Source organism: Galleria mellonella, unplaced genomic scaffold, assembly GCF_026898425.1.
Source record: "Galleria mellonella isolate WM207_F2 unplaced genomic scaffold, CSIRO_AGI_GalMel_v1 utg11135, whole genome shotgun sequence".
NCBI classification, from domain to species: domain Eukaryota; kingdom Metazoa; phylum Arthropoda; class Insecta; order Lepidoptera; family Pyralidae; genus Galleria; species Galleria mellonella.
The window spans coordinates 1-72089 of NW_026441974.1; the positions used below are offsets into that span (position 1 = coordinate 1).

A 72089-nucleotide genomic window follows, 5' to 3' on the forward strand; every position below is an offset into this window, starting at 1 on the left:
CATCCCTTATTTATAATTGGTTTGGTGGCGGAATGTCATCACTCCTTTGAGTTCGAATCCTCTAGGAGAGTAAAACTTAATATTCCATTGCAAGTGAAGGAAAACTTTGTGTTAACACTAGATAACGGGCAACCGTCGTAACAGTAAGACCTGTGCATAGTGCTTATTTTATCTTGGTGAGAGAGTATCCTTGAGGCGTTATTATATTGCGGCAGCGTAAATTTTCGCCAAAGAAAAAATATAAATAATTGCTACCCCTAAAGCAGCTTAGTAACATTAAATGATAACAAATAGGTAGGTCTGTGCAATTTTTTTATCATAAATTAGTTGCAGTATTGGTAATGGAGAAAAAAACTGCCGAGTATCCAGGGCCGAAAGAATATTAATAAAAAAGTAAAAATAACCAAACTGACAGTAAAATAACATCTTGACAATAATGATATAATTCCAGACAAATTATCATATTGAAGACTAGGCAGCATGATCTCTGACGCCTTAGCCTGTTCCACAACGGAACAAATGTACTAAAAAAAATAATAATGATATATGATTGACAGCAGAATGACACTTTGAAGTTCAGGCACTCTGACACTGACATTATTAGTAACCTCAAACTCTGTTTTCGACATATAATATTTTCATAAATAAACAAGACGATTATAATTAACAAATTTATATTTAAATAAGTCTTTATCGATTTATTACCAAGTGGAAATATATAAATCAAGTGCCAAACACAATGGCGGTGTACGCAGCGCATTTAACGCGCACTTTGCAAGGTACTCCTTCAATATTTCAAGTAACTGCCCAAGAGGCCCTGGGAACTACAGTTAAACCAGCTTTAAGGAAGCTAATAGAGGTAATATAGTAAAGACAAGAATGATATCTGAATATTAAATTCTATTTTATAGTTTTTTCATAATCTGATTAGCGATAGTTCGTAGTTCATGTTTATGATTAGCAAGAGTTCAAAGACCGGTTGTAATTTTGATTGTTTGAAGATAACATCCTAAATAACCATTCTTTGTTATTGTTATGCATCTGTTATATTTATATTGTGGCTTAACATGATTACCATATACCATATATATAGGGTTACCATTCCATCATCACCCATTAATAAATAGTCTAACTTAGGGATGATAAATCATATTACGCCATGATATAAATATAACAGATTGTAACATATATATAATGTTACAATTAAATTTAACACTCATTTTAACCCATTAAAAATATGATGTACAAGAGTTAAAGTTAATTAACTATATTGTGGACACAGGTGGCTCAAGACATTTCTTTTTTTTTTTTTTTTTTTTTTTTTTTTTTTCTTCTACTAGCAACACCAACGACAGTTGTCATTTTCAGCTGGCCGCTAATAAATAAATAATTTTTAATAGTCTATCACACGAATATTATATTTTCGACATCGTTATTAGTGATATAATAGTGCAATAAGTGTCGATTGTTGTTTGTGTCAATTTGGTAGTGTATTATTTGCAAAAATCGACATTAAAATAGTGCAACCGCCATCTGTCAAACTTCTTTCGTTGGTAAACAACTAATTTTAAAACTATTTTATAACTATTTGTTGGACTTATTCAAAGAATTTCATAATATATACAAGTTTTATAGAAAATATTCACATCAAGTTAAATTGATATTAATAATTGTGAAGTTCAGTTGTTGCGTACGTCGAAGGAAAAATATACCCACAAAAAATATATTGTAAGTAATTTTATGTTTTATATTAATGTAATTTGAAGGAAAGGAGCACAATCTAATTCCATTTACTTAATCTTGTAAAATATAGGTCGTATAAATATACCTAACAAAATTATTCAAAATTTTAACACATAAAATAAGTAAGGTTCAGTTGCTGTTCTCGTTGTGATACTTTTTTTAGAAATAACTCACTTCACTCTCCCTAGTAACTATTCATATATTCAATAATGTCACTATCTACCCGTTCCACAACTGCACGGCAGACAGAGATGAAGCTTAAAGTGGCCCTACAAGAACTTCAGGCATCCAAAGATCTCAGTGACAAGTTGATCAGGGAGAGAGAAGAGAGTGAAGATGAAATTTTAAAAATTATAAATAAAAATACCCAATTAAAATCAGAATTGTCAGAACTTCATAATAGCCATCAGGAAGTTATTGAGCAGCGGGATCAGCTTCAAGAACTAATAAGTAGCTTTCATCAATGTAGTGACACTCATGAGCAAGCCTTGAGGCGTATCACTGAATTGGAACTTGAGTTAAAGCAGGCATATTCTAAAATCAATGATCTAGACACAAGATTGGAATCTCGACAAAGTAATGAGATTAGTAATTTATATGAGGAACTTATTAGTGTTGACTGTGTGCCTCCTTCTACTACAGTTCCATGCACCCATCCTGTTGTAATTGACCTTACTAGTGATACATCACCTAAATTAGGCAACTATAACAGTAATATTTGTATGTTGAGTAATAATAAATTTAAAAAATATTTAAAACTAAAAAAGTTTATAATTAAGAATCGGAATATATTAAATAAGCGTTGCAAAAAGGGACAATTATTGAAAAAAACCACTTTGAATAATTTAAAATTGCATGATTACATTAATAAGTGTAATAATAAGTTAGTGGAAAGCCAAAAGTTATATGACATTGATACAGACTACCTAACTTCAAAATCAATAGTTTAGAATCTTCGCTTCATGATTTAAATACAAAGTATATTATCTCTCAGAAACAAATCCAGGAGCATATTTTAGCAATGGATGATCTGATTGATGTCAGTAAATACAATGCTGACCGTTTTGAGTCGTTGACTAAGCATTGTACATGTAATCACACAAATATATCAAATAATAATTCAGTTGTAACTGTGCTGGAAAATGAAGTTCAGGGTGTTTGTGCCAGTGACTGTAACCCTAAGAGTAGCACAATGGTGTTCTCTGACAGAATAGGCTGTAACTTTGGGTCTATATTGAAGTATCATCTTAAGGGTGATTTATTAAACTACTGCATGCCAGAAGCATCATTTACACAAATAATAAATAAAATTAAGTCTACGAAAATGAACAATATGACCACAATTGTGTTATTTTTTGGTAATAGTATTCAATTAAATAGGCAGGATGTAATTAAAGGAATTGAATATTTATTACAATTAAATGTGTATAAGATTGTATTGTGCGCTTTTCCTTACACAAATAGACATCTTCATAAAAAAATTAACAGTAAGGTACATTACCTGAATAACTTATTACATACATTGACATGTCGTCATAGTGACATTTTGACATTTTTTGATACTAATAGTTTTATTAGTGATTTTTATTTGACAAAAGATACAATGTATCTTTCTAAATCATCTAAAAATAAAATAGCCACTTTAGTGGCTTATAATATTGACTACATGAACAGTTTACATGGTAAACTTAAACATAAAAATGCTGACATAACAGATAATTCTATTAATATTTGTGACATAAGTACTATGACTGCAGATTTAAACTGCTCACAAAGACAAAGGGAAAGCAATCAGAATTAATAATTGTTCATCAGAACATACAAAGTTTTCCCGGCAGCGAGTTAATCATACAATTATTTTTAGAAAAGTATAATATTGATATTGTCTGTTTCACAGAACACTGGCTTAAAGAAAGCAATATGATGTTCAATTTAAATAATTATAACGTTGTCAGCTGCTTCAATAGAAAGTCAGTTAACAGAGGCGGGTCTATGATAATTGCAAGAAATAATATTAAAGTAAAGGAACGTGCTGACATTGTTAGACTTTCTATTGAGTGTTGTATAGAATTATCTTGTATAGAACTAGAAAATTATATCCTTATATGTGTGTACAGGCCTCCTAATAGTGATTACAATGTTTTTGAAGGGGTGATGGAGGATATTTTAAAAAAAGTATTTAATAGTATTAAAAAAATTATTGTATGTGGAGATTTTAACGTTGATATTCTTTGTAACACACCCACATGTACAAAAATTATTAGTTTATTTCAGTCATTTGATTTATGTCATGTCTTTCATGAACCCACTCGTGTAACTGCCACGTCTGCTACTTGTCTTGACAATGTTTTTGTAACTGCGAGTATACAGAAAAATTCATAATAAATAAACTTCCTTCAGATCACTGTGGTCAAGTTGTTAAGTTTAGCAGTCAAATCAATAAAGTCAACAATAATAAAAAATCAAAAAGACAAATAAACGTTTACAATATTAATAAATACAACAGCGCGATTAAAAATAAATTGGATTTGCTGTTACAATCTAGTAATAATCCTGATTATCTTTACACCAAGCTAATTAATATTTTATCCGGAGAATATGAACAATTTTTCAAGAAAAAAGAAGTTCATGTTAAATCTAAATTCACGGAATGGGCAACAGTAGGAATACTTAAAAGTAGAAATATTTTGTTTGATTAATACGATCAAAAAAATATCGATTTGATGACAAATTCACCACTTATGTAAAAAATTATTCTAAAATTTTTAAAAAAGTTTGTATTATGGCTAAGTCTAATTATTTTAATAAACAAATTAAGCAGTCTTCTGACAAAATTAAAACCATCTGGAGCATTATAAATAAAGAAACTGGAAGATCTAAAATAGCCTGTAATCAATTTACATTAAATTATGATAATAAATTAATAACAACAACAAAAGATGTAGTTAATATTTTTGAAGATTTTTTTGCTAATATTCCGATTGATATTACATCTTCTCTGGACTCATCTCAATCTCGAGCAAAAAAATTACTAGAGACTAATATCGGTTGTTGTTCTTTAAGATTTAAATTTTCACATGTTAGCCCCTTTCATATCATAAAAATATTCAAACAGCTAAATTTAAAAATACGGAAGACCTTTGGGGCATGTCTGTAAAAGTAGTTAGTTCTTTCATAGATATTGTTGCTCCATATCTAGCCACTATTTTTAATAAATGTATTGATAATGGCGTTTTTCCACATTTAATGAAATTTAGCAAATTAATCCCACTATTTAAATCAGGAGATAAATTTGAGCCAGGGAACTATAGACCTATATCTATTTTGCCAGTTCTAAGTAAGGTGTTTGAAAAGATAATGTTAAATCAAATGTTACATCACTTCAGGGTTAACGGACTGCTTCACAGTCAGCAATATGGTTTCACCGCCGGCAAGTCTACCACTGACGCAGGTGTTGCGCTAATGACACATATTTTCGAATCTTGGGAGAGGTCACAGGATGCACTCGGAGTTTTTTGTGACCTATCAAAGGCATTTGATTGTGTGGATCATAAAACGCTTTTGTACAAGCTCGAACATTATGGTATAAGAGATAATGATCTAAAATTAATGAGAACTTATTTAGAGGATAGGGTTCAAACTGTAGATATTGACGGTGTAAAATCTAAGGGAGCTAATATTAAGATGGGCGTTCCACAAGGGTCAATCTTAGGCCCCTTTCTTTTTAATCTACATAAATGACCTTCCCTTTATGGTAGAGAAAATTGCAGATATAGTGCTGTTTGCGGATGATACTTCGTTAGTGTTTAAAATTGGACGTCAAAGTAATCAATTAGACGATGTAAATTGTGCTATGTCTGCAATATTAAATTGGTTTACATGTAATAACCTATTATTAAATTCCAGCAAAACAAAGTGTATAAAATTTACACTTCCTAATGTAAGACTAATAAATACACAGTTATTGCTTAATGACGAAATAGTAAATTTTGTTAATGATACAGTTTTTTTAGGTATAACAGTGGACTCGAAATTACAATGGGGGCCCCATATTTCAAAATTGGCCAGTAGACTCAGTTCTGCTGCATATGCAATTAGAAGAATTAGGCAATTAACAGACGTGGCGACGGCTAAACTTGTATATTTTAGTTATTTCCATAGCATAATGTCTTATGGCATACTGCTGTGGGGTAAAGCAGCCGATATAAATACTATATTTGTTTTACAAAAGAGAGCCATACGTTCTATTTATGGTATGGGTTCAAGAGAGTCATTACGTCAGTGCTTTAAAGACTCAAATATCCTCACAGTTACTTCACAATACATTTATGAAAATATTATGTATACACGGAAGAACTTAGCGAGTTTTAAAAAACTCAAAGACTGTACAAGTAGAAACTTACGCAATATAAATAAGCTTATTTTACCTAAATGCCGTCTGCACAAAATCAGTAATTCATTCTATGGTAATTGCATAAGATTTTATAATAAACTGCCGGAATCTGCATTAAATCTGACAGAGAGGCAATTCAAATCTTATATTAAACAATTTTTATGTAAGAAAGCCTATTACAGGATAGACGAATTCATAGATGACAACATATCAAGTAAATAATTAGTTTATTAGCATACAACGTTATAATTTTATTTTCTCATTGCTTTCTTGATTTAATTGATTAATTTTAGAAATATGAAAGCGTAGCGGTTTTTTGTATTAATTGCCGCATGCATTCTTATGTAAAATGTGAATACTATAACTATCAGATGGCAATTGTGAGTAGCTTTGACGTGGTCTAGTGTTTTGAGTAGTCATGCTCACTAAAATGTCCAGACTTGTGGCGGCGTGGTGGGCCGGGTCATTGGGCTCCCTAAAATATGGTCGAGCGCAGTGATGGCTGGCTCATCCGTCATACTCGTGAACGGGTGCTGCTTGTAGGGACTGGTCTGCTCTAATCACTATGACTGATTTCCTCTTATTAATTGTTTAACCAGTTGGTTATGTATTCAATTTTTTTTTTTTCTTTTGAGTATTTAATTGAATTAGTGCTAATTGGTGGTTTGTATTCACACAATTAAACTTAAAAATGTAAAATAATAATAAAATTATTTAAAAGAGCATCACGCAAGTTTCTTGCTCGTTCTTCTTGTGATGAGACAGCTTTCCGAACGAGCGGTAAATTAAAAAAAATGTAATGACTTTTCAAAAGTGCTTCAATGTAAGTTTATTTGAATAAATGATTTCTATTCTATTCTTATTCTATTCTTTATGGCCGTCTAAGAATGAGGCCTGTGTTCAGCATTGGACAGATAATGGCTGAGATGATGAACTATGTTAGAACTTTCAAATATCACTGTTCTCATTATGTGCATATATATAAAAATATTTTTAAAATATTACTGTTGAGTTGTTTGTAATTTTTCTATAATAAATAATTTTTTTTTTTAAACCTTTATTTGTTGGGAGGATTTAAAGTAAAAACATGGTAGCAATGGCAAGTTAACAGAGTTTTAATAGCCTTACCTACTGATAAGCTGTGAATAAATATAAAGAACTTGAAAACTAAAAGGTAACTCTATGTATTGCAGTATTTAGCTGAAGTATACCCGGACAAGTGTGGGTGGTGTGTGCCGTGGTATGATGAGTTGTACCTGCTGTTTGATTGCTGTTTGCAGTACCACTACCTCAAACACTATGGTCAGTTACCTAAATAACATAATGTTTTTTTCATTGGCAAACCAACTATTTCAATTATGATAAAATTATAAAACCAATATGGGAGGAATAATGGAGTAAACCCTTGTGCCTACATGTAATATTGCACAATGATTATAACAAGTATGGTAATAAAAGGCTTTTATCCTTTTATGGTTTTGTTATACATAGTTACAAAATATTCAGAACTATTGAATTGTAATTAGAAAGTAGTATTTATAAATAAAGTTTTGTTAACCTTAAACATAATGTAATGAAGAAATTATAAAACTTTCCAGCTGCATCATTCTCTGAGAGTTTCTACGGCCTTCTCAGAGTGCCAACAACAGTCAGCAGTGAATTCAACCCTGGTAACCTGAGGTTACCAGAAATGCTGGAGTATGGCTCTGTGGCCTTGTTGGTACTAGTGCCATATATTAAAGATAAAATGGAGAAGATTGTAGACAGATGGAGAGAGGATGATGAAGATGGGAGATTGGGGAAGGTGAGTTATCTAAAACTAAAGGTGGACTAAAGAAATAGTGACATTACAAGAGCTTATATAGAATCAGATAGGTTTAGATGAAATTATTATATTTATTACTAGATATTTCATGAAATTTGAAAATTTTACATTATGAAGTGACAAGGTTTTTTTATGGCAGCAGTCAATTATTGTTATGTGCCAAACACAAATGGAAGAAATATAGGTTCTCTCAGAAAATCCAACTTCTGTATTTATAAAAAGTTAGCTATAACTTTTTTTCAATTTAAGAATTTAACATAAAAGATACAGACCTAACAATGATTAGATGTTTGTCATTTTTATGCAATACAATCTAAATTTTCTAATCAGACCATTTTCAAATTATTTCCTAAATGACATTAGATCGTCTTGTTTGCAAAGTTTATAAAATTTTTGCATCATTGTTTTCCTATCTTTAATTTTTCCTAAATATATATAAAGTCCTAGCATGCAAACGCAGGTGTTTAATAGTGGAAATAAAAGAGGTACATGTTAAGTTCTGAAGTGAATAAAAACTTATTTGTAGAGTAAACCAGACCGCGCCCGCAAGGCAGCTATCAAAATATACGCGATAGTCCACTTGGTCGCGAAGTCGGCGCGGCTGGTGCAGGCCGCCAGGTACATGACGGGCGCCACCCGGAGCCACTGCCCCGAGCTGGCGCTGCTCGGCGTGTCGCTGCGGGACGCGCCGCTCTTACACAGGGACACCTACACCTGGACGGGGTTCTTCAAGAACCTGCTCACGGGACAATTTAGGTAAGACGATGGTTTATTCGAAAAGGGAACAGTGAAAAATTTTGCAGGTAAATAATACTTACATACCTGCTTCTTCCGACGTTTCGACCTGAAGATACTGCGCGAGCTGCCAGACGAAGATGTCGGTCACTTCAGTTCTATCGTGACCACGACATAAAGCAATCCACGTCGAAATGCCGGCAATATACGGGCAAAATTTTCTTCGCACTAAATTCCGATAGTGTATTTATATATGTTTTTGAAAGTTTAAAATTAACCAAGTGAACAATGTTTTATTATATTATTACCAACTTTTACAAGTATCGTATACTTTTAAATATTGCTAGTCTAAGTTTAGGTTTTTTAATAGTTTTACATTAAAAAAAAAGTAATTTAATATGAGATGTTTATGTGAGATTTTTAGTTTTTAAGCAATTTAGAATGACAAACAAGCTGACGGTCCACCTGATAGAAAGTGGTAACCGGATGGGCTTTCCATCCAGCTTGTCATTTTATTTTGCCATTTTAAGTTGCATAAAAAAAATGACATATCACTCATAATTCACTTGCCACTCGTACATGACACATCACTCATAATTCAGTTGCCACTCCTACATGACACATCACTCATAATTCACTTGCCACTCATACATGACACATCACTCATAATTCACTTGCCACTCGTACATGACACATCACTCATAATTCACTTGACACTCGTACATGACACATCACTCATTATTCACTTGCCACTCCTACATGACACATCACTCGAAATTCTCTTGTCATTACTACATGACACATCACTCATTATTCACTTGTTACTCCTACATGACACATCACTCATAATTCACTTGCCACTCCTACATGACACATCACTCATAATTCACTTGCTACTCCTACATGACACATCACTCATTATTCACTTGACACTCGTACATGACACATAATTTTTATGTTGGAACTCTTTTTTTTTCTTGGTGAAATGTAATGGGATCTTTAGTTTCTTTTACATTATATTAGAAATTATCAGAATTACTTGATATTTTTTTTATTTATGGACCTAGAAATTGTATACAAGCATACTCGAGGGAAATATTTGCGTATATTGCAGTGCATGGGGGGTATTATGAGCGAAACAGTATACTCTGTTATGTCCATGGTACTGCTCATGTCTATAGGCGACGGTTACCGCTTTCCATCAGGTGGGCCGTCAGCTTGTTTGCCATTTTAAGTTGCATAAAAAAAATTTCATTAAATGACGTATATTTAACATTAACACTAATGTTTAGTATGCATCATGTTCCTTTTTTGGTAAAGTAAGGTATGTAATATTTTGATGGTTGTGACGTGGCGTGGCGGCGTGGTGCAGGGGCGCGGCGGTGTCGTTCCCGATGGTAGGCGGCGCAGTGCTGCGCGGCGTGCAGTACGGCGCCTTCGTGGTGCAGCTGCTGCGCTGGTGGGACGCGCGCGCCGCCTCGCACGCCGCGCTGCAGCCGCCGCCCGCGCCGCAGGTATCACACCCTCGCGTAGCTCGGGGAACTGGCAACCGATGGAGAAGAAAGGTTCTTGAGTGACGACTCCGTACGGGTAAATGCAGTAGATAGAGTGACGACCTTAAATGCATTGCAAGGAGTCCGTGAATGCAGGTGGCTCAGGATCGTTCCTTATGGTAGTCTATTAAGGAGGCCTATATTCAGCACTGGACGGATAACCTGAACCCGGTGGAGGTAAGGGATTGTTAGTAATGGGGAGGTTAGACCTCATTGCTATCAATACATTCTATCAACTCTACCTCCACGCGGTTTCCCCTGGAAACCACCGTGACTAATTTATCGTTGAGTTCGTCACGATGGGCTGACTTGTTTTTTCATCCTCACCTATCAACCCTCACTGGTACCTCGCTAGTGTATACCGATAGCGCAGGCGGGGTTACCAATCATCCATTAAAAAACCCGACCCGGTCTGGATTCGGTGAGTAACTGTAGAAGACAAAATGATGTTTGCCGGGTCGGTTAACATATCTACTATTGAACAAACGTCTATTATGGACTCCGTCAACAATTGAGCGGCTTAAATCGAATGAGACAAAGAAAGCCCTATGATCAGCAATAGGTGTGCACTTTCCTTTAGTCCTTTGAGCGTCTACGGACTTCATTTACGTCTACGGTCCAGAAGGAGACTGTATAAAAGTCGATTGCTTGGGTACCTCTGTTCTATTCGTGTTTCAACCGTGAAGCAGTTGTGTTTGCATGGCTGTGTTTCGGTTTGAAGGGTGTGATATGGCGTGAATTTACTGGGTACAGAGGAATAACACCTGAGTCCTCAGGAATGGCAACGCATGGAGGGTATCATGGGCGTAACAGTATATTCTGTTATGTCCATGGTACTGCTCATGTCTATAGGCAACGGTTACCACTTTCCATCAGGTGGACCGTCAGCTTGTTTGTCATTCTTAGTTGTATAAAAAAAAAATTAAAAAAGAGATATAATTTAATATTGTTGTTGTGTACATTGCAGCCCGATGAACGCGCCGTAAGATGGAAGAACAAGTGTCCAATATGCCTTCAGACCTGGAAGATTCCCACCGTGCTGCCAGTCTCGGGGTGAGTGAAAAATCACAAATTGTAGACAGCAGTTGAAAATTTCTTTTTTTACTATTTTAATCTGTTTTTGATGCCACTTTTTTCTATTCTGATTAGGGTATCGTCCTTTATTATCAAATTTGTAACTCTTTTTCATTACGAATTATTTTTTTCGTGTTTATTTTTTATACTATTGTGGTGACAAACAAGCCTACGGCCCACCTGATGGTAAGCAGTTACCGTAGCCTATGAACGCCTGCAATACCAAGAGCATTACGCACGTGATGCCATTCTGAAGAATGGCAACACATGCGTAGTTTATATATAGATACCCTTTATTGTTTCTTTTAAAAGATTACAATACCTTTACCTCTTTTTTTAAGAACCCTATGCATGTAGTCTCTTGGAAAAACCTCGACAGGGAGCTCAGTCCATAACTTTAACCTTCGTGGATGTAGGCATAGGGACCCATTTTTTTTATTTAAATATGAATTTAACATTTCATTGTATAGAAGAAGTATAGAATAGTACCCGCCAGCATATACCAACTACATAGGCGGGGTTACTTTTCCGTTATCATTAATTTCCCGGAAGAGCATCTGGCCGGATGTCCCGGGTGTCGTCGGCCCGTGGTATAGTGGTAGTGGTCCCGCAGCTACATCTTCTGCTACGTGTGCATCTCGCGGCACGTGCGCGCGCGGGCCACCTGCCCCGTGACGCGCTGCCCGGCCGCCGAGTCCTCGCTTGTGCGCCTCTACGTCGACTGATCCCGTGCGGACTCGCTGCTCACTCCATCCATGGATGACACAGTATAGGGGGAAAAGCTGCTGTGGAAATGGAACATACACAATTCGTTAACTGGATATTCGCGACGTCTTACATAACTCATACTCTGCTTACCAGTTTTACATGACACATCACTCATAATTCACTTGCCATCCATACATGGTCCCACTCGGAATTCACTTGCCACTCGTACATGACACATCACTCATAATTCACTTGCCACGCGTACATGACACATCACTCATAATTCACTTGCCACTCCTACATGACACATCACTCATAATTCACTTGCCACTCCTACATGACACTTCACTCATAATTCACTTGCCACTCCTACATGATACATCATTCATAATTCACTTGCCATCCATACATGGTACTACTCGGAATTCACTTGCCACTCGTACATGACACATCACTCATAATTCACTTGCCACGCGTACATGACACATCACTCATAAATCAATTGCTACTCCTACATGACACATCACTCATAATTCACTTGCCTCGCGTACATGACACATCACTCATAATTTACTTGCCACGCGTACATGACACATCATTCATAATTCACTTGCCATTCGTACATAACACATCACTCATAATTCACTTGCTACTCCTACATGACACATCACTCATAATTCACTTGCCATCCATACATGGTACCACTCGGAATTCACTTGCCACTCGTACATGACACATCACTCATAATTCACTTGCCACTCGTACATGACACATCACTCATAATTCACTTGCTACTCCTACATGACACATCACTCATAATTCACTTGCTACTCCTACATGACACATCACTCATAATTCACTTGCCACGCGTACATGACACATCACTCAGAATTCACTTGCCACGCGTACATGACACATCATTCATAATTCACTTGCCACTCGTACATGACACATCACTCAGAATTCACTTGCCACGCGTACATGACACATCATTCATAATTCACTTGCCACTCGTACATGACACATCACTCATAATTCACTTGCCACTCCTACATAACACATCACTCATAATTCACTTGCCACTCCTACATGATACATCATTCATAATTCACTTGCCATCCATACATGGTACCACTCGGAATTCACTTGCCACTCGTACATGACACATCACTCATAATTCACTTGCCACTCGTACATGACACATCACTCATAATTCACTTGCTACTCCTACATGACACATCACTCATAATTCACTTGCCACTCGTACATGACACATCACTCATAATTCACTTGCCACTCCTACATGACACATCACTCATAATTCACTTGCCACTCCTACATGACACATCACTCATAATTCACTTGCCACTCCTACATGACACATCACTCATAATTCACTTAACTATATAAAACATAACACACAGAATCCGTTACCTTATGATGGCTCAGATCGTATTCCACCAACAAATGTACGAAGTTGTCTTATTATGTAAAATCTTTATTGTACATAATTTACATTTAATTCATTCTTAAGTCAAACAAAGCCGGTATTCAGCTTAAGTTAGATCTGAAAAGGCAAGTTATTTCAACACCTCTGTAGCTGATCTTTTTTTTTTTTAATTCACATAAAGTTTCGTAATATCTTTTATGATATTTCGTCAAATTCAAAATTATGACTATTTACTTTTTGGTGTATAGGTTAGCGCTTTGTATAAGGTACGTATTAAAATATTGTGAAAAAGATGTATTGTGTGTTAATAAGAAAGAATGCAATAATACATGTATGTATTTGAAGGTGCTTCACTTTATATTCATTTATGAGAGGGTAGATGGCGCCTGCGTTTTGTTTAATAATGCTTTTAAGAGAGATTAAAAAGTATTGTAGCGACTCATTCCGCTACCTCCTTTTAACCGCGCCAACAATTTTTACGTTAATATAATATTAAGACCCTTTTTCGTTCCAGTGTAGTGACTAAGGACATTTATTGCATTCAACCACTAACCTTGCTTGCAGAAAGATTCTAATCTTGCAGTTGAAAGACAGAACGAGACCAGTAAACATCAAACGACAATAACATTTAAACAGTATTTAATATTTTACATTAAGTAGGATTCGTAAAGACAGGAACATAGATGACAGGAACATAAGATAAACTGAAATTCAAACGTCACAATGTTTCTAAATTATACAAACGAAAAAGGGTCTTAATATTATTATATTGAAATAAAAATTGTTGGCGCGGTTAAAAGGAGGTAACGGAATGAGTCGCTACAAGTGTCAGTAATGTAGCGTTATGGAAATGTACTCGATCTAAGAAATCTAAGTTTTGGATTTAAAAGTGGTATTTTTAAATTGACGAATAATAATTGAAATGGTGATGGTAATTCTTAATGTAATTTGCAATATCATTTGAATATTATTGAAATATGTGAAAAGAATATAAAAAAAAATTATTTGGTTTTAATATGTAACTACCCTCTTATTCATAAAAATGTCAAATTTTATTTTAGCTATTGAATTGTTGTCCTTTCTTTTGTGCTAAAATCTCAATTTGAAAGAATCAAAACAGTGTAATATTAATTTATTTTATTTATATATTTATTATATCAAAATCCACAGCTCCTAAAATATATAATATTTTATTGTTAATTTTTGTACTTGCAGTCAATTACGGATTTATACTTTATAAAATATTCTTTATTAAGAAGTAAGCGTTCACAAAACTTGTATTATATTGAAATAGATTTGTAGAATGTTTTAGTTACGAATAAGAGGGTAAAACTAGTACATTATACATATTTGCTATCGATATGTGATAAATAAATTATTTAAAGGTAACTAATAAGCCAAAATATTACATTTTTCAATGTAATATTAAAATTGTCATTCCTGGCATACCTGCGCCTACATATGATTGTGATAAAACTAGATTATAGTGTTATTTTATATATAAAGGTTGTATACTTAGATTATATACATAGAAATATATAGATTTGTATGGAGACATCCATAGAAATGTTTCGAGAAAAGTGGGTCAACTTTTTCATACAATTTTGCGTGATAAATAGTTATGTGTGATTCCTTTATAACTTCTATATTTATTTTGTCTTATAATTTCTGCAACTTTTTAATGCGTAAACACTCATTTTGTTTATTACATTTAATACGTAAGTATATATAGAACACTGATAGAAAAACGAGTCAACTAATTTGACAATTAGCTGACAGAAAGTTGCCCCGTTTTTGAGACTCGATGCTCTATCTATATAATCTAAGGTGGTATTATATTTTGAATATTAATATTGTTAATTAATTTTAACGAATTATTATAAGTACTCTATGACCATCGCACGAGGAACAGTAAAATTGAGAATAATCTATTTTTGAAGTCGGCTAAAAATAAATGTGTCAACGCCGACAAAAAAGGCCATTTCACAAGACTTTAAAGGGTTTGTCACTATTGTATATATTTATCCTTACACTGTGGTATCGAACAGGTATCTTTGTACTCTCAATAATTCTCTAACAGACTGTACTTATTATCAAAAAATTATCTATAGGTAAAAGTGGCATATTTTTTCCCATTTATCCTTACTGGACACACAATGGTAGTGACAAGGGAAAAAAATTCCGCTCTTACAGTTGGTCGGGACAAGTGGAATTGGCCAAGTGCACTGGGCCCATAACAGTGTAATACTTAATAGTTCCAGTGCCTTTGTTATTTTTACATTGTTACATATTTATACATTGTTACATTGTTTATACAAATAAAACAATACGAATGTTATAATGTTGTTTAATTACGAAAATAACACGCATTATTAGTAATAATTAACACAGTAACAGAATATTACTAACACAGTACATACTAAGACAAATAAAAAAATATTTATATAAAAAAGGTATGGAGCCGTCCTGAAATAAAACTCGTCGCTTTACTGGATCTAAACATACGTGGGTGGTTTTATAGGTTACGAATTCAAATTCGTAAATCAAATTTAATGCTGTAACACCAAATGAAGGTAATGAGGCATCTCACGCAACAATACCTACATAATAAAATTATTTTTCTGTTTTAATAAATTAATTAATATTTTTAAAATAAATGTGTGGCTGAATATTCCTAGCCATATATTTTATTACTAAATTAGTAATAAAAATACTATATGCGTAAAAAAATTATATAACCGCCCGTAGATTTAGAAAATTTTCTTCAAATTATCTTTAATTACAAAATAATCGATAAAAACTACAAATCTCGATTGTAACGCCATCTAGTGTCGTGTCTATTTTTATTTAGGGACCAACCACCTTAACAATTTTTTACAGTTTCACTAACTAAATTTGAATCTCTAAGAATAACTAAATAATTATTAACGTACATAGATATTGTAGTAAAATATGTAAGTGATATTTCGATTTATACATACATATATATATAACTTTACTTATAAAATATTATCGTGTACAAAATTGTTTATATCAAGTTTCATACATTCGCAAATACATACACATTTTGCAAATATAAATTTCGGTAGAAAACGGGAGTTTAAGAATTCAGAAATTTATTCTAGTAGGTTTAAAATTATATATATACATATATATATATATATATATATATATTAATATTAAGTGGAATAAGTACCTAAATAACTTATAAACGAATTCACAAACTCTGTTTAAAATAACGATCAATTTGGGCAATAAAGAACTACAAATAATCCACTTCGGTGACCAACCCCGGGGGCAGGTAGTGGTGAGCTATCTGCCTTCCGTTCTTCGCCACGAGCGCCAGCCTCGGCGTCTTGCCTTGCACCAGGATGGCGGTGGGCGGCTCGGACGGCCCCACGGAGGCTGGCGGAGTCTTCGATATGTACTCGGTCAGTTCCTCGCGGGAGTTGAAGGTCTCCGCGCCGTAAGCTATCTGGCCGTCAGACAGTTGGACGGTCCTCCAGGGCTCCGGGGTTTCGAAGTAGCCGCCCTCACCCTGTGAGACGGTTGATGGAGTATTAAAAAATGGCAATTAATAATGATATAAACGCTTAATTAACATTATCCATTGAAAAAAAAAAAACAAGGACAATTGGCAAATTTAATGCTTTATATTTAGTTACATAGTTACATCAGGCAGATCAAGGAAGGAATTGGTGTCGTGTCGTATCAAGAGGTGAAGACACTCGCTATATATATAAAAAAATATAATATATATATATATATATATATATATATATATATATATATATATCCGTCCGATTGGTAGACATGAGTCTCTCCCTATAAGAATATATAGAAACTTAGTATTACCACAGTATTGTGATATTACTGCGATAGCCACGGTGCATTAATAAATTTTTAAATTTTCCTTCTCTTGAACTGCGCGTCGATCCAGAAAGTCGCCGATCACCTCACTTGTAAGAAAAAGGCGTTTTTCCATAGGTAAAAAGTTCTGACACACTGTATTTTTAGGTACTTCGATAACTACACGAAGCTGGGGAGAGAAGGGATTGTTAATAATGGGGATCAGTAGCCCCATTGTTAGCAATACACCCTGTCAGGTCGACCTCCTCGCGGTACCCCTTGGAAACTATCGTGTTCTATTGCAAGTGAATTCTTTTCATCCTGTCTTTTCATCCTCACCTATCATCCCTCAATGGTGCCCCGCCAGCGTATACCGTTAGCGCAGGCGGGGATACCATTTCATGGATGATAAATCATTTAATAAAAAACCTCACGAAGCTGTTCCTTGTGTGTTAAAGATTAAATGTACTTACTGTAACACCAACATGCCAGAAAGTAAATTCTTAATATGCGAAGCTGAGGGAAATAGGCAAAGATTGTATGAAAATAGAAGCAAACCTCGAATGTGGAGACGGCGTAGTGGTTGCCCTTCCTGGCGGTGACGACGGAGAGCAGCGCGCCGTCCTGGTTGACGACGGGCGCGCCGGCCACGTACTGGTTGGCCGACTCGAAGCTGGGCGCGCAACGCCACTGCGCCAGCTGCCCGTCGCTCGACGTGATCAGCAGCCGCTTCGTTCGGTTGATGAACACCTGGCCGACAGTATTGGAGGGAATATTAGAGAACACCTGGTGTTAAGTCCGCCATATGTACATAGTTTTATTGCTTTTTTTTATACAACTTAGAATGGCAAACAGGCTGACGGTCCACCTGATGGAAAGTGGTAACCGTCGCCTATAGACATGAGGAGTGCCATGGACATAACAAAGTATACTGTTTCGCCCATGATACCCACCATACGTTGCCATTCCTGAGGACTCGGGTGTTATTCCTCTGTACCTAGTAAACTCACGTTACCTTCTCGGCGGTGTTCTCGTCGAGACGAACGTAGGCCAGTTCCTCGAGCGGCGCCATCAGTTCCTGTGTGAACACGTCGCAGTAATGATGCGTCACTTTCGCCAGCTTCGACACCTGTAATACCATATTTAATATATTATTAGCAAACTTTTTAATTTTGAATAAAACGGAAACATAGCCAGGTAAGGTGCTAGAATCTATAGAGAGACGCTATACGATTAATAAAGGATCGAATCAAATCAAATTTTGAGAGAGAGTATAGCGCGGATTCCGGATCACATATTTTTTTGTCCTTTACTATAAGAGTTTTTGGATGAATGAATGGATGATATAAAACGGTAACCCCGTCTGCGCTAACGGTATACGCTGGCGGGGCACCAGTGAGGGATAATAGGTGACGATGAAAGCAGGTCAGTCAGCCCATCGTGATGAAAACACCTGTAATTCAGCACGATAGTTTCCCGGGGCAACCAAGTGTAGGTCGACATGATAGTGTATATTGCTAGCAATGGGAACGGTAGTCCGCATCACTAACAATCCCTTCACCCCCTCTGTTACGGGAGTTGGGTAACACTTTCAAAGGTATCGACTTTTTTAGTCATTATGAAAAGCTAGTCCAGGAATACGCCAATCATACTTAGGCCGACCCTATAAACACATTTTAAAATGCATTCTCAGGGAGGGCATTGAGGAGCCTTCCTTAAAATAAAGGCCTCAAGAAAATTAGATTCGCTTTTTCGAAGTCACTTAATTATGGCTTCTACCAAAAGTTATTTTGCCCTATTTTGATCTAGCTATGGCCCTGGCTGGCTGTAAACGAATAGAGATGGGCAATCCACCTGGGTGGGTTTAAAGTCTGGTGGGTAAAAACCGGGTGTTTTGGGTTTATTGGGTTTAAACCCCATAAACACCCAAATTTTTGGGTGTTTATGATTTTGTACTTCATCATCGTCATCTCAGCCGCAAGACGTCCACTATACTGGACATAGACAATATTATTATGCAGCCTACAGAATAAAAAACTTTTAATTTGATTTTGAGTTTATTAAGAAAGAGATGAAAGTAAAATGTAAAACTACAGTCAATCACTGTCAGATTCAGAGTTATTACAAGCGATGAATTGTATAGGTTCGATAGGCTCTATTTCGTCTAAACTGTTATGTTCATTTACTTGCTCAATGAAAGCTTCTAAGGTATTTTCTTCATTAAACTGAATGTCCTCGCATTCAGCTTTATGTTTAAGATTCCAGTTATAACAAATGAATGAAATTTTTTCAGTTCTTTCAGTTGTAAGTCGATTTCTTTTGTTATTATGTATGTAGCCTTGGATACTAAAGGAACGCTCAGTGGCTGCCGAAGTACAGGGAGCTGATAGAATACGAATCGCTACTTTGCTTAACTCAGTGGAACCACAAATACCTTTCCACCATATTAGGGGCTCAATGCTATCTAATGAGCTCCATACAAATCCTCTGGCCCAAAAGTTTTCTTTAGCTTTATAACACGCCAAATCTGCCATTACATTTGACAAACTTAAGTGTTGGCTTAAATTGTAGATAAACTCCATACCCTTAAGTTCTTCCTCTTGAGTAAGTTCGACTCCTAGAGTCCTGGGGTCTAGAATATATGCTGCAAAATGTATTGGCCTCATTGCCATATTGCATCTTGAAGATACTGATGTTAGAATCTGCTGTTTGCTTTCTTCGCTCAATGTCGAAATCTCATTTAATGCAAAACGTATCTTAGCTTGTACATCTCTAAATGTAATGTATGTGCGATGCAAACGATTCTGGTCGCTCTCTAAGTAAAATATGCTTTCAGTGACTGGTTCCAAAATACTTATACATTCCCCTGTCTTCGTCCAGAAATCATCACTTAGAATTAAATCTTTAATATCTCTTGAAATTACCACATCTTCTCTAACTGTTAATATTTGCAAAGCTATCTTATTTGCTTTCAAACTTTTTAACGAAGTAACATGACTTCCCCATCTTGTAGCACAAGGCAATTTTAGTGTTTGTGTAGAATCTTCACCCTGCCTTGATTTTATCAACAAGGAACTTAATCGTTGACTCCTTTTAACAGTTTTTATTATATTTATGGCTTGCATAATAAACACAGTTACTTCTTGTATCTTTACAATATCTTGGCACAACAAGTTAAGGATATGTGCACAGCAACCGAGAGGAACAACATGTGGATATTTGAGTTTTGTTAATTCGAATGCCTTTTGTATATTTCTAGCGTTATCGCCAATAAGTACAAGAAACTTATTTGCTCCATACACTTTCATTACTTTTTCAACTTCTTGGCTAAGGTATTCACTAGTGTGAGGATTACTTTCTGTATTCAAACTTTTAACGTATGCAGGTTGAGGTTTTGATATAAGAAAGTTTATTATTCCTTCATTTCTTAAATTAGACCAGCCATCGCACTGAAGGTGTAAGTAACTACAAGCATTTAGTTCCTCATTTAACTCAAAACGCATTTCTCTATATATTTTATCTAAGTATTTTGTCGCTAAAGCTTTACGTGAAGGTATTTTAAATTTTGGTTGCAATTTTTCGAAAAATTGTATCCATAAAGGATGTTGCACCATCGATAATGGCGTCCCTGTTACAAATATAGCTCTCGCTAATTCTGTTTTTATATGATCATCGGTGTCTTGAAACTCAGCATTTATTGTAGTGTTAGCAGACGACGAGGGGCTTATAAAAGAATCATTTGTCTCTATCTCTGACAGTCCAGACATTTTGGTTTTGGACGAGCTATCTTTTATAAGTTTCATAGAGTCTTTTAATGTTTCTGGAGATTTTGGACAAGTGATAAGATGTTGAAGCATTTTGGCAGCATTACTGAATTTGTAGACCTTATTACAAAGCTTGCAAGAAACAGACTTGTTTGGTAAAGTACGGTAGTGCTCCCATATGCGTAAATCTTTAGGTCTCCCCATTGAACCTAAAAAAATGAACGATGATTAGTTGGTCTGACGAAAATTCAACAATAAAGTGCCTATTTTTTACAATGATTATTTCTTGTTATTTACAATAAATTTATTAAAAAAATAATAAAATAAATACAAAAAACCTTTGTAAAATTACATCTCCTCGGAGGATTAAACGCAGACGCTAGTTTATTATCGTATTGTTCTGTATTTTTCTCAGCAACTTCTTTAATTCGATTAGGTACTTACGCATATTATGTTAAAAATAAATATCTAGTACACATCTTAGGCTATCGACCATTATTATCCAATGACGACTCTCAGCTAACTATGCACTATCATCCAAAATAAACGTGTATGGAAAATTTTATCCCAGTCGGTTGAGGATTGAGGATAATTGCATCAACATACGAACATACCTACATACTTTTATTTACATAACGCAAGCTAAATAAAAGCTTGTAATAATACATCTAATTTTAAGTTAAAATTGTTAAGTGATCATGATATAATTGTATCATTCAAAAATCCACTTACCTTTAATTATTTCTTGTTAAGTATAAATATTATTTCAAATCTGCTCCCTTAATATGCACTTTTTTACTGCTTTTCCTACCTAACACGTTACCAGGAAGTCACGTTACCAGAGTCAGAGTAATAGTGAACACGTTTGACAGTGATTGTCGTCGCCTCATATTCAGCGTCGACGAATAGGGGAATCCCCAGTCATAATGTATTGCATGCGTGGCGGTCTTACTTCAAATCCATAAACAAAGAGATAATTACAGAACTCGATACTAGATGGCGCTGTTTTTGTTTGAAGAAAGTTTGCGGGCTAAAATACATAGAATTTCATCAATGACTTCCACAAAGAACAACATTTCTGTTTTTTCTAAGTCCGTATCTCTTCCGTATATTTCATAAGATATAAGCTTGGGCTACATTGTTATGCAACGTGATTTTGTCGCTGTCTTGCTAGCAGGGTTGACAGATATACGATTTAAATCGTACTCATACTATTATTTGTCTATTTTTTAATGTACGATTGTAAAGATTATGATCGTAATTCGCACAAAAACATACGACTTTTTGGTTACCTGGCAACATTTTTATTATGAAACGAACATGCTCACATCATCAGTCACATGCAACAATTTATTGGGGATTTCCCCTTCACATCTGGCAGTCCTGCTTGCTAGAATATAGGTAAGTCAGCCACAGTTACTGACGATCGATATTTAAAGGGTATTGTTTTTGTGCTAAATATTTCATAAAAACGTTATTTAATACTTTGTGGATTATTAATTTAGTTGATAATCACTGGAAGTAAAATGGATGCTAATTTGAGAGATCAAGATCTTCGTATAAAACAGTTAATAAAAGAAAATCTACGTAAGTACTCTTTTTATACCTAGGTAGGTAAGGTATAATAAACACAAAAGGTACTTAGATCGCGTGTGTTCGAAGCATTTATTCTAATAAATTTAATTTAAAATTGTAGAAAGAAAAAATGTCTGCCAAGCCGTAGCCGAAGCCGATCTCCAAATATATTTGGCGATAGTGAGACCCAGTGTCCAGATGATTTACCCAGCGTCGTCGCAACAAAGAAAAAAACGAGGATAAAGTAAAAGAAAATTTACTGAAAGAAGAAACAAACTGTTCTAAATGCTTAATTTATGGAGAAGAGGATAAAAGAAATGAGTATTTCGGACTGTTAGTGGCTCAAGAATTTAAATATATACGGCCATGTGTGCGAACGAGGTGTTATGAAGAAATTTTAAAGTATCTACGGGAAGCAAAAGGCCAACATGTTGATCAACTGCAACATGAAAACACTGAAAATTAATTACTTTCATTTTATTATATATAGATTTTTAAAATTTCCTGAAATATTATTAGTTAACGTTTTATTTAATATTGTAGAATTGATCAATACAATTTATAAAAATAATTTATTGGTATTACTTACATATTTTCAAAAAAATACGTAAAAACCTATTTTTTTGGGTGATTATGGGAGTTTATGGGTGTTTATTGGGTTTTTACCAAAGCACCGGGTTTAAACCCGGTGCTTTGCCCATCTGTATAAACGAATCATAATAAGTTTAAAAATATACTAAGCTCGAGTTTGTAAAGCAAACTATATTATGATTCATACAAGACGGATTTTTTAACAACCTTGTCTTTGCCAGAGACGCATCTATGACTGACCTGTTCAGGCGTGCAGCAGTGTATCGGTACAACATCACCAAACGAGGCATACTTGGTGCCGTCCGGCCGCTCGTGCAGTTCTGCTGGGATGGGGAAGTTTTCCACTATCCCCTTGTAGTTCTCATTGAGCACCGTTCGCTTCGACATTGTGACCTGGAATGGGTTTAAATCTGTTTAAATTTTATGTGAATAACAGGGTTCATGGCGTCCATGGTGCTGTTCATGTTTATATAACATGGTTTGTAAGCTTGTTTGCCATTATAAGTATTTTAAATAAAAAAATCAAATAATATTTTTAATTTTGCATGTTTTATTATTGAAATAACAGGGGCTATTAAACCCCATTACTAACAATCCCTTTCCCCCCCTACTATGCAGGTTAGTCGACTTGATAATAATATAGTTTCATTTCTATTTTTCTTTCCAATATACCTGAGTGGTACGTAGTTTGCTCCAGACTCTATCACCTACAACTTCTTCAGGATAATGAAACGGGGATCCAAATCACACTTATTCACTTCGATATTTAATATTGTGGCTTGAAAGTGTATAGTATAAGTAAATCTATATACTTACCAACCTATATGACTCAGGACAAGACCCACAGCACAATAGATAGGTAATAACTGAATTATTATTTATTATGTACTTTGCTAACTCTAAACTTCCTTAAGGAACAGTGCGAACTTGCCGCCGGCACAGTCGACTGTAATGTCAAAGAGAGCTTTATCTCGATAAATGTTTTCGTGAGTGTCGAATGTCCTGACATGTCTTATCGCGTTTCGTAATAGAATGCAATGTGTTTACAGATGGGCAAAGCACCGGGTTTAAACCCGGTGCTTTGGTAAAAACCCAATAAACACCCATAAACTCCCATAATCACCCAAAAAAATAGGTTTTTACGTATTTTTTTGAAAATATGTAAGTAATACCAATAAATTATTTTTATAAATTGTATTGATCAATTCTACAATATTAAATAAAACGTTAACTAATAATATTTCAGGAAATTTTAAAAATCTATATATAATAAAATGAAAGTAATTAATTTTCAGTGTTTTCATGTTGCAGTTGATCAACATGTTGGCCTTTTGCTTCCCGTAGATACTTTAAAATTTCTTCATAACACCTCGTTCGCACACATGGCCGTATATATTTAAATTCTTGAGCCACTAACAGTCCGAAATACTCATTTCTTTTATCCTCTTCTCCATAAATTAAGCATTTAGAACAGTTTGTTTCTTCTTTCAGTAAATTTTCTTTTACTTTATCCTCGTTTTTTTCTTTGTTGCGACGACGCTGGGTAAATCATCTGGACACTGGGTCTCACTATCGCCAAATATATTTGGAGATCGGCTTCGGCTACGGCTTGGCAGACATTTTTTTCTTTCTACAATTTTAAATTAAATTTATTAGAATAAATGCTTCGAACACACGCGATCTAAGTACCTTTTGTGTTTATTATACCTTACCTACCTAGGTATAAAAAGAGTACTTACGTAGATTTTCTTTATTAACTGTTTTATACGAAGATCTTGATCTCTCAAATTAGCATCCATTTTACTTCCAGTGATTATCAACTAAATTAATAATCCACAAAGTATTAAATAACGTTTTTATGAAATATTTAGCACAAAAACAATACCCTTTAAATATCGATCGTCAGTAACTGTGGCTGACTTACCTATATTCTAGCAAGCAGGACTGCCAGATGTGAAGGGGAAATCCCCAATAAATTGTTGCATGTGACTGATGATGTGAGCATGTTCGTTTCATAATAAAAATGTTGCCAGGTAACCAAAAAGTCGTATGTTTTTGTGCGAATTACGATCATAATCTTTACAATCGTACATTAAAAAATAGACAAATAATAGTATGAGTACGATTTAAATCGTATATCTGTCAACCCTGCTAGCAAGACAGCGACAAAATCACGTTGCATAACAATGTAGCCCAAGCTTATATCTTATGAAATATACGGAAGAGATACGGACTTAGAAAAAACAGAAATGTTGTTCTTTGTGGAAGTCATTGATGAAATTCTATGTATTTTAGCCCGCAAACTTTCTTCAAACAAAAACAGCGCCATCTAGTATCGAGTTCTGTAATTATCTCTTTGTTTATGGATTTGAAGTAAGACCGCCACGCATGCAATACATTATGACTGGGGATTCCCCTATTCGTCGACGCTGAATATGAGGCGACGACAATCACTGTCAAACGTGTTCACTATTACTCTGACTCTGGTAACGTGACTTCCTGGTAACGTGTTAGGTAGGAAAAGCAGTAAAAAAGTGCATATTAAGGGAGCAGATTTGAAATAATATTTATACTTAACAAGAAATAATTAAAGGTAAGTGGATTTTTGAATGATACAATTATATCATGATCACTTAACAATTTTAACTTAAAATTAGATGTATTATTACAAGCTTTTATTTAGCTTGCGTTATGTAAATAAAAGTATGTAGGTATGTTCGTATGTTGATGCAATTATCCTCAATCCTCAACCGACTGGGATAAAATTTTCCATACACGTTTATTTTGGATGATAGTGCATAGTTAGCTGAGAGTCGTCATTGGATAATAATGGTCGATAGCCTAAGATGTGTACTAGATATTTATTTTTAACATAATATGCGTAAGTACCTAATCGAATTAAAGAAGTTGCTGAGAAAAATACAGAACAATACGATAATAAACTAGCGTCTGCGTTTAATCCTCCGAGGAGATGTAATTTTACAAAGGTTTTTTGTATTTATTTTATTATTTTTTTAATAAATTTATTGTAAATAACAAGAAATAATCATTGTAAAAAAATAGGCACTCTATTGTTGAATTTTCGTCAGACCAACTAATCATCGTTCATTTTTTTAGGTTCAATGGGGAGACCTAAAGATTTACGCATATGGGAGCACTACCGTACTTTACCAAACAAGTCTGTTTCTTGCAAGCTTTGTAATAAGGTCTACAAATTCAGTAATGCTGCCAAAATGCTTCAACATCTTATCACTTGTCCAAAATCTCCAGAAACATTAAAAGACTCTATGAAACTTATAAAAGATAGCTCGTCCAAAACCAAAATGTCTGGACTGTCAGAGATAGAGACAAATGATTCTTTTATAAGCCCCTCGTCGTCTGCTAACACTACAATAAATGCTGAGTTTCAAGACACCGATGATCATATAAAAACAGAATTAGCGAGAGCTATATTTGTAACAGGGACGCCATTATCGATGGTGCAACATCCTTTATGGATACAATTTTTCGAAAAATTGCAACCAAAATTTAAAATACCTTCACGTAAAGCTTTAGCGACAAAATACTTAGATAAAATATATAGAGAAATGCGTTTTGAGTTAAATGAGGAACTAAATGCTTGTAGTTACTTACACCTTCAGTGCGATGGCTGGTCTAATTTAAGAAATGAAGGAATAATAAACTTTCTTATATCAAAACCTCAACCTGCATACGTTAAAAGTTTGAATACAGAAAGTAATCCTCACACTAGTGAATACCTTAGCCAAGAAGTTGAAAAAGTAATGAAAGTGTATGGAGCAAATAAGTTTCTTGTACTTATTGGCGATAACGCTAGAAATATACAAAAGGCATTCGAATTAACAAAACTCAAATATCCACATGTTGTTCCTCTCGGTTGCTGTGCACATATCCTTAACTTGTTGTGCCAAGATATTGTAAAGATACAAGAAGTAACTGTGTTTATTATGCAAGCCATAAATATAATAAAAACTGTTAAAAGGAGTCAACGATTAAGTTCCTTGTTGATAAAATCAAGGCAGGGTGAAGATTCTACACAAACACTAAAATTGCCTTGTGCTACAAGATGGGGAAGTCATGTTACTTCGTTAAAAAGTTTGAAAGCAAATAAGATAGCTTTGCAAATATTAACAGTTAGAGAAGATGTGGTAATTTCAAGAGATATTAAAGATTTAATTCTAAGTGATGATTTCTGGACGAAGACAGGGGAATGTATAAGTATTTTGGAACCAGTCACTGAAAGCATATTTTACTTAGAGAGCGACCAGAATCGTTTGCATCGCACATACATTACATTTAGAGATGTACAAGCTAAGATACGTTTTGCATTAAATGAGATTTCGACATTGAGCGAAGAAAGCAAACAGCAGATTCTAACATCAGTATCTTCAAGATGCAATATGGCAATGAGGCCAATACATTTTGCAGCATATATTCTAGACCCCAGGACTCTAGGAGTCGAACTTACTCAAGAGGAAGAACTTAAGGGTATGGAGTTTATCTACAATTTAAGCCAACACTTAAGTTTGTCAAATGTAATGGCAGATTTGGCGTGTTATAAAGCTAAAGAAAACTTTTGGGCCAGAGGATTTGTATGGAGCTCATTAGATAGCATTGAGCCCCTAATATGGTGGAAAGGTATTTGTGGTTCCACTGAGTTAAGCAAAGTAGCGATTCGTATTCTATCAGCTCCCTGTACTTCGGCAGCCACTGAGCGTTCCTTTAGTATCCAAGGCTACATACATAATAACAAAAGAAATCGACTTACAACTGAAAGAACTGAAAAAATTTCATTCATTTGTTATAACTGGAATCTTAAACATAAAGCTGAATGCGAGGACATTCAGTTTAATGAAGAAAATACCTTAGAAGCTTTCATTGAGCAAGTAAATGAACATAACAGTTTAGACGAAATAGAGCCTATCGAACCTATACAATTCATCGCTTGTAATAACTCTGAATCTGACAGTGATTGACTGTAGTTTTACATTTTACTTTCATCTCTTTCTTAATAAACTCAAAATCAAATTAAAAGTTTTTTATTCTGTAGGCTGCATAATAATATTGTCTATGTCCAGTATAGTGGACGTCTTGCGGCTGAGATGACGATGATGAAGTACAAAATCATAAACACCCAAAAATTTGGGTGTTTATGGGGTTTAAACCCAATAAACCCAAAACACCCGGTTTTTACCCACCAGACTTTAAACCCACCCAGGTGGATTGCCCATCTCTAAATGTGTTGTTTGCATTCTATAAAATACGCAATAGGTTATAATTAACTTCCTTCCTATAGTGCACTCATTACCTACTTACATATCGCATTTTTTTTTTTATTGGATGAAAATGGAATGGTAACCCCGCTTGCGCTAACGAAATACGCTGGCGGGGCACCAGTGAAGGGTGATCGATGAGAATGAAAACAGGCCAGTTAGCCCATCATGATCAATTCATCTGGAATTAACCATGATAGTTTCCAGGGGGAATCGCGTATAGGCCGACCTGGTTGGGTATATTGCTAGCAATAGGATTCTTAGTCTCCATTGCTAACAATCCCTTTCCCCCATACATATCGCATTTGTTACGTCTTTGTGTACCTACTATTACTGATGACAGCTATAGCGATCTAACGGCCCAATACAGCGCTAAGGGGGGAAGGGATTGTTAGTAATGCGGATTACTATTTTGATAAAAATGTGTATGGGACCAAGCGGAAAGTATATCCTTACAATAAATATTTTGTTTAAATCTGTTTATAAATAATGGAGTTCCGAGATAACAAACATAAAAATACAACCGAATTGTAAATAGTTTGCATGGTTGTGTTTCGGTTTGAATGGTGGGATATGACAATAAAATTACAGGACACAGAGGCGTAATATCTTAGTGCTCAGGAATAGCAACGCATGGGCGTCACAACGTACTTATGATGTCCACAGTGCTGTTCATATCTACAGGCGATCGTTTACCACTTTCCATCAGGTGGGCCTTCAGCTTGTTCGTCATTCTAAGTTGCTTATAAAAATTTATAACCTCCTGCTTTTCGTGAAATCGGTTAAAAGCAGGTTCACTCGTGAATACACACACTGAGAAACGGTAAGTTATTTCATAGATACCCTGTATTATATAAAATTAAAATTTAGGACGTAGAATTAGGTGATTACATATACCTTACCTAGATTTTGATTTGTAACAAGCAATTTTGCTCCGCAAAAATAAACACCAGTTACAATCGCCGCAAAATTAAAATGGAACCACTACGAGACTTAAACTATGAATATCAATTCAGAATTTTCGACGTAAATGCCACCAAAAATATAGACAAAAGGATTCCTTGAAGAGGAAGCCATTTAAAAACGGTACCGGTATTTGGATATGTTATTTATTTAAATTAAACTTACCAGTTACAAACTTTAATCACGTATAAAGTCAATAAACAATAATCTTGATACACAGTCACATGTCGATTATTTCATTTTGTTTGGTTGGTAACACGTGCATTACACTAATACCCATCACACGGCGCCTAACGTGTTTAAATTAGATAATTATTGAAGTTGATAATTGAGAATTTGAAAATATTGAGCTGTATTTGTAAACGATAGAGAAACCGGTATGTTCTGAATTGGTTTGCGTAGATACCACGATTGATAAAGCGCTTATCTTAAGATAAGATATCTGACTGCCGAATTTCGCTGAACATGTACGACTTTACTTAGAATTTATGTTATTATAGTTAACTAGCGACTCGTTGGGGGGAAAGGGATTGTTAGTAATGGAGACTAAAAATCCTATTGCTAGCAATATACCCAACCAGGTCGACCTCCTCGCGGTTCTCCCTGGAAACTATTATGGTTAATTCCCGATGAATTCATCATGATGGGCTAACTGGCCTGTTTTCATTCTCATCTATCACCCTTCACTGGTGCTCCATGCAAACACATGTGATATCCGTGCAGTGTGGAGAGATTGATAATATTGCTATTGCATTTTTTTTTATTTAATACTTTATTGTACACATTAGTTATAAAAATATGACAGAGGTAAGCAAAAGTACAAAGGCGAGCTTAGCTCTGATAGAGATAGATAGATTGTATCCGTCTTAGCTTTCCAAACTTTGCATGATTTATAATAAATAATACTAATAAATAAATTTTTTAATAAAGTAACCAGGACCCACACAATTTTTGTACAATATTAATTTATATTAAACTTAAAATATTATTCCCAAAAAGGATTGACGTCAGGCAGGCGGCCGCTCGTAAAACTATAAGCCAAATCCTTTTGTAATATGGATAAAACCATATTACGCCGACCACAAATAATAATTGGGATAAGGGTAGGAAGATGGTGATTAAATTTAAACTATATATATGACGTTATTATCTATATCGTCATAGTCGTAGAATACTGACGGATCTGACAAAGATTACATATATAGATCCGTCAGTATTCTACCACTATGACGATATGTCCGCTAAGCGGACGCGACACAGATGCGCATTTTTTGTTGAGAGGTTAAATTTAATTATTACAATTTATATAATTTTTTAAACATTAAAATAGTTATAGAAAGCTATCTGTATAATATAGAATGCCGTCGATGATTTTTTTGTAATCCTAAATAAGAGGAACAATTCCATCATACAATATTTTGTTTTATTTCACATTTTTGGTCGAAAGCTCTCAGTGGACTTGATAGCTTCCGACATCTTATTTATTTTCTCTTGGCCATAGCAAAATATAAACTAACAATCTCCTTTCTTTCCCTTCCTTCATGCGTGTGCCATAGTAACATAAAATGGTCACAACTCAGTTTATTGCTTGGCCCTTAAAAGAGCAAAACACTGATATTCTGTTGTGGCCAAGAGTCAGTCGCGAAACTCCTCATTAAAAATAACAATAAAAAGCAATATAAATAAAATGTATTGCGTGTGTCCATTGCATTCGCCTCCATTTGATATTATATTCTAAATGAATAAATAAATAACAGATACCATTAGATAAGGGGTAGTCAGAGATCACTTTCTGTCACATTCAGGTATTCAGGCAATAAATATATTCAGATAATCCCCCTTCTGGGGGAGTCTTATGTTTAGCAGTTAACGAATGATATGTAGTTTTATTTTTATTAATATGAAGTTTGTGATATATGTTATTCAGTAAATTTTTTTTTTTCACGTGAACTCAACTTTTGTCTGGAAAAAGTAACAACCGTGTCTGCCTGTTCTCAGCTGTAATTACGTTCCGAACTGTTCGGTAAATTATAAATAAATGACTATATAAAAATGTTTATAATTAAGTTTACTTGAAAAAAATATATCTATTTTTATTAATTCAATTTAAATTACAATAAATTACCTATGTATTAGACAAAACTTTTCACACGAGTCTGTTTCACTCGGTACACTCAAATAAACTCGAAATCCCGATCAGAAATAAAGGGGGCATATGGGTCGCGTACAAGAAGTGTAGGCTATAGACAAATCATGGGGGCAAATTCATAAAAATATTACGCGTCGTAGTCACAAATTTAAATATTACTATATATTTTGCCCGGGAAAACGGATTTATTATACTCTGTAACGAGGACTAGCGGCCCCATCGCTGACAATATTCTAAACTGTCAGATTGACCTCTATGTACAAATCGTCGTAATGCATGCGTGTAATATAAGACCGGATTCATACAGAGTTCCAATGGGAATGATATACGGGAACTAACCCAGGTATTCGTGGCAAAATCAGTTATTTTATCTGAAAGTATTAATTTTTATATAAAAAGGAATCTTTGAAATCGGTTTATAAATAACGGAGTTATTAGGTAACAAACAAAAAAAAATACACCCGAATAGAAAATTTTTATAAATTTGAATATTGAAAATGAACAAGAAGCGTAATATTACCAGTAATCGAAATAATTCGCTGTCCTACAACGAGTTATTTCATATATCATTTTAAACATTTCGGGGTTGCTTCAGAACAATGAGGTTTATTCACCGTAAAAAACGACTACACCCACACAGAGGTTAAATAAATTATTAATAATTACAATAACGAAACCACACACAAAATATTTATATATAAATAAAGAATATAAAATAAAAAAAAAATATCTCAGGGAATTAATGAAACTGATACACCCCGTCAACGCAGTTTCAATTGACACAAAATTAAAATGAGACCAATATATATATATATATATATATATATATATATATATAACACTTGTTTAAACGATGTTATGTTATACGATGCACCACAAACCTTCCCGACTGCAAAAAGAAGTGTGATAGTTAAGATTGTGTTCCACAAAAACGAATCTAAACTATTGAAGCGATTTTGTAAAATTTCTATGGGACCAATATGTAAGTATATCTTTTCAGATAAAAAAAATCAAGAATTTACCAAATCGATTTACAACTGACGGAGTTATGAGGTAACTTCAGAATGAGGTCGTAGTTTCGAAACATTTAAAAATAAGTTCAGACCATTAACCCTCTGTTTTCGAAATACAGGTAACAGACCATCGTAAAGTTGATAATATAATTATTAAAATGTGTTTACAATTATTTACATTCGGATTAAGTTAGAATTATGTTATAAAAAATACCTACTCACCTGTTCATTTTCATCATTTGACTTCAAATTAATATTCGAATCCATATTTAAAAAAAAAAGTCAATCACGAATGCGTTTATTTTTAATGCGTAAATTTAGAATAATTATTGTAACAATCGCTACACAAGAATAACAACTATACAGCCGAATTTGATTTTATATAGCCGAGCACAATCATTTACCACCCTTTGACATCGCCAGAGTAAAAAAATTAGCCCGTATACGACTACGTTATTAAAGCGAATATGGAAATTATCGACCGATAAGTATGAAAGCTTTCAATCTTTCAGTGTATGTATTCAAAACTGCAAATTGAATCCGCTATAGTAACTTGCACAAAGCACTAGCGACAGTGCCTGTATCTATTTAGGTGATCTTACACTCCCTAACAACTGGCAACATTGGAAGGTTCTTCCACCGTCATAGATGCTGTTGATTTAGTGACGTCAGTAAACAAATTTCATTAGCTCTCTGAAAATTTATTCAATCATTATTAAAACGATAAATAACTTTATCTAAAATCAGTTACGATAAAATTTGTAATATTTCTTGATATAATTAGCATCATATCAATACGCTGAATCGTTTTACAGAGAAAGCTTGTACTAATAATTTATCTTTCAGGAGAAAAACTGCTCTGACTATTAAAATCTTGCATCTTAACCAGGTACTCGATACAATAAATATGAAACAAACAAAAGATATCGCTTAAATTATTAACAAAATATGTATAAAATTGCGAATTGGCCATAACTCGACTATAGTCAGTTCGTCTCAAGATCAAATCCTAACCCTAAACTTCTAAGGGGAAGAGACTGTTATTAATGGGGAATGCTTCGTTGCTGGCAACACACTTTATCAGGTCGATGTTCATGCGTTTATGCTTTTCGGAAACTGTCGTCGCTAACCTAAACCTCTGAATTTTCAAAATCATATTTGGATTATTGAAAAATAATTATCTCTTGCTTGCTCATGTTTCGGAGGGTATGCAAAGCCGTCCTCCGAAGGTAGCCTAGAAACTCTTGACGTTAAGGAGCAGATTGATTTATTTATAACTTGTCTAGGAGACACGTATTAAATCTTTCAGTATTAAAGTTAAAAAAAATAGGAAGGATGTAAGTAGGTTAACCGTAGGCAGACTTTGTACAAGAGTCATCTGAAAGAGTCCCACTCGTGTATCTGTCAATAAACGGCGGTAGCAAATCTGTGCATGGTAAAGATTCCGTTTGAAGGGCGCGATATAGTAATGGAACATATCGGGTCCTATATTGCGTTTGCTGTACGGGCAGGACCGTAGCCAGACCCAAGTTTATGGTAAGGTAAAAGAACTTTTTGGTAGCGCAGAAGCCATAATTAAGTGACTTCAAAAAGTGAATCTGTCTAATTTTCTTGGGGCCTTTATTTTAAGGTAGAGCATTGGGTTTTTTAAGGGAGGGCATTGCCCCTAAATGCACCCTATCCCTCTAGCTACGACCATGCATACGGAGTCGCTACTCAAGAACCTTTCTTCCCCATCAGTTGTCGGTTCTTCGAGCTATGCGACCAGCCCATTGGCACTTGAGCTTTGCTTATCCTTCGGGCTATGTTTTTACTTTAGTTCTTTAAGTAAAACACACAGAAACTTGTAGTATAGCCCTTTCTGTAACTCGCTGAGTAATTGAAGCTTCTGTATACGGGCAATCGTGTAGGACCATGTTTCGGTTTCATAAATCATTATTGGCAACACGCACTGGTTAAAAACATTCATCTTCAAAATTTTCAAATTCAATATTTCAAAGGTAACATAGGACTAATAAAATAATAATAAGTATAATAATCATCACGGACAGGACAGTTCTTGCGAACAAACCTGATATCGTGGTGATGGATCGAGCACTCTCGAGGGTGTTTTTGGTGGATGTCACCATACCGCATGACGAGAACCTATTGAGAGCCGAAACTGAAAAAAAGAGAATCATTCCAATCGTTATGTCGGTGAACGGTCTTATCCCAACCAGTCTGGAACAACATCTCAGACGGTTGGGATTCCGAGGCGGCTCACTCCCGGGAAAGATGCAGAAAGCGGTGCTCTTAGATTTTGCCCGCATTGTACACTGGTTTCTCTCCGTGGGGCCCTGAACCCCGGCTGACTATGCTTCTGCCGGGGGTTAGTTTGCCATCTCCTCTGCTTAAGAGGGGAGATGTGCATTTTCTAGAAAGTATAATAAGGCAGGGGAAAGCACTAAAGATCCTAATAGTTCGACGTACAATGATTCAGCTGACCCCTTATGCGAATATAATAAAAAAATTAAAGTATTTATTTTGTGTGGGACGCATATCACATATTTTGTAATATGTATTCTCAAGGTTGACTGGAAGAAATCCCTAAAATATCTATACTATAAGTGCAAGGGCGGATCCAGCTTTGGCGCCAGGATGAGATCACATAGTCGTCAAGTCAAGAACTTATAATTTCGATAACAATAGATACAAGTAAAAAGTAGGCATTTTATTAATGTACGTAAGTACTGTACTTAAAAATATTTATTCTTTATTGTACACTTGAAAAAATTAAGACATAATAACTTGTACATATACACATACATATCGCCATCTTCTCTTGAAGACATTCAGAGAAGAGATGCGATCGTTCCCAAACGTTTGCCATCATACAAAGTTATTATATATTAAATTAATTAAATATTGAAGGTATGTAGTTACATTAAATCTGGATGTAATCAATTATTGGTCCACCTAAGTCCTGGAACCAGCTTGGAGAGGGGGTCATGATCCGCGGTTGTATAAGTGAATATTTAAAAGCATGTGAATAAATCAATAAATGTATTGCAATTATAGATAATGCCTATTTAATCTGATCTAGGTAGGTGCCTAACTGTTACGTAGATAAATACATACGATTTAAGTACTCACCGCTTTGGCCATTGTACTCGTAGCAAAAAATATACTCGTGAAGTAAAGTGCGAACAATATATTTACTACAAATTTTGCCACGGTGGACATTGTGATAAGGTAATTTCTATATTATGATTATGGTTAGTTTCCTCATGGTTATATTTATACGTAAGTTTAAGTGACGTATTATGGGAAAGATTAGGTGAACGCCCAAGGGACATCCCCAATACCTAAACTAGGGAACACCAAAAATATTTTTATCAGAATTGTGCCTCAATTTTGCGAATTCATTTATTTATTTTTGGAGTCGATGTAGAGAAATGTTTCCGTATTAAGTTTGTGATAAGATCTTTTGTGCTTCATCTTCGTCACAGGCGGTATCTAACCATATCGGCCGATTCCTTGTATCCATTCATTCCATTTGTTGAATTGCATTCTGAGAAATTATTATTTTTAATGAATAAATAAATAATAAAATAAATAAATGCAGGCTTTACCGGTTATAATCATCATCATCATCATCATATCGGCCATTAACTGTCCACTGCTGAACATAAAAAAAAAGAAAAAAAGGAAGGAAAAAAGAAGGGGAAAAGAAAGGATGCCCTATTCTATGCCGGGATCATACGGAAAACCGGTTGTAATAACGATTTGTAAATATGTATCGCAAGATTAAAATTTGCCAGTAATGATCTATAGAACCGGAACATGGTCCGGTACACGGTTTCCGGTATGCAAAAGCTTCAGATTACTCGAGCTCGAGGCTATGCTTGAAGTTCCTTTGCGTGACAAAATCCGAAATGAGGATATCTGCAAAAGGACCAAAGTTACCGTCATAGCCCGAAGGATAAACAAGTTTTTTTTTAATAGTTGATAATGGTATGGTAACCCCGTCTGCGCGGGGGAAAGGGAGTGTTAGTAATCGGGTTTACCTGACCCAATTGCTAGCAATACACCCTATCAGGTCGACCTCCACGCGGTTCCCCCTGGACATCATCGTGGTCGATTCTTGTGGAGTTCATCACGATGGGCTAACAGACCTGCTATTATCGTCACCTATCATCCCTCATTGGTGCCCCGCCAGCGTATACCGATAGCGCGGGCAGGATAACCATTCCACTATCATTCATTGAAAAAAAAAAACGTCTGCGCTATCGGTGTACACTAGCGGGGCACCAGTGATAGATGACTGATGAGGATGAAAGCGGGTCAGTTAGCCCATCCTGACGAATTCAACTAGAATTAGTCTCGATGGTTTCCAGGGGAACCACGTGGAGGTCGACCTGATAAGGTATATTGCTAGTAATGGGGCTATTTGACCCTATTACTAACAATCCCTTTCCCCCTCAGGATAAACAAGCCGAAGTGGCAATGGGCTGGCCATATAGCTTGAAGAACCGACAACCGATGGGAAGAAAGTTTCTTGAGTGACGACCTCGTCCGGGCTAACGACGTAGAGTGACGACCACAAATGCATTGCAGAGAGTCAGTGAATGTAAGCGGCTCAGAAATGCACCTTATTCCTATCTATGGGGGAGGCCTATGTCCAGCAAGGGACAATTAAAAGCTAATATGATGAGTTGTATTAAATCTCGATAGTGTATTTCAAATATGTATTTTTTTTTTTTATTAATTCAATTCAATTCAATTTATTCTATAACAATATTACATTGTGTCGAATATGATAGGAGTTTTAGACTGTACAAGTGCAAAATCACAAACATACAACAATTTTATATTACATATAAACAATGTCATATACAAACTTTACCAGAGGGAGACTTTGTACAAAAGTCGATTGCTTGGGTACCTCTGTCCCATTCGTGTTTCAACCGTGAAGCAGTTGTGTTTGCATGACTGTGTTTCGGTTTGAAGGGTGGGATATGGCGTGAATTTACTGGGTACAGAGGAATAACATCTGAGTCCTCAGGAATGGCAACGCATGGGGGTATCATGGGCGAAACAGTATACTCTGTTATGTCCATGGCATTGCTTATGTCTATAGGCGACGGTTACCACTTTCCATCAGGTGGGCCGTCAGCTTGTTTGCCATTCTAAGTTGTATATAAAAAAAAAATGACTTAATAATAATAACAATTTGAGTCAAAAAAAAAAGAACAAGTAACTATATACAACTCAGAATTAATATATTTCTAAAATTCATTTATTGTGTAAATACATTTTTCCAGCAGAAGGGCACGGAGTTTGATTTTTAACATTCTCCAATTTTGGATAGTTTTCAGATCAATTGGTGCATGTAGATACTAATTGTACTGGGTCACGCATAACGCAGTATTTACTTACGTAGTCAAGGTTAAATCTGATTGATTTTGTAGATTGCGGACAACCCCCGGGCCCTACTGAAGTGTTGCCAGTATAAATGGAACTAAAGATATGGCGTTGTCTACTTGTGTTTTGACACTGTTTATTTGTAACCAAGATCTGTTTACGGTTGGCGGTTCCTCTAATCACGTTGGTAATCATAAATTGGATTGGATACCTTAATATCGAGTAAATTAAGATACTATTTTGTCGTGGCCGATAACTGAGTCGATACGAGTGGATTATCTCGCTAAATGACTTAGTTAATCCACAATTTTGAGAAAATACTATGGTGCTACTTAAAAAAAAATATGTTTGTGAAAATTATGCATTTTTATTGTTGTTTGCTTGTGAGCATTTATCTTTTGACTACTTCATTCAATTTCACCCATAGTTGCCTCTGGCGACATCTACAGGAATGGATGATTTACCAGATTACAGATGACAGATTTACCAGAGGGAGACTTTGTACAAAAGTCGATTGCTTGGCTACCTCTGTCCCAATCGTATGTCAACTGTGGAGCAGTTGTGTTTGCATGGCTGTGTTTCGGTTTAGGGTAATATGGCGTGAATTTACAGGGTACTTTATAATAACACCTGAGTCCTCAGTTGAATGGCAATAGCATGGGAGGTGATAATGGCGAAACGTATATATACTAATATTATTATCCATGTTATATATATATATATATATATATATATATATATATATATATATATATATATATATATATATATATATATATATATGTTCATGTCTATAGGCGACGGATTACCACAGAATTTGAAGAAGAATTTCATGCATAAGGTGAAGCCACAAGTTCGTAGTGGTGCCGTCAGCTTGTTTGCCATTCTTAGTTGCATATAAAAAAAAACACCATTGGTATATTTATGACTGATGATATATTTATGATTGGTCAAAACATATTTATGAGCGACGGTTACCAATCAACCGTCAGCTTGTTTGCCATTCTAAGTTGTAAAAAAAAATTGGTATATTTATACAAGCGGCCAATCAAAATTCAGGGGGGCTTGGCCGCTTAGAAAAGATACATTCTCTTCTCTAGACCTATTTCAAATAATTTAAAATTTAAGAATAAATATGGACTTACTTTCTAATAGATTTAAAAATTATTATAAATTGTAGATTACAGCGATCCATACAATAACAATTGTGCGAAAAAATAAAATTAAAATATTACGTCAGTTAGATAGATAGATAATTCATATGCATTACTTACAGCACACAAATAACAACAGAGATAGAGAGAGACGGTAAAAAGAGATAAAAAAATACATATACAAAAAAAAGCAAAATGCATAAAAGAAGTAACAATTTTCCCCTTCATGCGTGTGCCACAGTAACACAAGATGGTCACAACTCAGCATATTGCTTGCCCTCAAGAGAGCAAAACACTGATATTCTGTTGTGACCAGGTTAAGGGCTAAATTTAGAGAAATGCGCCTCAGAATCGGGCCCATTCTGTATCCTCAGGCATGTTTTTGTTAAAGGCTCCGCTGAAATCAGTAGGGTAAACACCAGACAATTCAGGGCTGGGCATGGCTCATCTGACCCTCTCTTAAAACCACCTATGCTGAACACCCGAGCAAACTTGTAGAAAAACCGGGCCAGTGACACTTGTGGCGTTCTGTTCATAGTGTCTATAGACACGATAGTTAGCATTTTCCCACAGGTGGGCCGTCAGCTCGTTTGCAATACTCTGTGGTATAAATTACAGCATCTCACTGCTGGACACGGGTCTTTGGCCATAAGTAAAGGTTTACCATGATGACCCTGTCAGGACGATCTCCACGCGGTTCTTCCTAGAAACCATCATGGTTTATTCTTGTGGAATTCGTGACGAGGGCTAACTGACCTGTTACATCCTCACTTATCATCTCTGACTGATGCTTTGCCTCCATTTACCAAGAGCACAGGCGGGGTTACTGCACCATTTTCACGGATTAAAAAAGAATACAATGTATTCCTGAATATTTTTACTTTGTTGATTTTAAAATATATTATGATTGAACATAAAATGTTTTAACGTAATAATATATACTAGAAAAATTTGATACTTTTTTAATGGATGATAATGGAATGGTAACCCCGTCTGCGCTAACGGTATACGCTGGCGGGGCACCAGTGAGAGGTGATAGGTGACGATGAAAACAGGTCAGTTAGCCCATCGTGATGAATTGCACTAGAATTAACCACGATGGTTTCCAAGGGGAACCGCGTGGAGCGCGACCTGATAGGGTATATTGCTAGCAATGGGGCAGTTAGAGTATATTACTAACAATCTCTTTCTCCCCAGCAAAATTAGGTTAGTAAGAATAAAGATATTTAATTTAACTGTGTCTGGAATTATTATAAAATTAAATATACGAATAAATACTTACTAGTCTTGAAACGCCATCTATCACAGAATTAGTTTGATGGTTTTAGAGATTGCGAGAACAAGTATTACTTTTGTGAGAAATCAAGAAACTCTTGATTCTGCTGTCAACAAAGGGACCAACTGTGCTATATTTATGCAATTTTGCCCTTGTGCATCACACGTGCACTAATCGTATATATGTCATCGAACTTTACTCAATAAATGCGGAGACTTAATGTGTAGCGGCATTCGCCATATTTAAATTTGTTCAATGTTTCGATTTTTGAATAACTTCATTTGTTTTTTAACTTTCTTTTTTAAACAAAAGTAACAATTGTCTATGATGAATATATTTTTATTTATTTTTTTACATAATACTAGAAACGCCTAATTATAACACAGTAGCAATAAATATCATGCAAAATCATTATTAAATAGGTCGATTATAAAAGTGTCAAAGTATATGTAAAATGTGGTAATTTTTTTTTATGCAACTTAAAATGGCAAACAAGCTGACGGCCCACTTGATGGAAAGTGGTAACCGTCGCCTATAGACATGAGCAGTGCCATGCACATAACAGAGTATACTGTTTCGCCTATAATACCCTCATGTGTTGCCATTCCTGTAGAATCAATATCAAATTAGAAAAGTTCGTGATGTACCTTCCTAATAAGTTAAATAAAATTAATATCATAAGACGAAAAAATAAAAATCTTGACTTGCCTTATAAAATTAAAAACTCAACTTTAAAAAAAATACGCAGTTGAGTTTCTGTCCTGTCTCTCATTTTAAATTGCATTCAAAACGTTCCCCAGCGATGAATAAAACCATGAAAGGAAGATCCACGTGAATTTTATTCCACAGGACGTACAATGGTGTATTATTTTACACGTGCATTATTAAATGTCTCAGGGAATTACCTATCATAACCTAAAAAGAAATTAAAGGGCACACAAAATTGTAGATAACTTTATCAATGTACATGCAACCCTAACTGAGTAAACATAATAAATTTAGGCAAATATATACCGATAGAAATGTCCCGATCATGAAACATACGCAAGATTCAAGGACGCAATGAAATTTATCTATAGATGGTTACGTTTATGATTTTTTTTAAATCAGGCAACATTGTTACAATTTTTTTTTTGGAAACAGAATATTGTCTTTATGTAGTTAGCTATCTGTGTAAGTAGATATACATTTTATTGGCTGTGTATAAAATTTATTTAACGTCATATATCCATTCAAATGGTGACCTAAGAACAAGAAATTACGTACAAGGAATATAAAATAAAAACTGTAAACCATATTTTGCCTCCTTTCTTCTTATTCAAATATAATTAGTAAAAAGAGGACGAAAGATACACCATCAGTTGCTATTTTTCTTAATTCATAGCAGGCAGTGTATAGAAAATGTGTATGTAAAATTTTTGTTCATTTACATTACTTACTAGATTTGACACAGTTTATGTAGAAAGTATGCAAGCAGGTTGTATCTGAATTTGGTAGGGTTATACTACAATATTTTCTATTCACTAGCCTGATATAAATTGACAAAAACAGCAAGTGATGGTGTATCTTTCGTCCTCTTGTTACTATATATATTTGCATAAAAAGAAAGGAGACAACCATATGATTTACAGCTTTTATTTTATGATTCCTTCTATGTAATTCCTTGTTCTTAGGTAGAAACTTATTTTATAAAACGATAGCAACTCTGTTTGTCTATGGTTAATTATGGAAGGTTGTCCCCGACCATAGATTTGCCAGATAATATTACATTTCACTTATCTATGACTTATTCATACTTTGCATATTGTAGATCAGAAGGTCATACAACACTAAAAAAATATATTAAAACGTAATCAATACTTATAATAAATTTGTAGAGAGGTCAATTCTGTACATGAAATATATTTCCAAAATAACTATCAGCGGGTGATTAGTGATCGATACTGATGTCAAAAATGCAATCAGTAAAATTTTTGTCTGTCTGTCTGTATGTTCGTTATAGAAACAAAAACTACTCGACGGATTTTAACGAAACTTGGTACAATTATTCTTCATACTCCTGGGCAGGTTATAGTATACTTTCCATCACGCTACGATCAATAGGAGCAGAGCAGTGAAATGTTAAAAATGTCCACCCGTGCGACGCCGGGACAGGCCGCTAGTTTATAATAAATGTATGTATAACTTTTGAATTCAAGAAAACATGTAGTTTATGAGACAGTATCAGTCAAGTATGATTATTAATATAGACTCCAACTCCATATATCTTATGGGTAGGAATTTTTGTTGATAACAAGTAAGTACTAGAGGCCCCATTGTTAATAAACCACCCAAGCGAAGATCCAGCGTCGTGGGCAGGATATGCATGCCCACAAGAACAATAAATTGGTGACGTGCCACTTTCACGCCGTATACATAGATGTGAAGGGGAAAAGGATTGTTAGCAATGGAGTTTGACAGCCCCATTGCTAGCAATATGCCTTATTAGGTCGACCTCCACGTGGTTCCCCCTGGAAACCATCGTGAACAATTCTTGCCCTGAATTCGTCACGATGGGCCAACTGACCTGCTTCATCCTCACCTATCATCCCTCACTGGTGCCCCGCCAGTGTAAACCAATAGCGCGGGTGGGGTTACCATTCCCTTATCAACCATTTAAAAAAAAACATAAATGTGAACCCGAATATTAATGAAATTATTACCGTTTTCGCGAAAAAGAAACGCAAGTTTGAATTTGCAGTTTAAATACCTAATAAAATTAATTTATGTAAAACATATCATTATCATTGTCATCTCGGCCATTATGTCCACTGTTAAACATAGGCTTTCCCCATAGCCTGCACTAAGGAACAGTCCTGAGCCAAACATATACTGGTGTCTTATTTTACTTGATTTCCTTTTAAGTTGTAAATTTTTTGTCACAAACAACTCGCTAGTTTAAAGTTTAAATGTGATATTGTGATGTGCAAACACTCACTATTATTGTAACTTTCATGAGCAAGTTATTTGGAGTTTTTTGACAAAGTCCTGCATCGTAATTATTTGTCTTCTATTATTACTTACTATATTCTGGAACTTAGGAAGGGCGAGACATGGGGTCAAGTTATTAAAGCATGTACATTATTTACGATATTTATGGTGCGAAACTATTTGCTTGTACCTTTAACGTGTAATGTACATATATACATGTCCTTTTCGATATCAGTTGGACATAAATTACCATACTACTATATTTATCCTTTATTGCGGTTATATTTAATATTTTGAGAATACGAAGTACATATTGAGTGTACTTTCGGTCAGTCGATACCTTTATTCTTTGAGTATAATTTAATTCGATATCTTTTATAGAACAATATTAAATATTTTTCCTTTATGTCTAATCTTTTCCTGAAATTTCCGTTTACTTTATATATTTTTGTATGATTTTACTTTTGATAACATCAGCAATGCCTCTAGGTGATAATGGTTAGTGATTTATTAACATACGTATATAATTACTAATATATAATATACAATTGATTGATAAATGATCTCTTTATTCTGTCTACTCTAAAAAGAAAGAATTCACAAATGATGTTTTAAAATTTCTTTGTAATGATAAGATTTTTTACAGTTGGTGATAACTTCTGATAACAGTGCTCGTTCCTTTACGAAAATTTTTGGCCAAATATTATATTTATTTTAAACTTAATTTGCTTAAACGCAATACAAACCATATGAAAAAAATAATAAGTAATTAATACAATATTAAAATATCTAATTTTACACAGTTAAATAATAATATTACCTAAAAATCTTGTCAAAATCAAAATCTTTTCTGCATTCAATGGAGTACTTACGCGTAACGTTTCGTTGCTACATTTGTAAATTGTTTATTTTTATCAATAATGAAAATATCTCAAATGATTATATTTACATAACTTAATAATATAAATATACTTATAAATAATAAAACATAAATACTTAGTTTTGTATTTAAAATTTTAATAAATTTGATTATATGCAACTAAATATGTAATATATTTTAATGAAATCGCCAGGTATTGTAAAAACCAAACGAAGTGCTCGAAATTTGAAAAATCCTGAAAATGTAGCAAAATTTCATTCTAAAATTTTTTGTTGTTGAATAAAAATTGATAATTAAAGATATGCCTGAACTAACATAATATATGTGAAAATAAAATAATCTGTGATTTTTTAATTCTGATAGAAGTGTACTTTCTTTGACTATTTATTGCGTCAAACGTTGTTTGTGAATTTGAGTTTCTGATATAAATATGCTGGACTATATGCTAGTGTTTGACTGCTAATCTATTTCTAATCCATTGTATAATGAACGTGAATAATTATTTTACAATGTTCAGAAGAGCGGTATTAAAATCAACAAATGTTACAAGAACCTATGTGTGTAAAACGCGTGCTTTAAGCTCTAAAACTAATCAATCTGAGTCTTTTAGTGGTGAGAGTGAAAATAAACAAACGCACTTTGGTTTTGAAACTGTTGATGAAAAGGAGAAATGGAAAAAAGGTCAGGTGCCACTTTGTAAACCAAAGATTTCATTACACTATCAAACATGGGATAACATCTTGTTTCCTAACCTAAATTCCATTATTAATTTTTAGATTTTCACACTACATGTTTTACGATTTATAACAGACGAGAATTAATGACATCATTTACGTAAACTATAATAATTTACTTAAATTATGTTGATGTTTCAACCAGGAATACCTGTGTATTATGTGTATGTTTGTATTGTTGTTTGTGTGCTGTAAGTAATGTAAATAAATTATCTATCTATCTATCAGAATACACTGTCTCTTGTAAACTACACTCTATTTTCATTAAAATAAAAAAGAATTTGGATAAAGTTTTTATACATACATACTCAGTAGATTTAATCAAGAGTAATGCTTGGATAAAACAAGTATCTACTACAGGCCTGATTATGTCTGTAGAGCTGGTTTACTTCACATAGAAATCATAGACATAACATCAATTTTCTGAAGGTTCAAATGTCAGGTTACAAAATCCTTACTATAGTGAAAGTGAGTTGGTTTCTTGCCCCATAGCATACATCGGAAACCATTATCACATGCATAAACAGCCTTACAGTGCAGCTGTGGATGATGATAATCAGTTGTTTGCTGGTGGGCAGTCATCCTCTTATCTTATGTAATAACTTGGGGTGAGGAATTGTATACTATATATATTACTAGTGACCTGCCCCGGCTTCGCATGGGTGCACATCACATCACATTAGAAACCTTTAAATTTATCAGTGTTTCTCTACTATATTATGCATGTATTATACATATAAACCTTCCTCTCGAATCACTCTATCTATAAAAAAAAAAAAACTTTAAAATCCGTTGCATACTTTTAAAGATTTAAGCATACATAGGGACGGACAGACAGCGACAGTGACTTTGTTTTATACTATGTAGTGATTAGTATAGCTTAATAACTTGATCAAACATCATGAAATTTAGGATAATTATGTATTGTTTACTTTTTATTCCGATTGTGCAATGTCTAGTAAAAAATATGCAAAGTCCAAAAATTATAGATGTGTAATTCTGTTGACAAGTATTAGACAGTCTGCTTCCATGTACTTCATTTATTGATATTACATCTAATGTTTTAGTTCACGAGGTGTTTGAAAATGTGGCTGACAAATATGACCTGATGAATGATGTCATGTCGTTTGGAGTGCATCGCCTGTGGAAAGACATTTTTATCCAACGATTGGCGCCCACACATGGCACGAATCTGCTCGACATGGCTGGAGGCACAGGTAATTGTTTAATGAAATAAGCTTATACTTGTTAACAATATTCTGAATGTCTGTAAATAAATTAGATAGTCCTCTCATGAGAATGCTTGCTTTATTATATACCAGATTCTATGGTCTTCTAGATGCTGCTCATGTCTGTAGGCGACGGTTACCACTTTCCATCAGGTGGGCAGTCAGCTTGTTTGCCATACTAAGTTGTATAAAAAAAAAAAACTATTGTTAGTATATTGTGTTCTAGTGAACTTATCAACATCATCCTCACCTATCATCACTCTTTGGTATAGTATATCATTAGCATAGGCATTATTATTACATTTACAAAAAAATTTAAAAAAGTAACAAATAGTTATGTTGTCAACATTAATTATTTATATATATGGACAATTTAAAAAGAATCTGTAATTCAGGATTTATTTCTAAATTATATAAAGTCTATTTTTATTTTATTTATTTATTTTAACAAATAGATAAAATTGATGAAAGGTTTTCTTGTCAACAGGCGACATTACATTCAGGTATATAAACTACCTGAGGAACAGCGGCGATGCGGCCGGCCGCCGCAGCAGCGTCACCGTCTGCGATATTAACCAAGCCATGCTGGACGTTGGCCAGCTCAGAGCACAGAAGTAAGGGACCATTCACAAATTACATCATGAATAAAATAGATTTGTGTCTATTTTCGATTGCCACCACTGTCTAGACATGAGATTTAACTGTGTCCTGTCATGATGTCAAATAACCTATAACATTGTCATCGGCAGGGAATCCATTTTCATACCTTAGAGTCTTCACGCACAGTGCGATTTCAGGAGAGCTTCCTCCCGTGAACACTCAGGTTGTGGAATGATCTTCCTGCCAAGGCTTTCCCTAAAGACTACAAGTATAGGGTTCAAGAAGGGCGTATTTAGACTTCTTAAGGGTCAGCAGAGCGCATGTGACATTCCTGGTGTTACAAGCGTCCATACGCTACGGTACCCCGTTTGCCATCAGACGGGACATATGCTTGTTTGCCACCAGAGTAGTATAAAAAAAATATCAAATGTAAAAAGAATTTTTCAAATCCGACTGCTAGTCCCAGAGATGGGCATAAATAAATAATCAAGCATTATATATTAGTATAGATCAGTGAAGTTGTTCATTATGGCTCGTAGACAAGGCAACACCAAGGACAGCACGGTGGACATAGAGTGGGTGTGCGGGGACGCGGAGAGCCTCTCGCTGCCCGATGACTCGTACACCGCCTACACCATCGCATTCGGCATCAGGAACTGCACGCATGTTGACAAGGTGACCTTGGACGTTATTAGACTTCCACAAAACACCCAGTGTCAATCTTGATCAATATGAATAGTATTAAAAATTACTTTAAGGTTGTAAAGATTGCTCTCAGCAATAAGACCGCCTCACTGTACTTATACAACTGTATCATTACATTTATTGTCTTGATTTATGACCAAATTAATGCACAATAACCCAATATTGAAAAACGGGTCAACTTTGGTTAATTCCAGATGCGACAAATAGTTAAAGTGATTCCTCATCTATATATTTAGCTTATAGGCGGGGTTACTGCATCATTTTTATCTATAAAAAAAACTGTATCGTTACATTTTATTGTCTTAATTGACCAAATTAATACACAAAAATAATATTGTATCCTTAGATAACATAGAGCGTCTCCATAGAAATGCTTCGAGAAAAACGGGTCAACTTTTTCATACAATTTTGCGTGATAAACAGTTATAAGTGATTCCTTTATAACTTCTATATTTATTTTGTCTTATAATTTTTGCATCTTTTTAATGCGTAAACACTCATTTTATTTATTAAATAATACATCAAGATACATTGTATGCGTAAGTATATAGAACACTGGTAAAAAAACGAGTCAGTTTAACAATTAGCTGACAAAAAGTTGACCCGGTTTTGAGACTCGAAGCTCTATATATATAATCTAAGATTGTATTATATAGATACATACATATATAATCGCTCTTAGCGATAAGGTCGCCCATTGTTTTCTCATTGTGATTATTTCTTGTAATTGTTTATATCTATAATAAGTTTACTATTGTAATCTTTTGGAGGAAACAATAAAGAGTATCTATCTATCTATAAATGATGACAATGTAAATAAATCATTACAATAATTATTGTGTTATCCAGGTACTGGGAGGAAGCGTACCGGGTGCTGGCGCCCGGTGGCCGCTTCATGTGCCTGGAGTTTAGTCACATACCCAACGACGCGGTACAATGGTAATTAATATCTCTTATGATTTATCTCTGACGAAGGAACTTATCGCTTTAGGCACGGCTTTTTTATGCAGCTTAGAATGGCAAACAAGATGACGGCCCACCTGATGGAAAGTGGTAACCGTCGCCTATAGACATGAGCAGTACCATGGACATAACAGAGTATACTGTTTCGCCCATGATACTCCCCATGCGTTGTCATTCCTGAGGACTCAGGTGTTATTCCTCTGTACCCTGTAAATTTACTGCCATATCCTACCCTTCAAACCGAAACAGCCACGCAAACACAACTGCTTCACGGTAGAAACACAAATGGGACAGTGGTGCCCAAGCAAACGACTTTTGTACAAAGTGTCTCTCTGGTAAGTAATGTCTTAAATACATAAAAACTAACCAGACTTCATTCTTACCATCGTAAACCAAACACGTAGTTAGTTACATTTTTAATCTCGAAAAAGTTATTGCAAAGAATTTAATTTGTCGCAGGGTCTACGACCAGTACTGTTCCAGCTGATCCCAGTGCTGGGCCAGCTGATAGCCGGCCAGTGGAAACCCTACCAGTATTTGGTCGAGAGCATCAGGCAGTTCCCGAATCAGGTAATTACGATTTTTTCTAATGTCGAACGAATCAAACTTCGTAAAATTAAGTTTTTATTTTTTGACTGTCTGACCTTATAATAGCCGCTTCAATGGACCATTTTATATGTTTTAAATGTAATATACTTTTGTGTTAAAATGTTTAAATGTGGGATATGGTATTAGACCAATAGTCCACAGCTCTTTAAACTTAGGCAAGTGTGCCACAATCGTCCAGGCCGAAACTATGACCATAATAAGATGTGTAGAACTGAATCGTAAGTTTTAACTTCACAAACAATATTATATTTATTTACTCGGATAGTCAATCGACATTACTTGCACTTGACTCATACAAAAATTAAGCTAAAGCTTATAAACAACTGCATAATGATATTAAATGACTTGGGCAACAGACATGACATCATCTTGACATGGATCCCCTGGTCACTCAAATATTCATGGAAATGAAATAGTTGACCAGTTAGCAAAAGTAAGTGGTAAATGTACCTGTTTTTTTTTGTACAACTTGTATGACATCAATACAATTACAAATGTAATCGTTACAGGAAAAATTCAAGACTATGATCGAGGACGCCGGATTCAGACAAGTCACCTATGAGAATCTTACGTTCGGCACCTGCGCTATCCACTCAGGGTTTAAATTATAGATGATATTTATTTACGTTTGTAGTGTTGGATTGTTGTAAAGGCGGGTGCAGACAGTGCAACAACTTGCAAGGCAAGAGAAAAAATATTAAATATTGTCGCTTGGCAAGTTCAAACGCTTAGCGAGTCGCATTGTCTGTACGCACCTTAAGATTATAAGGTAAAATAAAAATGTACAGGTACGTTTTAAAGAATTTTTATTAAATCCATCAAACTGTACGGTGTTTGGAATGCAATCCAGTACCTACCTAAATACATGTCCAGTCATTAAAACTATGATATCAAATAGTCGACGCTCAGCCGACACTATGGTACAATTTGTGATCAGTTTGAATTTATTTAACATAATTATATGTGTACTAATGTCTCGCAACCAGAGTCCCGGTCATACTCGTCGGCCACAACACCAGGCCACGTCACATTCAAACCACGCTCGCCTCCACACCCTCACAACTCACCTCTCGCGACGTATGAAAGCTCAGAAAAAGCATGCTTAAATATTACATGACATTTATATGTTAGGTGTGACACTAATGAGCTAAGCTGAGCACCTCGTCACTTCTAACCGTCGCACCTACGTCTAGAAATAAACGCAGACAACGAGAAGCAAATAAAGTGTGAGTTAAGGATATCAAACATTAATATAGTCCGTACCGAGCGTGCACTCAACATAAGTTATTTGCAATAATTACAAAATCATACCCAAAGATCCGTGATCCTGGCGTCCGTACGGTCCGTTCGGCGCATCCGACAACCTGACTGCCCACATCCGAGATCCTTCGGTACGATCCTCTGCGTGCGAGAGTGCACCGGCACCGTCCTACTGCGATCCGATCCGATCCGATCCAATCCGACACTAACACGCGTCCGTCCGATCCGTCCCTGATCCGATCCGATCCGATCCTAGGCATCCTGACTCACACCTCCAGCCAAGCACATCCAATGATCCCAATCCACAGTGGATGAAACAAAAGAAAACTTATTTAATCATTACAGTCATAGTGTGATGTCATCATTAATTTACAGAGAAACGAGGCCCGTCGCGGCCCCCGACAGTGTTTATTGCTAGTCTTATTTATAATTAGTAAAAATATCAATTAAAAAAAAAAAATAACATATTCAATACATATATATATATATATATATATATATATATATATATATATATATATATATATATATATATATATATATATATATATATATATATATATATATATATATATATATATATATATATATATATATTATCTGTAGAATTCTTAGCCTTATACTAAACAAACTTGTCCTTCAACTTCTATTACAACAGCTCGGACGAAGTAGATCACAACTGTATGATATGAAAGACTTACATCGTCCTGGCCATTCTAATAGTATCTACCTACCCCCGTAGAGGATAGTTGTTAATATACAAATTGTAATTTTTTTATGAAACTACCGCCTAATTTGAAAAACATTCAAATGAGTAAAACGGGCGATATATACGATGTATATGTTAGGATGAGGCTAAATATCGTACAGATAAGCGTGTAGAGGCCGCAGCGGGTCGAGCTACGCTAGGTACAGTCTAGTGCTAGGGCTAGTGCTAGTATAGCGGCGGCGGCTGCGGCGGCGGCGGCGGCGGCGGCTCGCGCTGTCAACAACATCTCCAGTCGGTCACATGTCCACACCTCATGTAGCACGTGCGCAATGGCACTTTGTAAGCACCTCGCTGACCAGCGTTTATAATAACATACGAACTTGGATCTACCTCCATACAGTGCCTCCTCTTTTATGACAGTGGTCACTGTCGCTTAGACATGAACAGCGGCATATACAATTGTGCTCATGTTACCATTCATGCGTTGCCATTCCTGACAACTATGACTTTATGCGTTTAATTTCCGGTGAAATTATCGTGATCGCCTTACTGACCTGACTTGATCCTCCCCTATCATTTCTCACTGGACATTTACAGAGCGCTGTTTAGCACCAAACTAAGAAGAGTTTGTACTATTCGTGATAGCTTATATATATATATATATATATATATATATATATATATATATATATGCTATAATATAAATACAGTGACTATTGGAAAGTAAAATGTGCAAGGTCAGATTTCACATAGATTTAGTATCAAATATGCACTTTTCTGTGTACAGCGACCAGTATTTTCCATATTTGTTATACCATGAATGTCAGAAATTATATATATAATATATACTCGAATAAACATTATATGCTTGTATATAATGAAATACACTGACCGGGTCAACATGTCATTGTTTTAATTATTTTATATATAAAACTATTTACTTGGTGCAGTTTGTCCCAGTGTTCTGAAAATATATTTTTAAAGGCATAATTATGATGAGCCAGCCATATTACAGTTGAAGCTGGAGTGTTTTAATGCACTTAAAATATTTTAAATTATCAATTAATTTAATTAGAAGTAAAGCATTAATGATTTTAACTGTTATGTTTATGTAACAGTAGATTCCTTAATTAACATTTTATTGGAAATAAAAAAAATCGTTTCTATTCTGGTCAGATTGTCCACAATTTTCATCAGTTCATAATAATCTTACAATTAAATAATTAAGCTTGCCAGCTATAAACATGTCTAGTTTGAATAAATTTTCCTTTTTCTGGGAATTTTCCCCTTTTCCTTTGCATCTCATTCTTAGTGTGTTTTTTTATTTATTTCTATCAACATTTATGATAGAAATAAAAAAAATAAATAAAAAAAACAAATACAGCGATTAGTAATGAGAAAGCTTGCAAGAACCCCATAAATATTCAAATTCAAAATGTCTTATTTTATTAATTTTTTTTTTCTGTTTACTGTGAAACATTTTTGTTTTTGCATTTTCATATATTAAAACGTATTTATAATTCAAAATTTTACTTTTAAACAAAAATTGATTTTTATCATAAAAAAATTAGTGTAGAGCCAATATCAGTCGGGTAAAAATAATCATGAAAAATATATTTGGAATTGTGAAGAGATCAAGTAAACACACATACGAAAAAATACAGTAGAGTTGAGAATATTTTTTGTAAAATTCAAAGGAATAATTACTATAAATATTGTTATAGTGTGTCAATTTATACAGGGTGATATCAAAATTTGTCAGTGAAACTGTACATTTTCTTTTAAATATGATAAAAAAATTCCAGTATCTCTTACTACGTTAATCTTTACAGTTGAATGTATTATTCCATATATACAATAAGTTAATTAACGTAACCCATCCCATAAAACTGGTAGTTTACATTAAGACTCAAAATTGTTTTCTTTAAGTAAAAAAAACGTTACCATAAAATCAATTAAAATTCTCGAAAAAAGAACATCCCTGTATCTGTACCAATGGCACTATACAGTACAAAATATGCACTCACCTATTATTATGTAATTCTGTATATATACATATATATACACACATACATATACATGACATGTATTTACCCAATTTCATTGATGAAAATGTTCAGTTTCATTCATAGAACAGTCTTTAAAAAGCGTACCATTTCGATGCCACCCTGTATACATATCTTGTATTTATAAGTACTCGAGAGCTCTTAATGCATCAGTATTGGTCACGTGTGTGGTATGGGTATGAAATACATAAGGTTGCGCACCGACCTGCGTGTGCGAGCGCTCAGTAGGGCGAACGCGAACGCGAGCGCGAGCGCGAATACGAGCGGCGCACCGGCGAGTACGTGGGCGACGCGCGCCGCCGCGGCGAGTACGACCGCGACCTGCAACAACCACCGCCATATGCACTGCACGCCCGCTATACATGTCTACACCACCTCGTTACCAATGTACCCTGCCTGCTTAGCCTCCACGTGGCACCCCTTGGAAACCATCGTGATCAATTCCAGGCGTAAACATCACGATGGAATAACTGACCTGCTTTGATCCTTCACTGATGCCCCGTCAGTGTATACCGTTAGCAAAGGCGGGGTTTTTTTGGTGGGTGATAATGAAATAGTAAACGTCACCCGCGCTATCGGTATACACCAGCGGGGCACCAGTAAAGGATGATAGGTGAGGATGAAGCAGGTCAATTAGTCCGCATAGGAATCGACCTCCATGCGATTTCTCCTGGAAACCATCGTGTTTAATTTTTGTCGAATTAACGATGGGCTAACTGATCTGTTATCATCATCACCTATTATTCTTTACTGGTGCCCCGCTAACGTACACTAATAATGCAGACGGGGATACCATTTCATTTTCATTCATAAAAATAAAGCCACCTCACCATACACGAATCAGATTGCTTATTATATTATACAGCAGCTAAAGTTGATGGGACATTTAACTACTATGTTATGCACCTCAAATACAAGGTATAAATGATCACAGTATGTTTGTTACCTCATAACTTTGTTCTAAATCAATTTGGAAAATTATTTTATCAGAAAAAAATATATTTTTATTAAAATCGTTTCAGTTGTTTAGTTTTTAAATCAAAATAACTTATTTTGCCACAAATGAAGTAGTTTTTTTGTTGAAGACAATTTTTAAATGTAGTTCTAGTGTATGTCACATTGATTTACATACAATGAATAAAGTTAATCCTTCTTTGCATAATGGTGGAAATTCCCATCATAACATTGATTGCCCAAAAATTATTTAAAAGAACAAATTCACTTTAAGTTGATCGTGTCCGGATAACTTTTTAATGTCCATTGCAGAAAAAAAACCATAGCTGTCAAATTTATTTTTTTAACCATTTTTCCTTTAATTTTGAACATGAATTATATCACCTTGATTTATTTCACCAATAAAAAAATCATGCAAAGAAGGGTTAAACAGGATCTATTGTTGTTATATGTAAATAGATATAGTTGCATACATAAAATAAAAATTGGCAGTGTGGTCCCAGCATAGGATAGGTCACCCCTTTCTTTCCCGTAGGTGTGTAGTCAGAATGGCAAACAAACTGAACTGATGGAAAGTTTTTTTTATACAACAATTATTCAGGTAAATCAATTTTAGCAAACAAACTGACGGGCCACCTGGTTGTGATGTCGCCTATAGACATACCAATTTGGTTTTTGGGAACAGTACCATGTTGGATGGAATTTTTACTCAAAAACTCACGGACAACAAGAGATGGGCAGGGGCATTGTCTGTTTTGCCCAATGGACGAACTCGTGCCACACGAGCTTTGAGGCGTCTGAGCCATCGACGTAGAATTTTCCATCAACTGTCTGGCCTGAGGGCTCTTGATGGGAACATCGAACTTTTTCTCTCTGAATCTTTTTAGCCACTTGTGGACTGTCAAGCATTCTGAGATCGGCAAAAATTTCACGGCCATTCTTGCCGAGTTTCCTTGATTACGACGCGCTGCTCTTCAACGGAAGCGGGCTCCATGCCGACGGGGTTTCAAACCGAAACACAGCCATGCAAACCACTGAAGCATTGTTAGGGACATGCTTTACCTGGGTTCCAGAAACGGACAGAATGTACCGACAGAGTGGTGCCCATGATAACCCCCCAGCCAAACGATTTTTGTAAATTCACTGCCCACCCTTCAAACCCAAACACAGCCATGCAAACACAACTGCTTTACGGTTGAAACACGAATGCGACAGAGGTGCTCAAGCAAACGATTTTTGTAGTCTCCCTTTGGTAAATTAGGCGACTAAGGGAGGGCGAAGGATAGGCAGTAGCATCCCTCTTAAAAACATTTCTAAAGCCTGACTGCGGTTGCCAATCCACCTGCCAAGGATGGCAACTAATGGGAAAACTCCCCAAGGTGGAGGCTTAAGTTCAACAGTGGACAGTTAAAGGCTGATATGATGATAAATAAATTAAAACAATAAATAAAAAAAGGGAGTGGAGTCCTGACCTATCGCGATCGCCGCTGTACCTGTCGGCGCCGCCGCCGCCTCCTCCGTAGTCCTCCTTCACGCGTATGTAGGAGACCTCACCCTGGGGACAAGTTTCATCAGCATTAATCATGAGAGAATTAACACATTTTCTTAGCTTTTTTATGGGTGAAAACAGAATGGTAACCCGCACTATCGGTATACACCGACGAGGCACCAGTGGAAGATGATAGGTGAGAATGAATGCAGATCAGTTGGGCCACCATGATGAATTCGACAAGAATGAACCACGATGGTTTCCAGGGGGAACCATGTGAAGGTCTACCTGAGAGAGTACATTGCTAGTGATGGGGCTATTAGACCTCATTACTAACAGTCCCTTTCCCCCCCATTTTCTTGGCTAGCATCACGTATACGATTTACCTATCTTCTTTACGTTCATAGGATTTTGTAAGATATGATGGAACACCTATAGCAGAGGGAGAAAAGTATCTCTATTTGTGTTCCTGTCGCCAAGCAGTATATTTATGAGCTATATATTTATTAAGCATATCTAAAATCATAGTCGGGCCAGTACGTGATCACGACAGGATGTAGACGTGATGCAATCCCCATGGGGGGATGGGATTGTTAGCAATGCGGATTACTAGTTCCATTCCAATATGCTCAACCAAGTCGATCTCCACGTGGTCGTCCTTGGAAACCATCGTGCTGAATTCCAGGTGAATTCATCACGATGGGCTAACTGACCTGCTTTTTCAATCTCATCTATTATGCCTCACTGGTGACCCGCCAGCGTATACCGATAGCGCAGGCGGAGTTACCACATTGTAAAGACAGAAACAAAAATCTGGTATGTAGTTACTAGGAAGAGGGTACCGCGATACACATGAACACAGTTACTGTTGGTACCCCATCAGAGTCTAAACTCGATAGAGACAAAACTTTCTTTGTATGGCGATATCGGTGACGCGGGGGTCACGGTAGCTACGGTTGAACTTAACCTTGACTGTTATACTATGTATTAAGCTATTTTACTTTTCAAAAAGGTTTGACATGGTGGAGAAACTACTGGATAAGATGGTGTGAAATATCGATCCTCAGGGATAACAATGTAGTGGTATTATGGGAGTCAAAATATATAAGTCTATGGTACTGTTTATCTTTACAAGTGATGGGTGTAATTTGTAAAGAAATAGGATGTTAGACTGTACGCCCTAGAAGGTTAATATTTTAATAACATGGAAGGTATAAGAGATTCGTTTTGAGGAGGAGGACTAGGACGGGACGCACCTCGTGGCTCCTGAAGCGGGAGTCGTCGAGCTTCTTGACGGCGTACTTCATGTCCTCGTGGCGCAGGAACTCGACGACGCCGGTGCCGTCCTTGAAGGTGTCGGCGAAGCAGACGTCGCCCGCCTCGCGCATGTGGTCCTTGAGGTCCTGCCAGGAGCCGGAGGGCGGCAGGCCGGTGACGAGCACGCGGTAGTCGGAGCGGCGCGCGGGCGGGCCGCGGGCGGCGGCGCGGCCGGCGAAGCGCTCGGCGCCGCCGCGGCCGCGCGCGCCGCCGCCGCCGCCGCCGCCGCCGCCGCGCGGGAACTCCACGCGCAGCCGGTACCCGTCGTAGTCGTAGCCGTCGCGCGCGCGCACCGCGTCGTCCGCGTCCCTGCCACGGCATTCCCATTCACGCGATGCTGCCCACTTTTTATTGTCGGCTGCTAGGCGGCCCGAGCCGCCGTTCCATAATGGTCCACAATACTCGAGAGTAGCAACACATGAAAGGTACCATGGGTATCACAGAGTATTCCATGACGTTCACGGTGCTGATCATGTCTATAGACAATAGTAACCACTTTCCATCAGGTGAGCCATGAACTTGTTAGCCATTCTGTTTCATAATATAAAAAATCTCCGTTTGAGGGTATCGCCACCTATAAAGACTTACAACATACAAAATTTAGCTAGTGTGTTGCCATCTTTTTAAACATTTCTTGTAAAACTATGAAATGTCAGTTCCATGATGGGAGCACAGCAGTTACAATAATAATAGCATCATCACAGAGCATTAGTCATTATATAAGTAAATGATAAGTACTTAAGATAATGTTCTATAAAAAAAAACTCTTCAATTGTGGAAAAACCAGTTATTTTGATTTTAGAACTACTGAACTAATTTTGATATTATTTTTATGAGACCTATAAAAAAAAATACGACCAATTTGAGAAACTCCTTTTTATAAATTAGTTTTTTTTATACAGCTTAGAATGGCAAACAAACTGACGGTCCACCTGTTGGAAAGTAGTAACCATCGCCTATAGACATGAGCAGTACCATGGACATAACAGAGTATACTGTTTCGCCCATGATACCCCCCATGCGTTGCAATTCCTGAGGACTAAGGTATTATTCCTCTGTACCCAGTAAACTCACGCCATATCCTACCCTTCAAACCGAAAGACAGCCATGCAAACACAACTGCTTCATGGTTGAAAATAAAAATTGCTCCAACGCAAAGGTAGGAACAATTGAACACTATGTGCAGTGTAATCTTACACTACATATAGTTTTATTAATCAGTAATAAATGCAGTCAACAAAAAAACTTACAGTTCCGAACACTTATCAAAATAATACTATTTTTAAAAATACTTGAATGCAATACATTGTATGATGTACCAATGATAACATATTACTGAAACCATGGTTAACATTCAGCTAAGGGATTTTAAATTCAACACACACTAATATAATAACCAAGATTGATATTTACATATACATATATAACCAAATAGTAAATAGGTTGGGTGATAGATACAAACGCTATCTTCAAACATTCATTGTGGTAACAGCATGGTATTTTTATAGATATAAGGAATATAAAATAAGCATTATTATAGTACTATTTTATCTTAATAAAATTGTTATTAAAACATTTCATTATCATGGTCACATAAAGTGATTTTTTTATACAACTTAGAATGGCAAACAAGCTGACGGTCCACCTGATGGAAAGTGGTAACCGTCGCCTATAGACATGAGCAGTACTATGGACATAACAGAGTATACCCATGATACCCCCCATGCATTGCCATTCCTGAGGACTCAGATGTTATTCCTCTGTACCCAGTAAATTTGCACCATATTCAAACCGAATATTACCATTCAAACCGAAACACAGCTGTTCCCCCTGGAATTACCATTGTGGTTAATTCTAGAGGAATTCGTCATGATGGGCTAATTGACCTGCTTTTATTGTCACCTATCATCCCTCATTGGTGCTTTTTAGCATTATTAGCGGGATTAGCATTCCATTATCGCCCATTAAAAAAAGTACAATAAAAATTTGAGTTGAATCAGGTGGAAGTAATTGTTTGAATTTAGTATGTTTGGAGTGAAAGGTGGAAAGACATTGTATGAAGAATGTTAAATAAAAATTCATATCACAGATGTTCTCTGTTATTGCCTAATAAAACTACACACAACTGTTTCTACATGAAATAACAATTAAATATATGGGGATCATTTGTTAATTGACAATATTTATGCAGGTGGTTATCACTGACATGCAAACAATTATTTGCAAAGCATACATTGATAAGAGACAAGGATGCAATAATTAAAAAACTTTTAAATAACTACAAACATGCTCACAGTAGTAATCCCAGATGGGGCAGGCAGTCATTAAGCTGACTGTTCAGATTATGGTCAATATAACTTTTTCTAATTTGTCAAATAAACTTTTTTTAATCTTTATCACATCAAAGATTTTTCTTTTTTAAATTTATTAAAACTTTTTTAAATCAAAGGTATTAGTTATGTCAGATAATTGTTGTAGTAACATATTTATCTGCACATTTATTCCCAAAATACAAAATATATTGTATAGGATCGGTAGGCAAAACAAAATTAAGAATTAAAATTAGGTTATAGTTAATTTAAGGTTAAATACAATTTGCAGAATTGTATTTAACCTCTCTTAAAATTCATTTTTATATTTAGTCTACTTCTTACTTTCATGTAAACATACATATTACTATTTTTATTTATTCATTGGTCCATATATGTGTACAAAGCGGACTTAAGGATAAAACAATAAAAGCATTCTCTCTCAGTTAACTTTAGGGAAGTGTTAGAACATTCATGTCAAGGTTTCTTTTTATTACGTAAGAATGGAATGGTATATTTGCCTGTACTATCGGTTTTAATTGGTAGGGTACCCGTAAGAGATGACATCAGAGAATGAAAGCAGGTCAGTTTGCCTCATAGGACACATTTAACAAATAACCATGATGGTTTTCACGGGGAACTGTGTGAAGATTGACCTGTATATTGCCAGCAAAGGGGCTATTAGACCCCATTGAAAACAATCACTTTTCCCCATCATGTCTAGATTAACATAGGATACTTTTATTGGAATAAAGTTTAGGGATACAACTAGTAATTACTAATATTGTAAATATGACAGCAAGTTCGTTTGTTATGCTCGATTTACGGTCTCCCGATCATTATTAAAGTAGGTTTGTTGAATGAAGTCCAATTAAAATGGCTACAAATATCCACAATTTTGCGACATACATATTTTATTTTATTATGTAGCTGTCGAATGCTAGGCAAACAAGAAGAACAAGTGGACATAAAAACAATGTTTAAATATTTATGTGCGTCTTTGCATTGCAACTCTACATATTTTTATACCATTTTGCAATGTACTCACCTGGGATCTTCAAATTCTACGAAAGCAAATGGTGGTCCCTTTCTATTCTTCAAATCGACGAATGTGACTTTACCGAATTTGTAGAATAAGTCTTGTATGTCCTTTGTCCTGATATCCGGAGGCAAGTTACCGACATATATCCTGCACTCATTTCTGTTGTTACCGCTTCCACCGGACATAGTAATTAGTTACTATATATAAGAGATATGAATTTAATAAGATTTACTAATAGCTAAACAAGATTTTCAATTCCATTCGCGTTACAACTTTCGACGCAAATATTCGTTGGGTTACATGTATCACTCAATAAAATATGGCGTCTCGGTATAATGTCTAATTGACAGTAGGCATGCTAGGAAAAGGAAATACAATTTTTTTTTAATAATGCGTTCATGTCCTTTTAAAATGGTTTTTTATGACTGTTAAAGTTATGAGCAACAAATCGGGTTGTATTAAAATAAATTTTTATTGTAATAAATTTAAATCGTACTTCTAGTTAGTAGTAACAATTTTTTTCAGATATTTATAATATACCGTTATTTAAGGGACACATACACAGTTATTTAAAGGATTTTCAAACCACAATTATTACAAACTAAATCAATTTTAAATCTATGTATATACTGTTTGTAATATACATAGGTATATAATTGAATACACTATAATTACTCAATATTATTATATTAGTCATTTTTATTATCTATAAATGAAAATCTTTAACAAAAAATAAAGAAAATATCTCGACGATTGTTTTCTATATTCATTTAATATAAAAGTATTTCATTACTTAAATTTATTATGAAATAGATATTAATTATTATGAACTTTATTTTCTTGATTTTTAAAACACTGGCTGAAAATCGAACTATTTGAAGAACGCAGCAAAATACACGTCATTTTTTAATCTTTTGAATTTCGAACGCCATCTGCAGCACTACGAAGAAACATTTATTGAAAGAAGCCTCTGAAAGAATCCACTAGAAAGTAGTCATAGAATCTCCGGTATCAAAATCTTTACGTGAGAATTTGTTCTTATCCCGAAGCAAAAGTGAGTATTTTATTATTTTGGTGTTCATTTAGTTTCTATTAATCATTATTATTATTATTCAGTGAAAGTTGTTGAGTAGTTTTTGAAATAATCACGAAATGGTGCATAGCGTATTATAGAAGCGGTCTCGATCCTCGTGTATTTGCTAAAATGTACTTCAAATTGACTCTATTGATCAAACTTTTACGTTTCTATGGTATTAAACTAATAACCTACTAGAATAGATAAGTTTTATCTTGTTTGAAGATCCATATCGATACGCGAGTAGTTCGCGCTTTTCCTCGATTTCTATTGATGACGGGCCTGTCTGCAACCGCTTCCGTTCGAATTAGCACAAAAAAACGTCCGCAGTGCGTCCAGGAGTTCAGGTATACTGCATTGTAGTCTATATATGAAGAGCCATGTAAGGTAGCAAAAACACCTCGTGTTATGTTGAATCGCACGGTAATTTCATAAAGGGCGCGCTGGAGTCCCGGGTAGCACCTGACCTTTACTGGAGTCTATTTATAGCTTTGCACTGTTATTGAATATAAACATTCAATGACCATTAGGCGTGATGTTGAGAGAGCTACAGATATGTTTTGATTGTGGCTTGAGGCATCTCGTGTCGCTATCGCTAATCTTGTTATCGCGCGACGGAAAGTTAAACATGACTACCGTCGTGTTTCTGACGAAAACAATAAAATTGCGTTAGTGTAGTGATCCTAAGATATTTAATTGTGTTTAAACAATAGTTTTTTTTTGTATTAAAATTTTAAAACAACTTTAAAAAAGTTGTTTTATGTGATTTTATTCTAGAGAGTTCTTCACAGATTATTCTTTTGATCCAGAATATATTAAAAAATAGGTATAGAGGTACTTGCATATTTGAAGACAATATGCAATAGTCTTGTCAATCTTATAAAGGCACTTTCAATAAAGTTAATTTCATGAAATAATATTTTAATTGCTGGTGAAACACAGCTGACAAGATGTGTGACCGCAAGAGCGGTGATCAAGAATGCCGACATGAAGCTAAGAGATGCAGCAGGATGCAGTGACTGTGCAACACAAGCACTTGAGAAATTTAATATAGAAAATAAGTTGGTTGTTAATCATTACAATATTACCTACATAATGACATAAATATTAGTACAAATATCCATATTATATCTAATAAATGGCCTAAAGCATAAAAAGTAGCTTGATGTGTACTTTTCATATTTAAATTCAAGGTCAAGTAATTTTATTTCATGATTTATATTTATTAGAGACGGGGCTTTTTTACTTTTTAAATGTATGTAGAATATAAAGTAGGGTTTTATTAGGTTGGTGAAAAATTTACATATTTTACTGAAATTTATTCAGAGCAAGTCATTAGTTCTTAAAAATGTTACAATACTGCCCCAGAGGGTGACTGAAACATTATTATTTATTTACATATTTTGCAGACCCAAAATGGTGCTGAATAAGGGCAGGATAATTTTTTGTATTTTATCCATGTCCATTTCTCACCATAAACAAGAATGAACTGATTGCAATGAATTCTAATAAATAACATAAAAGTAAAAAAGTATAGGTTTAAGTGGTACTAAAAATTCTTAAGTTTTTGTGTCTTATTGCATGGTAAATAAATAAATAAATAAATAATAATAATAAAAATACACAGAATATTCTAGATTCTTAAGAACACTCGAACATTAATCAACTTCATATTATCCTGTATCAGTTATCTCTTACAACCTTTAAAACTTTGTACTTGAAGGAAGTGTTACATTTGGTACACTTATATAAATTGACCTAGTGGCGTACGCTAAACAAGCTGTGCCTCATTACAATGGCTGTAGTAATGCGGCGGGCGGCGAGTGCGGCGTGCTACATTCTCACAATGATAAAATTGAATTTAAGTGGTTTTCCTGTTGTGGTCAAGTACACATAGATTGTTTCCATTCAAAAATATTACAATTTCACATGATTGTATTGAGCAATTTGACCGTTGTTATGAAAAGTAAACTAAAGTTGCTGTAGTAAACAGATTTATACAGTAATTCCTTACAAGGAAATCATAGAGCATCCAAAGTATTTATATTAATATCTTTAATTTGTAGTTATTAGTATAGGTTGCATTGTATTAACATATCAAATTAATGGCAGTACTCTGAGGAACATAGTCCCTGTACATGAAATTGTCTGTCTTTTAATCTTTCATATCACTTTCTTGCTTGCAAGATGTAAGATGAACATGTAAAATATGAACAGTGTAATAAAATTGTATCATTTGATTGTTAATGGTATCATGAACGCTGTTTGTTATTGCAGGATATAGCGGCGTATATCAAGAAGGAGTTTGACAAGAAATACAACCCGACATGGCACTGCATCGTGGGCCGCAACTTCGGCTCGTACGTGACGCACGAGACGCGCCACTTCATCTACTTCTACCTCGGTCAAGTCGCCATCCTCCTGTTCAAGAGCGGTTAAGCCGTGCGCCCCTCTTGCTCTCTAAATTTTTTGTTGTTAGCAGCGGACATAGTATTACGCTCGCTCGGCCCGCTCGACGCTCGGCACGCCAGCGTGCTAGCCAGCGTGCCAGCGTGTCAGCGTGCCAGCGTGCGAGCGGGCGGCCGAGCGTCGAGCGGGCGGGCGGGCGGGCGGCCGAGCGTGTTCCCTGGATACTGTTCGTGTGGCGTGCGTCGAACACTTCACTTGAGTCCCCGGCGCACTCGGTGTATGTTTGTACTGTGTTAGTTAATATACTTAAGGTTCCACGTGACTCGGCAACATTCACATTTAGTGTATTTATATTAATGAAAATTTTAGTTGTTAATTGTAGAGTTTTATTCCTAAATATCTAGCATAGCGCGCAAGCTATATATATATTGTACTTATGTATCTAAATTGTTTCGTTTCTTTGTTGATACATTCACTGGAGATATTTTCAATACTTCTCTAATTATTAAACTTTCTTACAAACCAAATCTGCAGTTTTCTTTACAACCTACTCGTACTTACCACCAGAGGGAGACTGTACAAAACTCGATTGCTTTAGGTACCTCTGTCCCATTCGTGTTTCAACCGTGAAGCAGTTGTGTTTGCATGGCTGTGTTTCGGTTTGAAGGGTGGGATATGGCGTGAATTTACTGGGTACAGAGAAATAACACCTGAGTCCTCAGGAATGGCATGGGGGTATCATGGGCAAAACAGTATACTTCTGTTATGTCCATGGTACTGCTCATGTCTATAGGCGACGGTTACCACTTTCCATCAGGTGGACCGTCAGCTTGTTTTCCATTCTGTTGTATAAAAAAAAAAACTAAGTTAATCGAATCACTAGACATTGTTTTTTTTATGGGTGAAGAAAATGGTATGGTAACCCCGCCTGCGCTAACGGGATACGCTGGAGGGGTACCAGTGAAGAATGATCGATGAGGATGAGAAGGTCAGTTGGCCCATCGTGACGAATTCAACAAGAATTGTTCACGATGGTTTCAGAGGAACCACATGGAGGTCGACCTAATAGGGCATATTGCTAACAATGGGGCTGTTAAACTCCATTGCTAACAACCCCTTTCCCCCCTAGACATTATGTATTACTGGAGCTCCCCTGACTATTCTTACGTAAATTATTTTTGACTAGTGGTCCTTTATGAACCAATGGAGGGGCACCTTTTGGATTGAACCGGAAAAACGATTACGTGTCGTAAATTTAGTTAACGTACTTGAGGCATACAAATATATACCTGGCCAGGTACATACAAAATAGTGAAACCATAGACAAAACAATTTTTATATTTTAAAACAAAATATTGCGTGACTACAGTTCGTAACTGCAAATATATAAAATGCCATGTGAAACACTAGTGGTATATTGTAGGTCATGACATGCCACATGCCGTCTGCATCGTCAGTTAGCACATGCCTTTTATAATTCTGCATCGATTTTAACTGGCCTTTCAATAAAACCTTCGGTATGCATGGGATACTCGTACGTACTTATTTAAAAAGCAGCTTCTATTTCTTTATTTTGAATGGCAAACAAGCTGACGGTCTACCTGATGTAAAGTGGTAACAACAGTCGTCTAAAAGTATTACACAAGATATTGAAACGCTCATATAATGTCCATGCGTAGCCATTTCTAAGAACTATGGTGTTTTTTTTTTGATGGGTGAAAATGGTATGGTAACTCCGCCGGCGCTAACGGGATACGCTGGCGGAGCACCAGTGAAGGGTGATAGATTAGAATGAAAACAGGTCAGTTAGCCCATCATGATGAATTCATCAGGAATTAACCATGATAGTTTCCAGGGGGTACCGCGAGGAGGTCGACCTGGTTGGGTATATTACTGGTAATGGATTCTCAGTCTCCATTACTAACAATCCCTTTCCCCCTTAGAACTATGGTGTTATGTCTCTTTACTGTTTACTTTGTAATTTAATTACATATTCCATTTTTCCATTTTTACCGTGTGGTCCCGATATAGAATGGGCCACCTTTTCCATTCCCGTATGTGTCGTAAAAGATCATTAGGTAACTTAATAGTTGAGGGATGGACAGCTATATTTCTAGTAATGGGACTGTTTGACCCCATTACTAACAATCCCCTTTCCCCCATGCAAACGACTTGTACAATCAGTTTGTGCTAAATATTACGCAGACTTTCTTATATTCTGCAGATAAGTCATACGACCAGTTTTTTTTTAATGGGTGAAATATAATGGTATACCCGCTCGCGCTTCGACCTCATCGCGTGGTTCCCCTAGAAACTATCATGGTTAATTCCTGATGAATTCATCATGATGGGCTAACTACTAGCTTACTAACAATCCCTTTCCCCCCAAGTGGTGATGTTAGGTTATGTAACCTATCGTGACAAATTTAGCTGAATTTATCCACAATGGCGTCCAAGAGGGACTTCGTGGAGAATATATTGGTCAATGAGAGCCCTCGGTGGAGTTAGAAATATGAAATTTAGAAGGATATCCTGCCTGATACGGTTTCCACGCGGACGAAGCCGCTGTTCACAGCTGATTTGTGGATATGATAATGTAAACCGCAAATGTTATCGTCAACTATGATGCACACGTTCCGCCTGTTTGCACACAACATTTATGGGGTTTTACTATAAAATCACGGGAGAGTATGGCATTAACACACTCGGGCCGTGATTACACGGCTTGAAAACACATACAAACATATTTAAATTAATTTCCGGTTTTTGAATCATTCTGAAGTCTTTTAACGGGTAAGTCGTTTATTGTTTGTATTTATTTTGTTACCCAAGTACTATTTTTCAATAATTTTTTTACGTAAATCGATTGGTAAATAAGCTGATTGCCCATCTGATACAAGTGGTAACCGTATTTTAGAGAGATGAACAAGAACGTGGGCGTCACAGAATATACAGTGACGCCCATAGTACGTCAAGTCCTGTTTAAATTAACGATCGGGACTTACCGCGACGCGCGATTACGACAGGGAAACTAAAACAGTCTAATATGAAATTTGGAATATTCAAACTCAATTTCGAGTTTTTGTTCATACCGAAATCGCTCCAGTAAGTGGAACCGAATGTTTCGTTCATTCTAAATACTACCATAAAAGTTTAGAGGAATATATATATATTTTTTTATACCACTGAGGTGGCAAACAAGCATATGGCCCACCTGATGGTAAGTGGTTACCGTAGCCTATGAACACCTGCAATACCAGAGGTATTACGCGCGCGTTGCCGACCCTGAAGAAATCTCTTTACCCCCCTTTTGAAGAACCCCATGCTGCAGTCTCTTGGGAAAGCCTCGGCAGAGAGCTCATTCCACAACCTGAGTGTTCGTGGGAGGAAATATTTTAACATTAATAAACCATAATATATTAGTATTTTTAATATTTTTAAATGGTATGTATTATGTAATTTAATCATCTAATTTGTATTTCGTTCGGCTCCGAAATTTCGAAAAACATTTCATGGCCCTGGCCATGCCCATAGCCATGGACATTGGCCGTGTGGTTCCGGCATAGAATATGCCATCTCTTCCTACGCCGTGGGTGTCGTAAGAGTCGACTAAGTAAAGCGAGAGATAGGCAGCAGCGGTCCTCTTAAAACATCTGTAAAGCCTGCGGTTGCCAATCCCGCCTGCCAAGCGTGACAACTGCTGGCAAAGCCTCCCAAGCAGGCTTATGTTTTTTTATGGGTGAAGATGGAATGCTAACTCCACTTGTGCTATTGGTATACGCTAACAGGGCACCAGTGAAGGGTGACAGTTGAGGATGATGCCGACGTGGTCACAGCAAGTCTGAATGAGCAGCCTCTTCGTCTGGTAGCCCATGCAGTTTGTTCCACCACTATAGTACATTATCACTGTTGGCTTTATCTACCCCCCACACCGTATCCACAGGGGGAAAAGGGAGTGTTAGTAATGGGGTCTAACTGACCTATTGCCAGCAATACACCCTGTCAGATCGACCTCCACGCGGTTCCCTCTAGAAACTATAGTGGTTAATTCTAGTGGAATTCGTCATGATAGGCTAACTGATCACCTATCATCCCTCACTGGTGCTCCGCCAGCGTATACCGATAGCGCAGGCGGGGTAACTATTCCATTATCATCCATAAAAAAGTACCACACAGCGTTTAAACATATCGCGTGACTTAAGTATATTAATCATCGAGTTCCATGCTGTTGAAAGCCTGTATTCATTTTCCTTAAATGAAATATTTTGGTCGTTTTCTAATTTTAATTGCTTCACGTACTATCCAAGGATAATAGTGACATACAGTGGAAAGAATCTTCGGGTAATACAGTTCAATGCAGAGATTCTAAAATTATTTTATAAATGTTATCGAGTCCCAATCGTGAATTTAAATGTGAGTAAACAATTTGAATGCCTTAAATTAACTGTCTCTTAAGTATTTTTACTTAATATGGCAAACAGGCTTACTACTCATCTGATGGGAAGTGGTAACCGTACCTATAGATATGAGCAGTATCATGGACATAACAGAGTATATTGTTTCGCCCATGATACCGTCCATGCGTTGCCATTTCTGAGGACTCAGGTGTTATATATACCTCTGTACCCTGTAATTTCACTGCCATATCCCACCTTTCAAACCGAAACACAGCCATGCGAACACAACTGCTTCACGGTAGAATGGGACAGAGGTGCCCAAGCAAACAGCTTTTGTACAAGGTCTCCCTCTGGTATGGATGTATTCTATTCTAACTTCTAACTTCCTCTTGACTCGGTTTTTAGTGTTTTTTTTTTTTGTACATACAGACATTCGACCTCTACAGTTTTATTATATGTATAGATTAATAAAAATACTGAAATAATGGCACAGAGAATATATTTAATGTTTATAGCATATTTATTACAAGAGAGTAAAGGATATCGTGGCACAGTGTTGCCATATATAGAAGAAAAAAATGAAAATATTGATTTTTAATAAAATATTGAGGTTGCCAACAATTAGTATTGTAATTGATTTAAACTATAGTTAGGTTTTTTTTTTACGAAAATTTCATTTCTTTTAAGATACAACAAAATGAGTGATTCCAAGAGCAGACTGCTGCTGTTCTTCGACCGGCCGTCTTAGCCGTGTTTCCGCAGAAAGGTGTTGATAACGTCGCCTTCGAAGTGCCCGATCATTACTATGTAAGTTATTTATTAGCTGTATCCCGCGACTTTGTTCTATACAAGCGATTCTAGTCTAAGTTAGAATCATAATCTATATGTGTATCAAATTTCATTCAAATCCATTCAGTAGTTTTTGCGTAAAAGAGTAACAAACACCCATAAATTCATCCTCACAAACTTTTGTTTTTATGTAGGACTAGGCTATTTCTCGCGTGTGAGCGTATACAATATGTTTATCAGAAAAAATATTCTTTAAAACTAGTATTTATTTAACTTAAATATAATTTTTTATCAATATTCAAAGTAAACTTAATTATAAGCTTGTTTTATGAATCTATCGCCCAGTTCGCAATGCAATTTCAGCTGAGAAATAAATTCAGCCGTTGCTTTCTTCAAACAAAAGTTGAGTTTGTAAAAAAAAAAACGAAGCATAAATGACTATCACAAATTTTGCTAATATATAAACATTAGATTGTATAGATAGAGTATCGAGCCTCAAAAACGGGCCAACCTTTTGTCAGCTAATTGTCAAATTAACTGAATCGTTTTTTTATGTGCCATATACTTACGCACACAATATATCTTGACGCATCTATATTTAATTATTAAATAAAAAAAAATGAGTATTTACGCATTAAAAAAGGCATAGAAATTATAAGACAAAATAAATATAGAAGTTATAAAGGAATCACTCATAACTATTTATCACGCAAAATTGTATAGAGAAAAAGTTGATCCGCATTTCTCGAAGCGTTTGTATGGAGACACTCTATCTATATAATCTAATAAACAAACATTATTAACAATTTTTTATAATAAATGATATATATATATATATATATATATATATATATATATATATATATATATATATATATATATATATATATATATATGTTTCATCAGCCGGATAAATACAAAAGTTTGACCAACACCCTGGCGAACCGGTTCGGGAGCGGTGAGGTGCGCACCATTCACGTGAAGAACATCGCCCTGCCCGACCTGTCCTGCCACTCCAACTGCCTTACAATGACCAGTTCTCACTGTTCAGGCCAAGCACTGCCGGATGGCTGGCAAGCTTATCGACATCTTTATGTTAGCATATGTCTTTATTATATTTAACTACTTCATTCGCTATCTATTATTATGTGCTGAAGGTGTATAGTTTGGTTTATTTATTACTACATATATGTGTAAATGGCGGATTTAATAAGTAAAAGCATTCTTTCCAATGAGAAGGAAAGAGTCAGAATATTCGACAACGCGATACTAGTAATTATTGATATATTAATACATATATACTAAAATTACCTATATAAACAAAATAAATATGTATAAATAACAATAGAAAGATATAAATCGGTTTACAACTGAGGTAGTTGAGGTAAGAAATACAACTGAATTGAACATCTTCTAACTATTGCAGTCGGTTAAAAGAAACTTTAACTGTGGCTACTCCTTTCAATTTTGTTATCAAAATAAAAATATCTTGAGCTAGAGTAAACAATACACATTTTAAAGGTCATCCAGTCAAATTTTAGTCAAAAATATATCCGGCAGCATTGTATTGTTAAAACATTACTTTTGTTGCCAGACATGCGTGACGTGGACGACCTGATCTCCCTGTGCTCGTATTGCCAAAATGAGGGTCAACCCTTACATGTTCAACTACTGTCTCTCAGTCGCCATATTGCACAGGTTAGTGTAATCAAATAGATTAGCTGCACTAGTTATTTTAAAATATTATCATATGCAAAAGTACTCATAGGTTTTTTTAATCGATAAAGATGGATGATACTCTTCTTTATGCTGATGGTATTTAAGATTTAATCATTGTAAGATTGTATGAAAATCGTATGAAAGATGGATGATAATAAGTTGCATATTAGAGGTCTTAGTTGGGGAATGACCATGACCTTGCGGTCGCTCTAAAAAAATGCTGGTAATTATGTGGTTCAAGGCATGAAGCCAATGGTCTTTACACGAAGGATGTTGAAGACCGAGAAAAGCGGAGGAAATTGAGTTGGAGGCGGACCCTTATGGCGTAGCCTGGAATAAGAACGCCAGGTGAAGAAATAGAAGTTGTATTATGTATTTATATTTCAGGCCGGACACGAAAGGCCTGCAGGTGCCACCGGTGGTGGAGACGTTCCCTGACACGTTCATGGATCCAAAGGTGTTCAGGAAGGCCCGAGGAAACCACCACTGTCAATGCATCTGGTAACAGGGTACGTTAATCAAGTTAAAATTTACATCCTTTTTTTATTTGAAACATATTTTCTAAACGTGGCGGTAGAATAGAATAAAATAAATTAATGTTGCTTGGTTTGAATTATTTTGTTTAATTCTGCAACCCATTGGTAAGTGTGTTGGATCAACATTCGAAGATCGACTACTATTATTATTACCAGAAGTTCTACAATCTTCCATATTAGCCATCAATCTCCGACAGCCAACCAATCCAATCCAACGTCCGGACGAAACGGCAATTCGAAATCATCGAATTTTCGCAGTTTGGATGTCGAACGGGTGAAAGAAGAAGAAGCGATCTAATAGTTTGACTGAGGATAACTCGTTAAGAGGTGAAATTCGTGTCATAAAACGTGCTTTCGTGAACAAGATAGACTATATACTAGTCATGAGGATCCACGAACATCGAGAAAGGGTTGTAGTAAACGAAACAATTAAGACACATTCATAACAGAAGAGAAGATTCATAGGAGAAGTCATTTTAGAATTTTGATTTAATTAATACAAGATCTTGATGCCTAATCCACAGATGCCAATAACCATCCCAACCAACTACACCGCGTCGAACTCAGAGCCGGAGCAGCGGGTGGCGTACTTCCCGCGAAGACATCGGCATCAACCTTCACCACTGGCACTGGCACCTCGTGTACCCTTGAGGCTGCCCGCGGATTGTCAAGAAGGACCGCAGGGGAGAACTGTTCCATTATATGCATCAACAGATCATCGCTAAGTTAGTATAGTTTTTGAAGACCTCAGGATTTTAGTAACTAATTCTCTACATAAAAACAAAAGTTTTGAAATATCAGTCTCGACATGTTGTTTCT

General features: G+C 35.5%; 4 protein-coding genes and 2 pseudogenes across 8 annotated transcripts; 4 read left to right on the plus strand and 2 right to left on the minus strand.

Moving 5' to 3' along the window:
• Positions 1–591: 591 nt before the first annotated feature.
• LOC128200175 (peroxisome assembly protein 12-like) lies at positions 592–15789 on the plus strand. Its single transcript, XM_052892668.1, has 7 exons — positions 592–859; positions 7330–7438; positions 7735–7940; positions 8488–8717; positions 10069–10210; positions 11217–11302; positions 11937–15789. The coding sequence occupies exons 1-7, from the start codon at positions 740–742 to the stop codon at positions 12046–12048; spliced, it is 1005 nt and encodes a 334-aa protein (XP_052748628.1). The 5' UTR covers positions 592–739; the 3' UTR covers positions 12049–15789.
• A 23-nt stretch (positions 15790–15812) lies between these two features.
• LOC128200176 (poxin-like) lies at positions 15813–35913 on the minus strand. Of its 4 annotated transcripts, none has more exons than XM_052892680.1 (5): positions 35809–35913; positions 23501–23653; positions 18346–18459; positions 17889–18080; positions 15813–17019 (listed from the first exon to the last, which is right to left on the minus strand). In XM_052892680.1, the coding sequence occupies exons 1-5, from the start codon at positions 35896–35898 to the stop codon at positions 16744–16746; spliced, it is 825 nt and encodes a 274-aa protein (XP_052748640.1). In that variant the 5' UTR covers positions 35899–35913; the 3' UTR covers positions 15813–16743. The 4 variants fall into 4 exon arrangements, with proteins under 4 accessions (XP_052748640.1, XP_052748644.1, XP_052748651.1 ...); XM_052892684.1 differs by lacking the exon at positions 35809–35913 and adding an exon at positions 32899–33158; XM_052892691.1 differs by lacking the exon at positions 35809–35913 and adding an exon at positions 29680–29896.
• Positions 35914–44568: 8655 nt separating this feature from the next.
• LOC113514671 (2-methoxy-6-polyprenyl-1,4-benzoquinol methylase, mitochondrial-like) lies at positions 44569–50025 on the plus strand. The gene is given in 8 exon segments (XM_052892714.1): positions 44569–45040; positions 46161–46310; positions 46810–46936; positions 47462–47609; positions 48487–48566; positions 49050–49063; positions 49066–49160; positions 49709–50025. Coding segments are annotated over 8 exon segments (912 nt in total). The 5' UTR covers positions 44569–44844; the 3' UTR covers positions 49811–50025.
• LOC128200182 (serine/arginine-rich splicing factor 1A-like) lies at positions 49989–60697 on the minus strand. 2 transcript variants are annotated; one of them, XM_052892703.1, is made up of 5 exons: positions 60352–60697; positions 56934–57303; positions 55661–55743; positions 53440–53555; positions 49989–51441 (listed from the first exon to the last, which is right to left on the minus strand). In XM_052892703.1, exons 1-4 carry the CDS (start codon positions 60528–60530, stop codon positions 53456–53458), a joined length of 732 nt encoding a protein of 243 aa, XP_052748663.1. In that variant the 5' UTR covers positions 60531–60697; the 3' UTR covers positions 49989–51441; positions 53440–53455. The 2 variants fall into 2 exon arrangements, with proteins under 2 accessions (XP_052748663.1, XP_052748672.1); XM_052892712.1 differs by lacking the exon at positions 49989–51441 and adding an exon at positions 52060–52132.
• Positions 60698–62370: 1673 nt separating this feature from the next.
• Positions 62371–64356, plus strand: LOC128200174 (dynein light chain 1, cytoplasmic-like; annotated as a pseudogene).
• A 4567-nt stretch (positions 64357–68923) lies between these two features.
• Positions 68924–72089, plus strand: part of LOC128200173 (phenoloxidase subunit 1-like) — a 7768-nt pseudogene continuing 4602 nt past the window's right edge.

Bases quoted from the DNA above. Each gene is read 5' to 3' on its own strand.
- LOC128200175 (XM_052892668.1), top strand. From the start codon at position 740: ATGGCGGTGTACGCAGCGCATTTAACGCGCACTTTGCAAGGTACTCCT. The intron at 860-7,329 runs GTAATATAGTAA...TATGTATTGCAG, and splicing joins CTTTAAGGAAGCTAATAGAG to TATTTAGCTGAAGTATACCC. The intron at 11,303-11,936 runs GTGAGTGAAAAA...GTGGTCCCGCAG, and splicing joins ACCGTGCTGCCAGTCTCGGG to CTACATCTTCTGCTACGTGT.
- LOC128200176 (XM_052892680.1), bottom strand. From the start codon at position 35,898: ATGTCCACCGTGGCAAAATTTGTAGTAAATATATTGTTCGCACTTTAC. The intron at 18,081-18,345 runs GTAACGTGAGTT...ACTGTCGGCCAG, and splicing joins ACGAGAACACCGCCGAGAAG to GTGTTCATCAACCGAACGAA. The intron at 17,020-17,888 runs GTTTGCTTCTAT...ACCGTCTCACAG, and splicing joins ACGCCGTCTCCACATTCGAG to GGTGAGGGCGGCTACTTCGA.
- LOC128200182 (XM_052892703.1), bottom strand. From the start codon at position 60,530: ATGTCCGGTGGAAGCGGTAACAACAGAAATGAGTGCAGGATATATGTC. The intron at 55,744-56,933 runs GTGCGTCCCGTC...ACTTGTCCCCAG, and splicing joins CCCGCTTCAGGAGCCACGAG to GGTGAGGTCTCCTACATACG. The intron at 53,556-55,660 runs GTCAGGACTCCA...TGGTTGTTGCAG, and splicing joins TACAGCGGCGATCGCGATAG to GTCGCGGTCGTACTCGCCGC.